The following is a 72089-nucleotide window of genomic DNA, read 5'->3' as shown; positions in this document are numbered from 1 at the left end:
AGTGAATGGATGAATGGAATGTATATTCTCTCACAGGTTTTATTAAATGACAACTAGTGGGGCCCGATTAGGATATAAAATACGGACTGCGATCCATGATGTATTTTGTAAATCCAAATACGGTCTGCATACTGTCGAGTATTTTTGTACCTTAATATTTAGATTAGTCCTAATCGTAGATATTAGTAGTTGCATAATTTTGGTCAAGTCTTGTAGACGGTGGTTCTTGGAAGATAAAGTAATGAAGTTGCAAAAGAAGACCTTTTGAAGACTTGAAGAATTCAAGGGGTCAGGCTAGTTGCCAATATGCATCATAATGCTTATGCTTTACATATTTATGATCATTTATATATGAATTATATGTTAGATGCATGTTTAGGATTTCAAATATTGCGATGATTAATTAAGTTCACTTAAATCAACCAACATATAAACCCTAGGTCCCTAAATATTGAGTAAAATTGTCATTCCAAAACAACACTTATCGACCTATTGAGAGTAATGATGGGCTACGCCAAAGCGAGGCATCACTACTACTCCCTAGACTCATAAGGCATACCGGGTATGCAGGTTAGTTTTGGTTGTACTCATCGATATGAGTGATGGAGTCCTAACATGTCGTGGAAAAGTGGATAAATTGTTGAGAGAGCATTAGATGCGACGATTTATTCAACCAAGAGTGGCTTGGAGCCATTAGCAAAGCGTTTCTTACCTTGGGAGATTGAGTGCTAAGACAAGCCAAAGCATGCTTAGTCACTCTTTGTTTCCTTGGATCTTGGAATCGACTTATTTTTGCTAAATAGGGACAATTTTTAAGTGTAAATAGGACGTTAAATAAGTTTGAAATATGCATGAATTAAATTCAATCTTATTTAAGCATTATGAACCGGTTTTCATTAAAATTCTTTCAATTGTAGAATCATGTCTTCGAGTAACTCAAACAACCAGTTTTGATTACGCTCAATTCTCGACAAGGAGAAGTTGAGTGGACCAAATTTCTTGATTAGCAAAGAAATTTGCGAATTGTTCTCATGCAAGAGCAAAAGGAATATGTCCTTGATGAGGAAATGGCCGATGCTCCTAATGAGGAAATGACTCAGGCTGCCCTAAACCGATGGCAAAGTGCCAATCGGGATGTCAAATGCATCATGTTGGCCATAATGTCTCCCGAGCTTCAAAAGGCTTTCTTTGAGAAGGAGACATCTTTTGAGATCATTTCTGAGCTGCTGAATATGTTCCAAGAGCAGGCCCAAACGGAGAGGTTTGAAACCCACAGACAGGTCCTTGAGAGCAAGCTCAAGAAAGGAGAGTCAGTCAACCCACATGTACTCAAAATGATAGGATTATTTGAGAACATGGGTAGGCTTGATGCGGGGTATTCAACCGAGATGGCAATTGACATCATTCTCCACTCGCTGCACAAAGGCTAAGATATGTTCAAGATGAACTATAATATGCACAAAATGGAGAAAACCCTCACTGAGCTTCATGGTATGTTGAAGGAAGCCTAGCAAACACTCAAGGATGAGGAAAAACATGATATGCTCATGGTGAAAAAGGGCAAGCCGTTCAAGCGCATGGGCAAAAAGAAGAAAGGCTTCAAGGGGAAAGGTAAGAAGAACTTTTCGCTTAAGCCGAAAGCTACCAAGAAAAGAAGGTAGCATCTTCTAAATCTGATTCCGAATGCTTCTGTTGTAAGAAGAAGGGACATTGAAAGAAAGATTGCCTCAAATTCAAGGAAGATAAGAAGAACGGAACCGTTGCTTCTGAATCAAGTATATTCGTTATAGACTTAAACTTCACTAGCTCAATATCATGGGTATTTGATACCGGATGTGGCTCACACATTTGTTCCAATTTTCAGGGACTAAGGAACGTTAGGAAGCTAGAGAAGGGAAAAGTTGAACTCCGGGTCGGCAATGGAGCCAGAATTGCGGTCGTATCCGTTGGAACTCTCAGTTTGTCTTTTCCCTCTAGGCTTGTTTTGGAACTTAGTAGTTGTTACTATGTTCCCAACATTACCAAAAACATCATTTCAATTTCGGCGTTGGACGCCAAAGGTTTTGAATTTCGATTAAAGACAATGAATTTTCGTTTTTATCTCGATAATGTTTTATATGGTATCGCACATTCTGAAAATGGTATTTATGTGCTTTCTTTAGACAAACAAGTTTATAATGTGAATAATACTACAAAAAGAGCTAATACCATGGAATCAAATCAAACTTACCTATAGCATTGTCGTCTTAGCCGCATTAACATCAAACGCGTCAAGAAGCTTCTTCAAGAAGGCGTTCTTGACTCTTTCAATTTAGAATCTTTTGAGAATTGCAAAGGATGTTTATTAGGCAAGATGATTAGCAGCCATTCTCCAAATTGGGAGAAAGAGCAGGTGACTTATTGGGTCTAATGAGTACCGATGTATGTGAACCAATGAGCTCCGCCACAAGAAACGAACATCGATATTTCATCACTTTCACAGACGACTATAGTAGATATGGCTATGTCTACCTAATGTCGCATAAATCTGAATCGTTTGACAAGTTCAAAGAATTTCAAAGTGAAATGGAAAATCAGCTTGGCAAGAAAATCAGATCCCTTCGATTTGATCAAGGTGGTGAATGCTTGAGCCAAGAATTCGATGACCATCTGAAAGATCATGGTATACTTTCAGAACTGACACCTTCAGGTGCTCCACAATAGAACGGAGTATCCGAACGGAGAAATCAAACCTTGTTAGATATGGTACGATCAACCATGGGTCTTAGTGATCTTCATATCTCTTTATGGGGACACGCACTTTTAACTACGGCACTAACTCGAACCGTGCTCCATCGAAAGCTGTAGAAAAGACTTCATACAAGTTATGGACAAAAAAACCTCCTAGGTTGACTTTTCTAAAGATATGGGGATGCAAAGCATATGTCAAGAAATTGATTTCTGACAAACATCATCTTAAATCTGATAAGGTTTACTTTGTGGGCTAGCTAAAAGAAACCAAAGGGTATTACTTCTACAACAAATCGGAGAACAAAGTGTTTATTAATCGCGATGATGTCATTTTGGAGAAGGAGAACCTTTCCAAAATGACAAGTGGGAGGAAAATCAAACTCGACGAAGTTCGTGACGATGAGCAACAAAATCAGAATGACAGTTAAAGTGCTCAAACATCATATATTGACGAATGTCAAAGTGATCAAAACATGCAAAGTCGAATCGATAATGCGAATGCTCAATCCATTACCATACGTAGGTCTCAAAGGCCGAGATCTCAACCTGAAAGATATCTTAGTTTAGTTTTAACCGAGAATCAGGACATCCTAATCATGGATGGAGATGAACCGGCAACCTACAAGCAAGCGATGGCAAGCACCGACTCTGCTAAATGGCAAGAGGCCATGAGATCTGAAATGGATTCCATATTTGAAAATCAAGTCTGGGACTTGGTTGACTTACCCAAAGCCTACACACCTATCGAATGTAAGTGGATTTTTAAGTTGAAAACCGACAAATATGGAAATGTATTCATTTACAAAGCTAGATTAGTAGCAAAAGGTTATAGGAAAGTTCATGGTATTGATTACGATGAAACCTTTTCTCTAGTCGTAATGCTTAAATCCGTTCGGATCCTCTTAGAGATTGCTTCATATTACAATTATGAAATATGGCAGATAGACGTTAAAACCGCCTTCCTAAATGGTATTTTGGAAGAAACTGTGTATATGACACAGCCTAAATGTTTTGTCGACAAAAACAACGCTAGAAAGGTATGCAAGCTTAAGAAATCCATTTACGGATTAAAGCAAGCAAGCAGAAGTTGGAATCTGCGATTTGATGAAGCCATTAGTAAGTTTGGTTTTATCAAGAATCTAGATGAGTCTTGTGTTTACAAGAATGTCATTGGGAGTGACATCGCCTTCCTAGTCTTATATGTCGATGACATTTTTCTCATTGGAAATAGCATTCCATTGTTAGAGTCTGTAAAGGCTTTGCTCGGAAAATGTTTTTCAATGAAAGACTTGGGAGAGGCTCAGTACATACTAGGCATCAAGATCTATAGGGATAGATAAAAAAAGATGATAGTATTTGAGTCAAAGTACTTATATTGATAAGGCACTAGCTCTATTCCGCATGGAAGGAGCCAAGAGAGGCCACCTACCCATGTTGCATGGCATAACCCTAAGATGGGCGAGAAAGGATGAATCAGATTCCATATGCTTCGCTTATTGGAGCGATCATGTATGTCATGATATTACTAGGCCAGATGTGTCGTATGCCTTGAGCGCTACGAGCCGATACCAATTAGATCTAGGAGAGGCGCATTGGACTGCGGCCAAGAATATCCTAAAGTACCTGAAAATGAACAAAAATAAATTCCTGGTCTATGGTGGCAAAGATGGATTAGTTGTTGAGGGTTACACCGACACAAGCTTCCAGACAGACAGAGACGACTTCAAGTTACAGTCCGAGTACATATTATGTCTCAATGGAGGAGCGTTTAGTTAGAAGAGTGCTAAGCAAAGCACAACTGCAGATTCTACAACTAAAGCCGAATACTTGGCAGCATCTAAGGCAGCTAAGGAGGCAGTTTGGATTCGCAAGTTCATTGGTGAACTTGGTGTTGTACCCTCCATCAAGGGACCAATAGACCTCTATTGTGACAACAATGGAGCTATTGCTCAGGCTAGAGAGCTAAGAGAACATCATAAGGTCAAACATGTCTAGCGGCGGTTTCACATGATTCGAGAATGGAAACCAGAAGGTGAAATCAGAATTTGTAAAGTTGGAACAGATGACAATGTAGCCGATCCACTGACTAAACCTTTGCCTAAAGTGAAGCACAACAAGCACATTGAGGCAATGGGAATTAGGCACATCGAAGATTGGCTTTGATTTCCTTATTTTAGTGTTTTAATTAATTTTGGACAATTTTAATGTAAAGCACTATGATGAACCATTCAGTTTAGAAAAATTAAACTTTTCATGCAATTTAAATCAATCCGTTGACTATTTAATTGTGTTTTATAATTAAATAATGAGTCCATTAGATTCTTGGAATATTCAAAATAGGGTATCAAGACCAGTCTTGGTAAGGAAACACCAATTAAGTGAACATTGAATATTATAATCAAAAATTATCCCTAATCGAGGTCATTTAAACGATGGACGATTAATGACCAATGGAGATTAGTGTGTAGTTTGATTTATAGCACCGTTTCTTATGCTACAAGGACATGGTTGTCATGAATCATTTGCAAATGTATTGGTTTAGAATCATACTGGATCGACCTATGAGAATACTTTAAGAGATTAAAAATCGTCATAAGTATACTTCTCATTATTGTTATCGGAACCTTTTTCCTTGACCATGAGTTTTGTGAGTTTTCTTGTTTGAGTACTAGTTCGCTTTGATGATTGTCAAACGTCTGCCGTAATAGGGGATTATAACGGTATCACTCGGGCGGCTAGATCCTCTCACTAAGAGAAGATACATTACAAGACTGGAAATGTCCCCCTACTAAAAAAAGGGAAGATGTCTTTGTTGTTTACAAGACCACTCGTAGAGCAAGACTGTAAAAATGCATGGTCGTGCTCGGATGGATTTTAGAAATCATCTGTTTATTGACAGTCGGAATCGGAATCGAGAACACTTCTGGACGTCATAAGGATGACAAATAAATCTTACCTTATAGTTCATGAAGAGGCATTAAGCGACATAAGAAAAGGGCTATACACTAAAAGCACACTTGTCCGGAAGGACAAGTGGGAGATTGAAAGGAATGGTGTCCTTCGAACAAGTGTACTATTCTGATAGCGGGTTCAGAATTATTAGAAAGCTAATATATTCAGTAAGGTCAAGTGATCGGAATGCCTGGGTGGAGGCCGCTTCCGATTAGTAATATTAATATAATTAATATTACATCTTAATCTTGACTGAACCGACTCTTCAAATCATGTTGTATGACGAAGATGTAAATTGGGAGGCCATGCGGCTAGCATTGGACTCACTTCCAGAGCGCAGGGGCAATGTTGTCTTGTGCCATGAGATATACCGTATGAGAATGACTCGGACTTACAACAAAAGAGTTCACAAGCGTCCTCTCAAAGTGGGGGACTTTTTGCTACGGAAAATGGAGGCAGTCGGTAGGGCGAATGAGCAGGGAAAGCTAACCCCAAATTGGGAAGGCCCCTACCGACTCTATGATGAAGTAAGAGACGGCACCTACCGCCTGGAAGAACTAGACGGCAGGCGGCTGTCTAAAACTTGAATTGTAGACAACTTAAAAAAGTACTACTTCTAAGAATTTTTGTAAATGTCTCGAAATTTTGTTAATGAGAATATTAGCGTCGCCTATACAAAGTGCAGACGGCCACCCTATTTGCAAAGCGCCTGCCCCAATAGTAGACACCCCAATCCAAGTGAAGGAGCCGACTGCACCAACACAGTCGACCCTACAAATTTCTTTTTAAGTTAAGTCCAACACTTAACGGCTACTTACCATTTTTAAAGAGGCCTAGGGCCGGATATTAATAAAACAATAGAGCTCGACGGCCACAGTCTGCTCCAACATGAGTCAGATAACCGGCGACATCCATTCGGGCGAATTCGTTGAGGAGAAGCATATCCCATTTTGGTGGCACATTGCTCTACTAATAACTCAAACGGCCCTACCGAATTCGCAGTTGTTTAATTTAATCTAAAGTGAAATCTAAAAGGCCGAGAGTTTTTCAACTATTCTAGTACAATTGGAAAGCGGTCATTGTTTCATGATTAGAGGCTATCGAGGCATAAGGCCGGATGTGCCTGTTTTTGCTCTGGGGCAAGACAGGCGGAAAATTCTTTTTCAATCAAAAAGCTAAGTCTAAAAACTTAGCATTTTACGTATACGAGGCTTATGGCCGGATGTGCCTGCTTCTGCTCTAAGGCAGGACAGGCGGACCTTTTTCTTATTAAGAAAGCGAGCTAAAATACTTAAGCAGATTATTTATACAAAAAAGAGGCCTCGGGCCAGATGCGCCTGTTCTTTGCTCTAGGGCAAATCTGGCGGAATATTTTTTCTTTAACAAATGAGCTAAGTTAAAAACTTAGCATCTTACTTTAACGTGGCCTATAGCCAGATGAAATCAAATGATCGACTGCTCCGCATGGCCGTCTGTGGTTTGGTTTGGGGCAATCACCATAGTGATTGATTGACTTAAAAACCATGCATACTCTTCTAAGTATCAATAATTTCTAAGTAAATCAATCCAATCAACCGAAACCAATCGACACCCGTCCAGGGACAAGAACATTCGCATACTATACAGGCTAAAATACTTAGCTAAAATTCTATGCATAAAAATTGGAATCTTTGAAATTTTTTAAAGCATAAACACCAATATAAATAAAACCGGCCAAACAACCAGATGCTTCATAAAAATTAACAGCCGTCCAAATTAACGACTGTAAAGTGTTAACTGGCTAAGCAAGGAGAATTGTTGTATTACCCGACCCCATGGTCGGTAAAGATACATTTTTACTCGGCACACAGGCCGGAAAAGCAGAGTAACTGGCCATTCGGCCGCAGAAAAAACAGACATAAAGCTTAAAGATCAGGGGAGTTTCTCAGCATCGGGATCCGCCTTGTCCTCCAGCGCATGCTCCTTGGGTTCCGCATCTTCCTCCTGATCATCCTCCTCCTTGTCCCCAGACGACGAGCCGCCAGACGAGTTGGACCCATCAGAGGCACTCTTGGCAACCGCCTCCTTCACGGCCGCTTCCTGAGCTTCTTTGAGAAGATGGGCATTAAACTCGTCATTAGCCTTATCAAACTAGACCTTCCAAGTTTGATAATCGGCAGACTGTTGAGCAGCCGCCCAGGCCGCACGCATGATGACCTCATTGTTGTCCATCATTTGTTTGACCAGGGCTTTTTTCTCCTCCTCCATCAAGGACCTATACTTGGTCCGGAGTTGGTTCTCCTAGTTGCACAGCCGCCCTCTGAGTCTCTTGACCGTCGCCTCCAAGCTAGTCATTTTTTACTCCGCCTCCTTGAGGTTGCCCAGCTTCTCGTTAAGACCCTTGACCTGGTCCTGGAGCTCCTTCACTCACTGCTTGGCCGCGTCCAAATTCCGCTAAACTTGCAGGTTGGCAAACGCCTGGGAATACAACATATCACGTGTCAGAATCTCATTTTGATCAATCTCAAACTGAGCTTTGTCTAGAGTAGAGGCGGCCCGAGCATTCGCTGCCTTTACCTCCCTGGTCTTCTCATTGAGGGGCCCTTTGAGACCACTCACGCGCAGCATAGCCTGCAGGCGTCCAAACCAAAGAAACTCGTCAGAGACCATTGGACAAAAATATGTAAATTAATCAAGTTGTAAGAAATTTTACCTCGCAAAGAAGCGCTAGAATGCCATCTAGGTCCAGGGTGCCGACCCCTGTGACGGCCGCCTTGTCCTTAGGATCAAGTGTACGCCTCGCTGGGGCATCTATCAAAACAAATACAGCTAAGTTAAGACTAAGCAGAATGACACTTTATGAAGCGCATGTTTGAATGGTGGGATGACTTACCCCCATCTCCCCCTGCAGCTTTGCTGCCGCCTGCTGTGCCGCCAGTAGTGGTGAGTGGCTGTTTGCCACTCTTCGACACTCGTTGTTGAGCGTCCGGCTTTATAGAAGTCTTGGTGGGGGAGGAGGCGCCTGTTCCTTTCTTGTTAGGCTTGGTGGCGACGTGTTTCCTCCGGCTCTGGGAAAGTGAGTAATTAATCACTTAATTACTCTTATTTTTATTCTTGTTGCTAGTATCATGATTAGATTTATTTATTATTTTATTTTACTAACGCTATTATTGTTAAATTGCTTCCAATATTAATGTTTATTTTATTGATCACCATTTTGCATGTTTAAAGGGAATATGTAATTGAAAATCACGCCTAATAAGATAATTTGGACAGCCGGTTTAGGTTCTTTTTTAATCTTGTTATTTAATTCAAGTGATCACTATTTTTTTAGAATTATATGTTGCATTAATATTCAACCAATTTAGCCTAATAATAGTTTGGAGCGAATCGAATATTATGTTTGTATGCCTTTGAGATAGCAGGAATCACTTTTCATAATAAGAATCGAGTAGAGGCCAATACGGGCGAACGTGACTCCATGACTCACTTCGTACCATCATCCTTGATCCTCCTTTCGTGGTTCTGAACCATATGGAGTTAGTAATCTCAGGGATTATGAATGGGGTGTAACCTTCACGGGTCAATCGTTGTTGCCTATCGTTGTCCCTTATCGTGGTTGCCTTTTATGATCCGTAAACGGTTTACAAGTTCCTTAAAAACTTGTTGGCGGCTCCCTACTTTGCTTTGTCCCAAATCGTAATGTCAATCAATTCCCACTCCCTATGAGTGCCAAGCATATTCACACATGCTTTAACGTAGGCGCACTTCGAACGACGCCTACAGCAAGGAATTTTGATCACTCCCCGCTGAATACTGAAAAAATTACGAGCTGAGCTTAGGCGAGGAATTTTAATCACTCCCCGCTGAATGCTGAAAAATTACGAGCTGAGCATTTGCGAGGAATTTTGATCACTCCCCGCTGAATGCTGAAAAATTACGAGCTGAGCTTAGGCGAGGAATTTTGATCACTCCCCGCTGAATGCTGAAAAATTACTAGCTGAGCTTAGGCGAGGAATTTTAATCACTCCCCGCTGAATGCTGAAAAATTACGAGCTAAGCTTAGGCCAGGAATTTAGATCACTTCCCGCTGAATGCTGAAAAATTACGAGCTGAGCTTAGGCGAGGAATTTTAATCACTCCCCGCTGAATGCTGAAAAAATTACGAGCTGAAAAATTACGAGGAATTTTGTCTTGGCCGTGACTTTTTGCGTATGCTCCTTACTTATTTTACGTAAGGGCTTGTGCAATGGTCTTCTTCAGTTTGTTTTGGTTGTGACCCTTTGCTTGTGCTCCTGACTTAATTTATGTAGGAGCTTATGCAATGGTCTTCCGATCCTTTATCCTGTTATGGATGACATGCTGAGGAATCGAGTGGAGCAGAACCAAGAGTGCTTTGGTACCATTCAACTCTATCCTGTTTTCCTGCAAGAGTGTCAAAGAGAAGTACCTAAGAGATCCTTGGTACCCCTCACTGATTCTCTGCGATGTGTGCCCGAACAGCTATCCTCCAACTCGCACTTAGTTTAGGGAGCGAAATTTGAACTAGAGCTAACGAAACTAACAAGACATGACAACAGGACATGACCCAGACACGAAAATCGGGTTAATTTAAAACATGGGTATGAATTGACACAACACGACACAACACTATTGTCAGCTCTAGAATATGCTTATCGTCCCCTTTATTGTTGTAGCCAAGCCTAACAACTTGGTTATGGACGTTTCTTTGGTTCAAGATGTAGCATCATGCATTGGTGCTATGCATTCTATCCATGGGCAACAAGATATTCAATCCCTTGAATTTCTTGTTGTTCTTATTAACTAGTTTATTCTAGTTCATTTTATGCTTTTAATAAATTGTAAACTTTAGTCATTTTAAGTTTGAAAATTAGTTATATTTTTCTTAGTTATTTTTAGCTGATTTTAGTTCGAAAAATATTGTCACATTCACACAAAAGTACAAATGCAAAGATACATCAAAATGGCAGCCATTTAAGCTTGGAATCCGAAATTCTTTTACAAGGAATTTCAAAGCTTTGACTTGGGAGTTACAATCAGTTTTCAAAGAGGAATCTAAAGCCTTAAATTCAACCTTCAAGTGGTCGTTTATTTCAGTCAAGCATTGGAGCATCTAAAGGGCGTCCAGGTGCATCTTTGTCCACATTCATTCAAGCTTATTTCAAGGCTTGAATCAAGGAAGAGTTATACCTCTTTGTTGTTTGAATTTGGGCGTGGATATTGGAGGAAATACATCTCCTAATTACTGCTTTGTTGGGCGTGAATCAAGGGAGAGTTATGCTCTCATTTCTGATTTTATTTTCAACCATAATTTGGAGGTTACAAACCACCATTTTCTCTTTGATGTATCTAGTTAAATAAGGCTTCTTTTATTATTGTATCTAGACAACAAAAAGCTGATTTGTACTTAGCTTAGGCGTGTAACAAGTGAGCTGAACAGCCACTTAAGTTAGCTTGTACTTAAGGATGCTTGTTTACTATAAATAGCAAGCAAATGTGAATGAAAAAAATCAGATTATTCAAACAAAAAAACTTGTCTTACATTCGTTTCTTGGATTAGAAACAAAACCTGAAATTCTTGGATTTGGAATTTCGTTTCCTTTGCTTAGTTAGCTAGTTTAGGCTACTAGTTGGCTTGTGATCTTAGGATTCCAAACAGTTTCTTAGTGGTGTGACTTTATCTAAGAAGCCTTTGGTTCTTTAGCCTTAACTATCCCTTGGTTTATCCCTTGTGTATTTCGAGTGTTACTCCAAATATACAACATTTGGCGCTAGAAGGAGGGGGATCTAGCAAAACAAATACCCAAACACATACCCCAAACACATACCCAAACACATACCCCAAACACAAACCATATCCGACATCCCACCCCCTAATTAGCAAGAATATGTCAATAAAGTTGCACAAGAGAAAGAAGATATGGAGCAACGAATGCAATATTTGCAAGATCAGTTAAAAGATCTTTCTACTAAGTTGCGCCATCAAAAAGAGGGTTCACCCAATCATAGTGATGAAGAATTGAATGAATCTAATTTCAATCACAATGATAGGCCTTTTCATGAAAGAGAAAGGTCACGACCTAATAATGACATTAAGGCTGACATCCCGGAGTATGATGGCAAACTCGATGCTGATGAGTTTGTAGAATGGCTTAGAACGGTGGAGAGAGTGTTTGATTACAAGCAAACACCGGAAGAAATAAAGGTGAAGATTGTAGCCTTGAAGTTAAGAAAATATGCCTCAACTTGGTGGGCTAGTGTGTGTGCCAAAAGGGAAAGGCAAGACAAAGAGAAAGTGAGATCGTGGACTAAGATGAAAAAGATGCTAAAACAAAAGTTTCTTCCCACATACTATGTGCAAGAAAACTTTTCCAAGTTCCACAACCTCAAACAAGGTACAAAATCAGTAGAAGAATATGCTAGGGAATTTGAAGGATTTGTCATGAAATGTGGAGTAGAGGAAGATGAACCTCAAACATTGGTGCGCTTTTTGGGAGGACTTGACCCAAAAATAGCCAATGTGGCCGAGCTACACCCTTACACCACCCTTGAAGAGCTCATTATCGTAGCACATAAGATTGAGCAGCAACAAAAAGCAAGAGGCAAAAGTGAATCATCACGTTTTGCATCTCAAACCTCATTTCCCCAAAAAAGGCAAACATTCAATTTCCCACCTTTCAAACCCACATCCAATCAGCCTACTTCTAAACCACCTTCACAAAACACCCAAAATTCCAACCCAAAACCAGCCCCAAGAAGATGTTTTAGGTGTCAAGGCCTTGGACATTTGGCTAGTGATTGTCCAAATAAAAAGATCGTCACTTTGATTGAGCATGAAGAGGAGGACGAATTAGAAATTGAAGTGGACAGCAACCTTGAGGAGAATGATGAGTATGCGTGTCTTGGACCAGATGAAGGAGAATGCTTGGTGGTTCGACGTACACTAAGCAATATGATTGGCAAAGAAGGGAGCTTGCAACGTGAGGAAATCTTTCACACTCGTTGCACCATTGGTGGTAAGGTATGTACCTTGATTATTGATGGAGGTAGTTGTACCAATGTAGCTTCACAAGTAATGATAGACAAGCTGAAAATAAAAATCGTTCCTCACCCTAAACCTTATGTGATTCAATGGCTAAATCATGGTAAAGGGATTCAAGTAACACAACAAGTCTTGTTATCATTTAGCATTGGTAAAACTTAAGAGGAAGAATTATGGTGTGATGTTATACCTATGGATGCATGTCATATTTTACTTGGTAGACCTAGGCTATTTGATAGGCGTGTGATGCATGATGGGTATAAAAACACATATTCCTTCACTAAGGATGGACAGAAAATACTCCTTACCCCTCTAAACCTCAAAAACGGCCATCCCACATCCACATCCCCTACTTCCCTTACCACTCTCATAAAATCAAAATTGCATGAGTATAAAGCTCACAAACAATTCATTTTGAGCCAACTTGATACCCCTTCCCAACCGTCACAAAAAGAACAACACCCACTCCTCACCCCTCTTCTCAAAACTTTTTCCCATGTTTTCCCCAAAGACATTCCCCATGGCCTACCCCCAAAACGTGACATACTACACAAAATTGATCTTGTTCCCGGATCAATGCTCCCAAACAAACCAGCCTATAGAACCACTCCAAAAAAAAACCGAAGAGATTAGGAGGCAAGTGGAAGAATTACTGTCCAAGGGTCTTATTCGTAAGTCTCTTAGTCTATGTGCTTGTCCTACTTTGATTGTGCCTAAGAAGAATGGAGAGTGGAGAATGTGTGTCGATAGTAGATCAATCAACAAGATCACTATCAAGTACCGGTTTCCTATTCCAAGATTGAATGATATAATGGTTGTTGTGGATCGATTTTCTAAAATGGCTCATTTCATTGCTTGTCATTCAACTTATGATGCTACTCATGTTGCTAACTTGTTTTTCAATGAGATTTTTCGTTTACATGGTGTACCTAAATCCATGGTGAGTGATCGTGATCCAAAATTTCTAAGTCATTTTTGGCTTACATTATGGAGGAAGATGGGCACGAAATTGAACTTTAGCACTTCAAGCCATCTTCAAACAGATGGTCAAACCGAAGTGACTAATAGAACTTTGGGATCCTTGTTGCGGTTTTTGGCTACCAAACGTCCCAAACAATGGGAAGAGATGCTTCCTCATGCGGAGTTTGCTTACAACCGTGTGCCTAGCAAGACAACAGGTTTGAGTCCTTTTGAAGTTGTGTATGGATTCAATCCGTGCACTCCTATTGATCTCACTCCCATTCCATCACCAAACAAATTCAGCAATGATGCCGAGGTGCGTGCAAAAGAAATCAAGTCTATGCATGAGCAAGTTCGTTCCAAAATTGAACAAGCTAATGCAAAGACAAAGGCCTACTATGACAAGAAAAGAAAGGAGGTCCGTTTTCAGCCCGGTGACTTAGTTTGGATTCATCTTCGAAAGGAAAGATTTCCTTCCAAAAGGCGGTCCAAGGTTAGTCCTCGTAGTGATGGTCCATTTGCTATTATTGAAAACGTGAATGATAATGCTTACAAAGTTGAATTTCCCGGAGACTATGGTGTTTCTAGAACCTTTAACGTGGCTGATTTATCACCTTACTATGATGAGTTTAAAGAGTTGCCGAGTTTGAGGGCAAACTCTTTTCAAGAAGGGGGGAATGTTGTAGCCAAGCCTAACAACTTGGTTATGGACGTTTCTTTGGTTCAAGATGTAGCATCATGCATTGGTGCTATGCACTCTATCCATGGGCAGCAAGATATTCAATCCCTTGAATTTCTTGTTGTTCTTATTAACTAGTTTATTCTAGTTCATTTTATGCTTTTAATAAATTGTAAACTTTAGTCATTTTAAGTTTGCAAATTAGTTATATTTTTCTTAGTTCTTTTTAGTTGATTTTAGTTCGAAAAATATTGTCACACTCACACAAAAGTACAAGTGCAAAGATACATCAAAATGGCAGCCATTTAAGCTTGGAATCCGAAATTCTTTTACAAGGAATTTCAAAGCTTTGACTTGGGAGTTACAATCAGTTTTCAAAGAGGAATCTAAAGCCTTAAATTCAACCTTCAAGTGGTCGTTTATTTCAGTCAAGCATTGGAGCATCTAAAGGGCGTCCAGGTGCATCTTTGTCCACATTCATTCAAGCTTATTTCAAGGCTTGAATCAAGGAAGAGTTATACCTCTTTGCTGTTTGAATTTGGGCGTGGATATTGGAGGAAATACATCTCCTAATTACTGCTTTGTTGGGCGTGAATCAAGGGAGAGTTATGCTCTCATTTCTGATTTTATTTTCAGCCATAATTTGGAGGTTACAAACCACCATTTTCTCTTTGATGTATCTAGTTAAATAAGGCTTCTTTTATTAATGTATCTAGACAACAAAAAGCTGATTTAGCTTAGGCGTGTAACAAGTGAGCTGAACAACCACTTAAGTTAGCTTGTACTTAAGGATGCTTGTTTACTATAAATAGCAAGCAAATGTGAATGAAAAAATCAGATTATTCAAACAAAAAAACTTGTCTTACATTCGTTTCTTGGTTTAGAAACAAAACCTGAAATTCTTGGATTTGGAATTTCGTTTCCTTTGCTTAGTTAGCTAGTTTAGCTACTAGTTGGCTTGTGATCTTAGGAATCCAAACAGTTTCTTAGTGGCGTGACTTTATTTAAGAAGCCTTTGGTTCTTTAGCCTTAACTATCCCTTGGTTTATCCCTTGTGTATTTCGAGTGTTACTCCAAATATACAACATTTATAGAAGCAAGAACAGAGAGGAATTGTTGCTGCTTGTTGTAGTAGATTTTAATCATTCAGCTGGACGTGGTTAAGACCAGGTCTTGGCTGCTGCTTTCAGTGTGACCTGGTTAAGACCATGTCTTGGCTGAATAATGACATGCTCATGCTGGACTTGGTTAAGACCAAGTCTTGGATGCTTTCTTCATTTTTAGCCTCATATTGAGCTGGAAATTCTTTGGATCCCCCCTTTGATGAGTAAGAATTGATATCATGTTTCTCACTTTGATGTGTAGGGTTCCATATCAATTGTCACTTGACTTGGTGCTCTTTTCTGCACTATGTCACCTAGTAATCCTTTATATCTGTTATACACAAATATTTGGCATAAAAGAGCATTAGTGTAAATAAATTATAGAGAAGTCGATGAGCTCCCATTTGAAGGAACTTTTGAGGGAAGAAGCAGTTTTATATAGCTTAAGCTGTTCTTTTTTGTAGCAGAAGCAGTGTTTTGAAGCTGGATCAATTGTTGTAAGAACCGGATTCATTAGTGATATGACTCGGAGGGAGTCATTCCACAAAACAAAATCCTTAAACGATGGAGCACTGTAGAGTTGCTCTCTTACATCTAGCCCCCCAAGTCTTAGAGATGCTACAGCGGTTCTAAGACTTAAAGGAGATTGATGATTCGCAACAGCCTGGAGGTGCATTATTCTCTTCTTGCTAGTGCTGAGTTAGATGGCTTGGCGTACTAGGAATTTAGACTACCTTGCTGAAAACTGTAGTTTTTGCTGAAAATTCTAATTGGCTTGCTGAAGATTTTAACTTCCTGGCTGATACCAAGTTGCTCTGCTGAGAATTTGGTTATTCTACTGAAAAACCTGAAATGCTTCGATTAAAATTTTACTTTATTGCTAAAGCATCGGAATATTTTGCTCGCTAAAAAAAAAAATCTGATTTCTGCTGAAATTTTCAATTTCCCTGCAAAAAATTTTAATTTTTCTGCTAAAAAAAAATAAATAAATCTGGCTGACTTGCGGACAAATCTGATTCTTCTTGCTGAGGAACTTTATTGCCTTGCAAAAATTTCAAATCTTCTTCTGAGAAGCTTACAACCTCGCTGAAATTCTTTTTTCTCTGTTGGAAATGCTGATTCCTTCTGCTGAAGTTTTGCGAGGATATAGCTTTTTCTTCTTGAAAATCTTCTTGTTTATTGAAACCTCTGAGTGTCCTGCTTGCTAAAAAGTTCTGATTTCCGTTGGAACTTCGATTTCCTTGCTGAAACCCTGACCGACTTGGTGAATAATCTGATTTCTCTTGTTGAGAAACCTTACTGCTTTGCCAAAATCTTGAATTGTCTTCTGAGAAGCTTACTACCTTGCTTAATTATTATTTTCCTATTGGAAAAACTGAGTGCTACTTCTTGGATTTTCTGGTAGTATTGATTTTTCTTCTGAGAGTTCTGATTTCACTGCTGAGAATTTGTAGTTTCCTAGAGAAAATTCTGATTTCTCCGTTGAAAAATTTTGATATTTGTGCTGAAAAATCTGATTACTCCAGCCAAAGTTTTGAATTTCCTACTGAAAATTCTAACTATTCCCCTCTTTGATGGGTTTAGATTGCTTCTATCCTGATCATTCATTCCTGAAATGCTTGATAACTAGAGACTTGTTATTGTTGATATTTTCTTCATGCTTTCCTGAGTTGCCGAAGATTCTCTTTGTTCTTTTCGTTCATTTGAAGTCTTCTTTGCTTCATTTTGGATTTGCTGATGAACTGAGCTGCTTCTCTTCACGAGGTACCTTATTATCCACTAGAAAACTTCGAATGAAAACCAGTCCCTTCTGAGTTTTGTGCCATACAGCTTACTCCTATGCTTCAGCTTCTGCTGTATGCTCACAACAATTATTGCCTGGGCTTGCTGTTGCAATATTTTATTTTAATTTTTTTTTTCTGCTGATCATAGAACCTCTCAATCTGGCAGAATTTGTTGTATAGCTTCATTTGGCTTCGGACTTACTGTCACTGACCCAATATCTGCTTGCAAGCTAAACTTTGTGCTCTAAGACATATGCAGGCTGACTAGGAAAATGCTTTGGTCTGACATTATGCAGGCTGACTAGTTCTGTCGATCAGAATAAAGTAGGATCCTTATCCTTTGTTGTCTTCACGATCATGACATCCTAGGGGGTCAAGTATCGTTGTGACATTTTATCAAGCACAAACATACTCTTTCTTTAGCAAAAAGAACCATTGAAAGAGGTGATAAAATCTTTAACTTAGAGCTGATCAGAATTTGTAGTGGAAATTTCTTCTAATCTGATAGGATGCAGCAAGTATAAAATTTTTGAAGTAACTTTACTAAGGAATTTTGGCTGCTAGAGACAGGATCTGCAAGCCTTATTAATCACATTTTGCTATCGCGGCTACTTGTGTACACTGCTCTTCAGAATCGCTTTCAGTTAATCTTGCCATGTTGTAGGTGAATAATTTCCGAATCTTACAGCAGCTCTTTTCTTTCTTGAATAACTTGCAAGATTCTTTATTAACCTTCTTTGCCAGAACTCGCAACAACTAAGTGGGAGCTTGATTATGCTTAGATAAAAAAACAGCTGATATGTCCATTCTCCCTAAAAAATGCTCGTTATCCACCAGCTGTAGTGTGCTCATTGGGAGCTTTCCTGCTTGCTGACACATGCTGCTGCACTAACTGTAATCTTATCTCTCACTAGGCTGCTACAGGAACTTTACTATTTTGATCAGATTTCCTTTCATATTTCTGCTCATTTGGCCTCCTTGCTTATGCTATAAGTTCCACTAACTTTGAAATATGTGCCATAAACTTGTTGATTTAGGTGGAGCTTGTTTAGGCCACGTATAGAATCGCGTGCAATTGAAGAATAGTCTGGCTGTGCTTTTCTTCAGAGACTTCCTGAGCTTGCACTTCAGCTAGACTAGTACTCCATGCGTGGGACTTTTTCATGAGTTCCGACTGAGCTTTCAGATTTTTGCCAGCAGATGTCATGAACTGCTGTTGGTCAAGGTCGGGACATATAGTAGGCGCTACTCTAAACCCATTAATTGCACTACAAAAATCCTGGCTGCCGAGCAATTGAATTTGCAAGAGTCATTCATCAATTCTATTATTACCTGAGCTTGCTGCTGTGGTTCTTCTTTGCTGATCTAAGATCTGATCATAATGGCCAAAATTAGTTGTAGATGTTCAATGCTTGACGAGCCACTTCAGTCGCCCCATTATACTTTTAGTATGTATTTGACTCTGCGTATAGCCTAAGATCAGAATCGCTTAGTCAACTCTCCTTATTATGCTGAATGATTGACTTTTGAATCGTTCACAACTCTTTGCTTCCTTGGCTGCTAGACATCCTACGTACAATATAAGGCGGTTTTTTTTATTTTTTTTACCAACCTTATTGGTCAGATTGCAGCAATTTGATGTGGACTTGATGATGCTCTGGAAATAAGGAGTAATTCTGCCCACTCTCCCTCAAAAATGCATTGTAAAATTTATTTTGAGTGAGACTATGGCCAGAACGAAGAAGATAACTGAGATTGCGCTTAGGCTTTAGCTAAATTGATCTCGATGTCTGCTTGCTTCTAACACCCAGCTCTGAAAATGTCTCTTACGCATTTTATCGAACACCTACTATGCATAATCCATTTTCACATGTTTTGAGTATGTTTTTTATAGAACTTTCCCTTCTAAACATCCAGCTTGAATTTGCTTAATTGTAACTCACAGACAAAGAGTTATACTGCTAGCCAAATATAAAGGGTGTTGGGCCCGTATTATCACACGACCCATTACATCTAGGGCATCAATCCAAGACCAATAAGTCAGCAAGAATATGCAAAACGGCTTGATTGAAGTAAACAAGGAAAGCAGCATCATGCATATCAATCAAGGAGATACTTGCCAAAGATACACCTACAGAACAGGGAAGAAGATAAATCAAGAAGATCTTCCCCATTTCAAATATATTCTGAAGATATTTGTAAACCCTAGAGATCCCTAGGTATAAATAAGCATAATTAGACAATTTTAGCATTCATGTACACAGGCATACACTTAAATATACTCAAATTATTCTACTTTTATCTACGGAGCGGCATCCCTACTGAAGAAGGAGGCTTGTTCAGTATTGTGTCTCTGAACTCACCCTCTTTATATCATTAAATATTTATTGCTCACTTATTGCTTATTTATCGCTTTATCAATTGTTCTTAATTAATTTATATGCTTTTGGTAGTATGATTGTTATTACCCCTCAAACCTAGCAGATTCTCGTATGTCCTTATTGAGATTTGCCTAAACAATTTGGCGCCCACCGTGGGGCTAATAATCAATTAACTTACCAATTCGCCAAAAACAAGACAAACACCATGACTGGGCAACCAGTACCTTTTACCATTGCCAAAATTAATGAAGGAATGAACGCATTCCGCCAAACTTTAGACCAATAGAAAAGCCAAATTGAAACGCTGCTGGCCCAAAAGATCCAAACTGAAGCCAAACTCACCAGCCTTACCAAACAAAATGAAGCCCTTCGTAGCCAAATACAATCAGTTGCATCCAAAACCATTAACACCAGAAAGAACACCGAAGGCATAGCCATGCAGCTTGACTTGTCCGGAACCTTTCACACCCCTAACAGGGAAAAAGGATCTAACAATAGGGATGATACCCTGGATCTAGACTATTTGGATGCAGGAACCCCCAAGAAGGACAGTCAGGAAAGAGCCGAAGAGGGAAAAGTAGAAAAGATGGTCAAGGAATACCTCAAGACAATCGAGGCCAAAATAGCCAAAATCCCTGGAATACCGAAACCCATGGAAGAGGAAGCAGCAGATGGCTATATAGAATCCCCATTCTCAGAAGAGATCGCCATGGTAGAAGCCCCAAAGAGGTTCAGCACGCCCAATATGACTACGTACGATGGAACAACAGACCCTGATGAGCACGTGTCCCTCTACAAACAGAAGATGATAACAAGCTCAATCCCTAGAGACATCAGAGAGGCTATCATGTGCAAAGGCTTTGGAGCCACATTATCAGGTCCAGCTCTAACCTGGTTCATTAATTTAGATGATGGGACTATTCGATCTTTTGCAGGAATGGTAAACCTATTTAAGGTCCAATTTGCCAGCAGCAGGAAAATCGAAAAACAATCTTCAGATCTGTACCGCGTTGTGCAGAGGCATGGTGAATCCTTGATAGATTATCTTAACAGGTTCAACAGGGAGAAGATTGGAATACATAAGTGTGATGCTCCCACAACAATCGAAGCGTTCAGAAGAGGATTGCTAGACCATAGTGAGCTCTACAAGGAGTTGACTAAATATCCATGTACAACCTTTGAAGATGTGCAAGCCAAAGCTATGGCTCAAGTCAGATTTGAGGAAGATGCATATGCAAGAAAGACTCTCGAGCCAGATCGCCAATCAAGAAGGAACAACAGTTTTCCCAGAAGAGACCATCGATTCAAGCCGTATCAGCGTTCTCGCTTTGACGAGGGAACAGTCAAGGCTGTCGAAGAAGAATTTTCTATATGGAGGGAGGATCCTGAACTCCCACCTAAATTACATGAGTATTGCTTTAACGTTAACCCTGCAGGAGTAATTAGGACCCTAAATAAGATGGGAGATAATGTGCAATGGCCTAGAAGGAGTGATAGGCCTGGAGAGAAGAAAGATCCATCCAGATGGTGTGATTTCCATTCAGATATCGGTCACACTACTGACGAATGTGTCGCGCTCAGAAAGGAAGTCGCATACTTGCTGAAGAAAGGCTACCTCAAAGAGCTCCTGTCAGATAGATCTAAAGCTTCAGGGAAGGAGAGAGAGTCTAAGCAAGGAGGTCCTCCTCCTCCGCCTCCAATTGTCAAAACCATCTGTTTCATATCAGGAGGGTCAGAAGTATGCGGTTTAACGTATTCAGCAGCAAAGCGACATGCAAAGGAAAGTAACATGGATCAACCGGACAAGAGGGAGAAATCCAAGATAGACATCCCCATCATGTTTGAAGAAAGCGATGCAGTAGAAGGCCATCATGACGGTCTAGTGATTTCACTCCCAGTGGGAAACTGCATGATCAAACGGATCCTAGTTGACAATGGAAGCTCTGCAAATATCATCATGCTCGACACCCTGAAACACATGAACATAGATGAGAAGAACATCATCAACAAGTCAACAATGTTAGTGGGATTTAGTGGGGAAACCAAAAAGACGAGTGGAGAGATTACATTGGCAACATACGCAAAAGGGATCAACCTACAGGTCAAGTTCCTAGTGATTGATACTCTATCTTCGTACAATATGATTCTAGGCAGACCTTGGATACATGATATGAAAGTCATCCCTTCTACGTACCATCAAGTCATTAAGTTCCCTACTAGGTGGGTATTCAAGAAATCAGAGGAGATCCTAAGGAAGCTAAAGAGTGTTACAAGATAGCACTGAAAGCAACGTCGGCAGAAAAGAGTTCAGCATAGCAATCAGAGGGTCAGCTGGGCCAAGAAAAGTTGAGCATAGCAGAAGAACAGGAAGCTACAGAAGTCTAGTTGAACCCCAAACATCCAGATCAAAAAGTCAGAATAGGATCAGAGTTGAAGGCAGAACTCAGACAACAAGTTTACAACTTTCTAGACGAAGAGAAAGATGTATTCGCTTGGACCCATGAAGACATGAAAGGCATCTCTCCAGACGTAATTACTCACAAGTTGAATGTGGATCCAATGCATACACCAGTAAAACAGAAGAGAAGGAAATTTGCGCCAGAAAGGAATAAGATTATCAATGTGGAAATTCAAAACCTACTAAAGACTGGGAAGATCAGAGAGGTAAAGTACCCAGAATGGCTCGCCAATGTAGTGGTAGTCAGGAAGAAGAACGGAAGATGGCGAATCTGCATAGACTTTACAGACATCAACAAGGCGTGCCCAAAAGATCCGTTCCCTTTACCTCATATTGATGCCATGGTAGACGCCACAACAGGGCACGAGCTGCTATCCTTCATGGACGCCTACAGTGGTTACAACCAGATCCTCATGCACAAGGACGACCAGGAGAAAACCGCCTTCATCACCAGTTAAGGAATATACTGCTACAAGGTAATGCCTTTTGGATTGAAGAACGCAGGAGCAACATACCAGAGGTTGGTGAACAAGATGTTCGAAGAACAGATTGGGAACACAATGGAAGTCTACATAGATGACATGGAAGTTAAATCCAAAAAGGCAGAAGATCACGTCAAAGACCTTAGAGAAGCATTTGCCATCTTAAAGCAGTACGACATGAAGTTAAACCCCACAAAATGCACTTTTGGAGTACAGTCAGGAAAGTTCCTAGGATACATGGTCACACAAAGAGGAATAGAAGCCAGCCCAGATCAAGTCAAAGCCATCCTAGACCTAGAGCGACCAAAATCCAAGAAGGATGTACAAAGCTTAACAGGGAAAATTGCAGCATTGAACATGTTCATCTCAAAATCTTCAGATAAGAACAGAGCCTTTTACGAAGTACTGAAGAAGAATAAGGAATTCAAGTGGGAACAAGAGCACGACGAAGCATTCCAAAAACTGAAAGAATATTTAGCCAACCCGTTGATTCTCTCCAAACCCAAAGAAGGGGAGCCACTCCAGTTGTACCTCGCAGTGTCTGAAGGGACAGTCAGCGCAGTTCTCACAAGAGAGGAAGACAAAGAGCAGTTCCCAATCTACTACGTAAGCAAAACCTAACTCAGTGCAGAAACAAGGTACGCGTCATTAGAGAAAATCATTTTAGCCTTATTCATTGCTTCAGTAAAGCTACGCCCATACTTTGAAAGCCACTCCGTACGAGTACGAACCAACTATCCCATCAGAGCTATCATGAGAAAGCCAGAGATGTCAAGAAGGATGGAGAAATGGGCCTTACACTTGAGCAGATACGATATACAGTACGAACCCAGGACGGCAGTCAAATCACAAGCCTTGGCAGACTTCATAGCAGACTTCAGCCCTACCCTTGAAGAAGTAGCACAGAAGGAAGTACTGGCGCTACAAGAACCAAAAGCTACACAAAAATGGATACTCCATACAGATGGCGCAGCAAACATATGTGGAGTAGGCTTGGGAGTAGTACTGACATCACCCAAAGGAGACAAGATAGCACAGGCAATAAGGTGCAATTTCAAGGCTACCAATAATGAAGCTGAATATGAAGCACTAATCACAGGATTAACCGTTGCAAAGGACATGAAGATACAACATCTAGAGGTAATTTCAGACTCCTTGCTCATGGTAAACCAAATCAACGGAGAATATGCAGCAAAGGACGCCAGAATGATAGCCTACCTGGAAGTCGCAAAGAAGCTCATTAAAGAGTTCAAGGAATTCAAAATAGAACAAGCACCTAGAAACTTGAACACTGAAGCAGATGCCCTAGCAAACTTGGCATCAAACATCAACCAAGAGGAATTTGAAACTATCCCTCTAGTACACGTACTCTCTCCAGCCATAGAGAAAGAATCAACAACGAATGTCTACGAAGTTCAAACAGACCTTAAAGAAGGGGAAGACAACAGCTGGACAACGCCACTGAAAGAATACCTCTTGGGCAAGACAAAACCAACAGGGAAGGTAGCGGCTCAAGCGTTTGCTCAAAAAGCCTCCAAGTACTGTCTGATCAACAATGTACTCTTCAAGAAATCTGCAGCAGGACCTTTCTTACGATGCCTAAAAGAAAAAGAAGCTCAGCAGGTCTTACAATCCTTACACAGCGGAGAATGTGGAAATCATTCCAGAGGAAGGAACCTAGCCAACAGAGCACTCAGAATGGGATACTACTGGCCCAACATGAGAAAGGATGCAACAGAGTTCGCCAAGAAATGCCTAGAATGCCAAAAGCACGCACCCTTAACGCACAGGCCGTCAGAAGAGTTACATCCAACATTGACACCTTGGCCATTCATGAAGTGGGGAATGGATGTAGTAAAGCTACCTCCATCATCAGGACATAGAGTATACTTCTTAGCAATGACAGACTACTTTTCGAAATGGATCGAAGCACAAGCATACAAGGAAATCAAGGATAAGCATGTAATCTCGTTTATAAAAAGAAACATTCTGTGTAGATTCGGGGTACCAGCAGAGATCATTACAGACAATGGATCCCAGTTCATCAGCAATAAGACCACCAAGTTCTGTAAGGAATGGAACATCTCCCTTATCACATCTACACCTAGGTACCCACAAGCAAATGGACAGGCAGAATCAAGCAACAAAGTCCTTATAGGCAACATGAAGAAAAGGCTAGAAGGAGCCAAAGGGAAATGGGCAGACAAACTACCCAACATACTGTGGGCAGATAGAACAACTCCAAAAGGCGCTACAGGACACACTCCATTCTCGTTGGTGTACGGATGCGAAGCAGTGATCCCAACAGAGGTAGTAGTCCCCACAGCAAGGTATGGGTTAATGACTGAAGAAAGGAACCAAGCAGAATTAATTCACAGCCTAGACACAGTAGAAGAACTTAGAGAAGATGCACAAATGAGGATGGCAGCATACCAGCAACAAGTAGCAAGGTCTTTTAATAAGAATGTCAGAACAAAAGTTTTCAAACTAGGAGATTAGGTTCTCAGAAAGGTATACGAAAACACCAGGGAAGTAAACGCAGGGAAGCTAGCACCCAACTGGGAAGGACCCTACGAGATCACTAAGGTAGTAGGTAATGGAGCTTACAGACTCAGAAATGCAGAAGGGAAAGAGGTACAACGAAGCTGGAACGCAGCACACTTAAAGCTATATCATTTCTAAGGATCGAAGGTGCATAGTTATCATTTCAATTTTGTCTTTTTTTTACCAAAAACCAAAAAAAAAAAAAAAAAAGAAGAAAAACACAAAAATCTCCAACAGCCAAAATCAGCACGAAAGGTACTTCTCTCTACTCACTCTTTGTCAATTTGATTTTTGATCATCACGAGTACTGACTTTGGCATCGGAGGGCCGTTGGGGAAACCCACAGCCACCCCTCACTTTACTCTGTTTTGCAAGGAACATTACTTACACTGCTAGGCAAGAGCACAACAGACCATCGCATGCAAAGGCTAATCATCTTTGCAAGGAACAAACCAACTATCCTCGCAGAGCAAGCAAACACATGTAAGCAACACTACACTCATAATACAACTGTAATACAACTGTAATATAACTACAATACGATCATAAGACAACAATGATACAATAAGAAACATAAATACAGATTAACATAGCAAAAAAGGCAGAATCACTTAGTTGCAAAGCAGCAAAATAGACAAATTATCCAGCTACAAAAGTGTAGCACAAAGACAAGATAAAAATTATCCAACTGCACCAAGGCAGCAAAAACAATCATCCTCCAAAGTTAACAAATTTTTAAAGGTGACACAGCACCATTGAAGCTAATTCTCATCCATGTTGGCAACAGGGACCACTTCCTCGGCAGCAGGGTTCATACTCTCTAGGACATCCCTGACCTCGGTGTTGTGAGGAGAATTCAGTTCCTCATCAGCATAGCTCAGCAGCAATGTGCCAGGAGCAGCAGTCCCTGCAGGAAATGCAACCTCAAAAGCAGCCTTGTCAGCATCATAATCCCAAGCCTCATGTTTTCCCTCTTGAAATTCCTCCATTATTTCAAGACGAGCTTTCCCAAAGTAGTACGCTGCAGCATCAACAACCTCGTTCCCAGCCTCCTTCAAGGTCCTCTTCAGCCCATCACGTTCAGCAATGCATTCCCTGTGCCTAGCTCGTTCAGCCTTTAAAGCCTCAGTAGCAGCCTTGTACTTATCAGAAAGAGAATCACGTTCCTTCTTCATAGCCTCATACACTCGAGTAAACTGAGACACTTTGCCTAGCACGCCCAAGAAAGACTGCAGGCTCTGCAGAACACGGAATCAAGTAAGGAATGCACAATTCGGTTTTAACCATGTTTATTAAGTTTTTTTTTTTTTTTCGGAGTATACCATACCTGGAAAGACTGCACAGCAGCCTCTTGAGAAAGGTCAGCGAAAGTCTGCGAGGACTGGCGATCCTTGAAGGACGGAAAGAGTAAGGTGTCCACATGCGGAGCCAAAGAATCAAAAGAGAAATCAGCAGCATCAACATCAATAAGTACCCCCAGCTTTCTCTTAAGGCCAGTACGAGGTGGAGGCGGAGGAGCACCACTCTTTGGAGCCACCGTGTTAAGAGGAACAACTTCAGTGGTTTGAGAAGAAGAGCGATGCTTAAGGCGTCCCAAAAGGGAAGATGAGCTAAGGTTATGAGACCTTAGTGACCTCGAAGTATCTGCAAGGAACATGGCAGAATTCAAAAGGGAATACAGCAACGAGCATGACAAACGCATATACAACAAGGAACACGACAAATATACTCAGCAAAATACATAACCGCCTCAGTTTGGATAAACAAATTAAGAGTTAAGTAAATCTTCAACAAAAGCAGAACAAATTCACAACAGGACGCATCCACAAGGAACAACACAACAGAAACCACAAACAGAAAAGGAAAAAAGAAGAACATACCTTGAGACATAGTTGGGGCAACTTTCTGCTCGGAATCAGAATCATCCAAAGACTTGATCTGGATAACCGCCTCTGATTGCGTCAACTTGATGAAAGATCTCTCATCTACACTCAACTCGTACAACTTGTCTACCAAGGACGGAGATTGAGAACGCTGCTTCAATTTACTCACTGCAACCATCAAGCAAATAAGCCCAAATCAACAAAGAAGGGGAGCAGAACATAGGAGAATAAGAAAACAAAATACCTTCAGCCTCAACAGTGTCAATAAAAAAACCACAATCATCACCCAACGAGTCAATCCTCACAAAGAAGAACTTGTGATACCACTTCTTATCAAACGCCTTCTCCAAGTCAGTCACCAAAAGACCAACACCATCCTTCAAACGAAGACCAACCCGACCCTTACCACTGGTCCTAATAGTGTAAGGATAACACAAGTCCCTTACATCAAGCTCTATTCCCAATTTTGCACTTAGCAAATCCAAAATTCGAAAAACCCTCTAAGTTTGGGGCAATAACTAACAAGGTGAAACCCTAACCCTAGAAAGAAATTGACGAACAAGAGAAGAAAAAGGGAAAGTATGCCCAATTACAAAGGGATACTCGAAGAAACACACCCAACTAGGGGCAGTCCAATCAGCCCTCTCCCTAGAAGATGGGATTTTCACCACAACCCCATCAGGGAATCGCGCAATAGCAGCGATGTTCTAAACTTCCTCTTTCGTGATGGTAGAAGGATAGACATCATTAGCAGGGAAGACGTTCTGCGCCACCAAGTTAGGTTTTTTCACACCCTCATCCACCCCAGCAAACACCACTTTCACATGACCACCCATCTTAAAACAAAAAGAAAAACAACGAAGTAAAGAAACAGAGGAAACAGAGAAAGAAGAGAAAATACATGGTGAAAACCGAAATTGGGGCAAAGCAATGAAGTGATTAGACAAGAGCCTGCACACCCAATAAATACCAAAAAAGAAATAAACCGCCACGAACGGTTATCGAGGAAGTGTCCTTAAAACTGCCATCACGTTTCCTATTTTACTAATCGTTAAAGTAATTTCTGAAAAATTCAAAATCCTCCCAACGGCTTTTTAAGTAATTTTCACTTCCAAATACTTGAAAATAAAAATTAGAGGCAATTGTTGGGCCCGTATTATCACACGACCCATTACATCTAGGGCATCAATCCAAGACCAATAAGTCAGCAAGAATATGCAAAACGGCTTGATTGAAGTAAACAAGGAAAGCAGCATCATGCATATCAATCAAGGAGATACTTGCCAAAGATACACCTACAGAACAGGGAAAAAGATAAATCAAGAAGATCTTCCCCATTTCAAATATATTCTGAAGATATTTGTAAACCCTAGAGATCCCTAGGTATAAATAAGCATAATTAGACAATTTTAGCATTCATGTACACAGGCATACACTTAAATATACTCAAATTATTCTACTTTTATCTACGGAGCGGCATCCCTACTGAAGAAGGAGGCTTGTTCAGTATTGTGTCTCTAAACTCACCCTCTTTATATCATTGAATATTTATTGCTCACTTATTGCTTATTTATCGCTTTATCAATTGTTCTTAATTAATTTATATGCTTTTGGTAGTATGATTGTTATTACCGCTCAAACCTACCAGATTCTCGTATGTCCTTATTGAGATTTGCCTAAACTATTTGGCGCCCACCGTCGGGCTAATAATCAATTAACCTACCAATTCGCCAAAAACAAGACAAACACCATGACTGGGCAACCAGTACCTTTTACCATTGCCGAAATTAATGAAGGAATGAACGCATTCCGCGAAACTTTAGACCAGTAGAAAAGCCAAATTGAAACGCTGTTGGCCCAAAAGATCCAAACTGAACCCATACTCACCAGCCTTACCAAAAAAAATGAAGCCTTTCGTAGCCAAATACAATCAGTTGCATCCAAAACCATTAACACCAGAAAGAACAACGAAGGCATAGTCATGCAGCTTGACTTGTCCGGAACCTTTCACACCCCTAACAGGGAAAAAGGATCTAACAATAGGGATGATACCCTGGATCTAGACTCTTTGGATGCAGGAACCCCCAAGAAGGACAGTCAGGAAAGAGCCAAAGAGGGAAAAGTAGAAAAGATGGTCAAGGAATACCTCAAGACAATCGAGGCCAAAATAGCCAAAATCCTTGGAATGCCGAAACCCATGGAAGAGGAAGCAGCAGATGGCTATATAGAATCCCCATTCTCAGAAGAGATCGCCATGGTAGAAGTCCCAAAGAGGTTCAACACGCCCAATATGACTATGTACGATGGAACAACAGACCCTGATGAGCACGTGTCCCTCTACAAACAGAAGATGATGACAAGCTCAATCCTTAGAGACATCAGAGAGGCTATCATGTGCAAAGGCTTTGGAGCCACATTATCAGGTCCAGCTCTAACCTGGTTCATTAATTTAGATAATGGAACTATTCGATCTTTTGCAGGAATGGTAAACCTATTTAAGGTCCAATTTGCCAGCAGCAGGAAAATCGAAAAACAATCTTCAGATCTGTACCGCGTTGTGCAGAGGCATGGTGAATCCTTGATAGATTATCTTAACAGGTTCAACAGGGAGAAGATTGGAATACATAAGTGTGATGCTCCCACAACAATCGAAGCGTTCAGAAGAGGATTGCTAGACCATAGTGAGCTCTACAAGGAGTTGACTAAATATCCCTGTACAACCTTTGAAGATGTGCAAGCCAAAGCTATGGCTCAAGTCAGATTTGAGGAAGATGCATATGCAAGAAAGACTCCCGAGCCAGATCGCCAATCAAGAAGGAACAACAGTTTTCCCAGAAGAGACCATCGATTCAAGCCGTATCAGCGTTCTCGCTTTGACGAGGGAACGGTCAATGCTGTCGAAGAAGAATTTTCTATATGGAGGGAGGATCCTGAACTCCCACCTAAATTACATGAGTATTGCTTTAACGTTAACCGTGCAGGAGTAATTAGGACCCTAAATAAGATGGGAGATAATGTGCAATGGCCCAGAAGGAGTGATAGGCCTGGAGAGAAGAAAGATCCATCCAGATGGTGTGATTTCCATTCAGACATCGGTCACACTACTGACGAATGTGTCGCGCTCAGAAAGGAAGTCGCATACTTGCTGAAGAAAGGCTACCTCAAAGAGCTCCTGTCAGATAGATCTAAAGCTTCAGGGAAGGAGAGAGAGTCTAAGCAAGGAGGTCCTCCTCCTCCGCCTCCAATTGTCAAAACCATCTGTTTCATATCAGGAGGGTTAGAAGTATGCGGTTTAACGTATTCAGCAGCAAAGCGACATACAAAGGAAAGTAACAAGGATCAACCGGACAAGAGGGAGAAATCCAAGATAGACATCCCCATCATGTTTGAAGAAAGCGATGCAGTAGAAGGCCATCATGACGGTCTAGTGATTTCACTCCCAGTGGGAAACTGCATGATCAAACGGATCCTAGTTGACAATGGAAGCTCTGCAAATATCATCATGCTCGACACCCTGAAACACATGAACATAGATGAGAAGAACATCATCAACAAGTCAACAATGTTAGTGGGATTCAGTGGGGAAACCAAAAAGACGAGTGAAGAGATTAAATTGGCAACATACGCAAAAGGGATCAACCTACAGGTCAAGTTCCTAGTGATTGATACTTCATCTTCGTACAATATGATTCTAGGAAGACCTTGGATACATGATATGAAAGCCATCCCTTCTACGTACCATCAAGTCATTAAGTTCCTTACTAGGTGGGGTATTCAAGAAATCAGAGGAGATCCTAAGGAAGCTAAAGAGTGTTACAAGATAGCAATGAAAGCAACGTCGGTAGAAAAGAGTTCAGCATAGCAATCAGAGGGTCAGCTGGGCCAAGAAAAGTTGAGCGTAGCAGAAGAACGGGAAGCTACAGAAGTCCAGTTGAACCCCAAACATCCAGATCAAAAAGTCAGAATAGGATCAGAGTTGAAGGCAGAACTCAGACAACAAGTTTACAACTTTCTAGACGAAGAGAAAGATGTATTCGCTTGGACCCATGAAGACATGAAAGGCATCTCTCCAGACGTAATTACTCACAAGTTGAATGTGGATCCAATGCATACACCAGTAAAACAGAAGAGAAGGAAATTTGCGCCAGAAAGGAATAAGATTATCAATGAGGAAATTCAAAACCTACTAAAGACTGGGAAGATCAGAGAGGTAAAGTACCCAGAATTGCTCGCCAATGTAGTGGTAGTCAGGAAGAAGAACGGAAAATGGCGAATCTGCATAGACTTTACAGACATCAACAAGGCGTGCCCAAAAGATCCGTTCCCTTTACCTCATATTGATGCCATGGTAGACGCCACAGCAGGGCACGAGCTGCTATCCTTCATGGACGCCTACAGTGGTTACAACCAGATCCTCATGCACAAGGACGACCAGGAGAAAACCGCCTTCATCACCAGTCAAGGAATATACTGCTACAAGGTAATGCCTTTTGGATTGAAGAACGTAGGAGCAACATACCAGAGGTTGGTGAACAAGATGTTCGAAGAACAGATTGGGAACACAATGGAAGTCTACATAGATGACATGGAAGTTAAGTCCAAAAAGGCAGAAGATCACGTCAAAGACCTTAGAGAAGCATTTGCCATCTTAAAGCAGTACGACATGAAGTTAAACCCCACAAAATGCACTTTTGGAGTACAGTCAGGAAAGTTCCTAAGATACATGGTCACACAAAGAGGAATAGAAGCCAGCCCAGATCAAGTCAAAGCCATCCTAAACCTAGAGCGACCAAAATCCAAGAAGGATGTACAAAGCTTAACAGGGAAAATTGCAGCATTGAACATGTTCATCTCAAAATCTTCAGACAAGAACAGAGCCTTTTACGAAGTACTGAAGAAGAATAAGGAATTCAAGTGGGAACAAGAGCACGACGAAGCATTCTAGAAACTGAAAGAATATTTAGCCAACCCGTTGATTCTCTCCAAACCCAAAGAAGGGGAGCTACTCCAGTTGTACCTCGCAGTGTCTGAAGAGACAGTCAGCGCAGTTCTCACAAGAGAGGAAGACAAAGAGCAGTTCCCAATCTACTACGTAAGCAAAACCTTACTCAGTGCAGAAACAAGGTACGCGTCATTAGAGAAAATCATTTTAGCCTTATTAATTGCTTCAGTAAAGCTACGCCCATACTTTGAAAGCCACTCCATACGAGTACGAACCAACTATCCCATCAGAGCTATCATGAGAAAGCCAGAGATGTCAGGAAGGATGGAGAAATGGGCCTTACACTTGAGCAGATACAATATATAGTACGAACCCAGGACGGCAGTCAAATCACAAGCCTTGGTAGACTTCATAGCAGACTTCAGCCCTACCCTTGAAGAAGTAGCACATAAGGAAGTACTGGCGCTACAAGAACCAAAAGCTACACAAAAATGGATACTCCATACAGATGGCGCAGCAAACATATGTGGAGTAGGCTTGGGAGTAGTACTGACATCACCCAAAGGAGACAAGATAGCACAGGCAATAAGGTGCAATTTCAAGGCTACCAATAATGAAGCTGAATATGAAGCACTAATCACAGGATTAACCGTTGCAAAGGACATGAAGATACAACATCTAGAGGTAATTTCAGACTCCTTGCTCATGGTAAACCAAATCAACGGAGAATATGCAGCAAAGGACGCCAGAATGATAGCCTACCTGGAAGTCGCAAAGAAGCTCATTAAAGAGTTCAAGGAATTCAAAATAGAACAAGTACCCAGAAACTTGAACACTGAAGCAGACGCCCTAGCAAACTTGGGATCAAACATCAACCCAAAGGAATTTGAAACTATCCCTCTAGTGCACGTACTCTCTCCAGCTATAGAGAAAGAATCAACAACGAATGTCTACGAAGTTCAAACAGACCTTAAAGAAGGGGAAGACAACAGCTGGACAACGCCACTGAAAGAATATCTCTTGGGCAAGAGAAAACCAACAGGGAAGGTAGCGGCTCAAGCGTTTGCTTAGAAAGCCTCCAAGTACTGTCTGATCAGCAATGTACTCTTAAAGAAATCTACAGCAGGACCTTTCTTACGATGCCTAGAAGAAAAAGAAGCTCAGCAGGTCTTACAATCCTTACACAGCGGAGAATGTGGAAATCATTCCGGAGGAAGGAACCTAGCCAACAGAGCACTCAGAATGGGATACTACTGGCCCAACATGAGAAAGGATGCAACTGAGTTCGCCAAGAAATGCCTAGCATGCCAAAAGCACGCACCCTTAACGCACAGGCCGTGAGAAGAGTTACATCCAACATTGACACCTTGGCCATTCATGAAGTGGGGAATGGATGTAGTAAAGCTACCTCCATCATCAGGACATACAGTATACTTCCTAGCAATGACAGACTACTTTTCGAAATGGATCGAAGCACAAGCATACAAGGAAATCAAGGATAAGCATGTAATCTCGTTTATAAAAAGAAACATTCTGTGTAGATTCGGGGTACCAGCAGAGATCATTACAGACAATGGATCCCAGTTCATCAGCAATAAGACCACCAAGTTCTGTAAGGAATGGAACATCTCCCTTATCACATCTACACCTAGGTACCCACAAGCAAATGGACAGGCAGAATCAAGCAACAAAGTCCTTATAGGCAACATGAAGAAAAGGCTAGAAGGAGCCAAAGGGAAATGGGCAGACGAACTACCCAACATACTGTGGGCAGATAGAACAACTCCAAAAGGCGCTACAGGACACACTCCATTCTCGTTGATGTATGGATGCGAAGCAGTGATCCCAACAGAGGTAGAAGTCCCCACAACAAGGTATAGGTTAATGACTGAAGAAAGGAACCAAGCAGAATTAATTCACAGCCTAGACACAGTAGAAGAACTTAGAGAAGATGCACAAATGAGGATGGCAGCATACCAGCAACAAGCAGCAAGGTCTTTTAATAAGAATGTCAGAACAAAAGTTTTCAAACTAGGAGATTAGGTTCTCAGAAAGGTATACGAAAACACCAGGGAAGTAAACGCAGGGAAGCTAGCACCCAACTGGGAAGGACCCTACGAGATCACTAAGGTAGTAGGTAATGGAGCTTACAGACTCAGAAATGCAGAAGGGAAAGAGGTACAACGAAGCTGGAACGCAGCACACTTAAAGCTATATCATTTCTAAGGATCGAAGGTGCATAGTTATCATTTCAATTTTGTCTTTTTTTTACCAAAAACCAAAAAAAAAAAAAAAAAAAAAAGAAGAAAAACACAAAAATCTCCAACAGCCAAAATCAGCACGAAAGGTACTTCTCTCTACTCACTCTTTGTCAATTTGATTTATGATCATCACGAGTACTGACTTTGGCATCGGAGGGCCGTTGGGGAAACCCACAACCACCCCTCACTTTACTCTGTTTTGCAAGGAACATTACTTACACTGCTAGGCAAGAGCACAACAGACCATCGCAGAGCAAAGGCTAATCATCTTTGCAAGGAACAAACCAACTATCCTCGCAGAGCAAGCAAACACATGTAAGCAACACTACACTCATAATACAACTGTAATACAACTGTAATATAACTACAATACGATCATAAGACAACAATGATACAATAAGAAACATAAATACAGATTAACATAGCAAAAAAGGCAGAATCACTTAGTTGCAAAGCAGCAAAATAGACAAATTATCCAGCTACAAAAGTGTAGCACAAAGACAAGATAAAAATTATCCAACTGCACCAAGGCAGCAAAAACAATCATCCTCCAAAGTTAACAAATTTTTAAAGGTGACACAGCACCATTGAAGCTAATTCTCATCCATGTTGGCAACAGGGACCACTTCCTCGGCAGCAGGGTTCATACTCTCTGGGACATCCCTGACCTCGGTGTTGTGAGGAGAATTCACTTCCTCATCAGCATAGCTCAACAGCAATGTGCCAGGAGCAGCAATCCCTGCAGGAAATGCAACCTCAAAAGCAGCCTTGTCAGCATCATAATCCCAAGCCTCATGTTTTCCCTCTTGAAATTCCTCCATTATTTCAAGACGAGCTTTCCCAAAGTAGTACGCTGCAGCATCAACAACCTCGTTCCCAGCCTCCTTCAAGGTCCTCTTCAGCCCATCACGTTCAGCAATGCATTCCCTGTGCCTAGCTCGTTCAGCCTTTAGAGCCTCAGTAGCAGCCTTGTACTTATCAGAAAGAGAATCACGTTCCTTCTTCGTAGCCTCATACACTCGAGTAAACTGAGACACTTTGCCCAGCACGCCCAAGAAAGACTGCAGGCACTGCAGAACACGGAATCAAGTAAGGAATGCACAATTCGGTTTTAACCATGTTTATTAAGTTTTTATTTTTTTTTTCGGAGTATACCATACCTGGAAAGACTGCACAGCAGCCTTTTGAGAAAGGTCAGCGAAAGTCTGCGAGGACTGGCGATCCTTGAAGGACGGAAAGAGTAAGGTGTCCACATGCGGAGCCAAAGAATCAATAGAGAAATCAGCAGCATCAACATCAATAAGTACCCCCAGCTTCCTCTTAAGGCCAGTACGAGGTGGAGGCGGAGGAGCACCACTCTTTGGAGCCACCGTGTTAAGAGGAACAACTTCAGTGGTTTGAGAAGAAGAGCGATACTTAAGGCGTCCCAAAAGGGAAGATGAGCTAAGGTCATGAGACCTTAGTGACCTCGAAGTATCTGCAAGGAACATGGCAGAATTCAAAAGGGAATATAACAACGAGCATGACAAACGCATATACAACAAGGAACACGACAAATATACTCAGCAAAATACATAACCGCCTCAGAAAGGATAAACAAATTAAGAGCTAAGTAAATCTTCAACAAAAGCAGAACAAATTCACAACAGGACGCATCCACAAGGAACAACACAACAGAAACCACAAACAGAAAAGGAAAAAAGAAGAACATACCTTGAGACATAGTTGGGGTAACTTTCTGCTCAGAATCAGAATCGTCCAAAGACTTGATCTAGATAACCGCCTCTGATTGCGTCAACCTGATGAAAGATCTCTCATCTACACTCAACTCGTACAACTTGTCTACCAAGGACGGAGATTGAGAACGCTGCTTCAATTTACTCACTGCAACCATCAAGCAAATAAGCCCAAATCAACAAAGAAGGGGAGCAGAACATAGGAGAATAAGAAAACAAAATACCTTCAGCCTCAGCAGTGTCAATAAAAAAACCACAATCATCACCCAACGAGTCAATCCTCACAAAGAAGAACTTGTGATACCACTTCTTATCAAACGCCTTCTCCAAGTCAGTCACCAAAAGACCAACACCATCCTTCAAACGAAGACCAACCCGACCCTTACCACTAGTCCTAATAGTGTAAGGATAACACAAGTCCCTTACATCAAGCTCTATACCCAATTTTGCACTTAGCAAATCCAAAATTCGCAAAACCCTCTAAGTTTGGGGCAATAACTAACAAGGTGAAACCCTAACCCTAGAAAGAAATTGACGAACAAGAGCAGAAAAAGGGAAAGTATGCCCAATTACAAAGGGATACTCGAAGAAACACACCCAACCAGGGGCAGTCCAATCAGCCCTCTCCCTAGAAGATGGGATTTTCACCACAACCCCATCAGGGAATCGCGCAATAGCAGCGATGTTCTGAACTTCCTTTTTCGTGATGGTAGAAGGATAGACATCATTAGCAGGGAAGACGTTCTGCGCCACCAAGTTAGGCTTTTTCACACCCTCATCCACCCCAGCAAACACCACTTTCACATGACCACCCATCTTAAAACAAAAAGAAAAACAACGAAGTAAAGAAACAGAGGAAACAGAGAAAGAAGAGAAAATACATGGTGAAAACCGAAATTGGGGCAAAGCAATGAAGTGATTAGACAAGAGCCTGCACAACCAATAAATACCAGAAAAGAAATAAACCGCCACGAACGGTTATCGAGGAAGTGTCCTTAAAACAGCCATCACGTTTCCTATTTTACTAATCGTTGAAGTAATTTCTGAAAAATTCAAAATCCTCCTAACGGCTTTTTAAGTAATTTTCACTTCCAAATACTTGAAAATAAAAATTAGAGGCAATTGTTGGGCCCGTATTATCACACGACCCATTACATCTAGGGCATCAATCCAAGACCAATAAGTCAGCAAGAATATGCAAAACGGCTTGATTGAAGTAAACAAGGAAAGCAACATCATGCATATCAATCAAGGAGATACTTGCCAAAGATACACCTACAGAACAGGGAAGAAGATAAATCAAGAAGATCTTCCCAATTTCAAATATATTCTGAAGATATTTGTAAACCCTAGAGATCCCTAGGTATAAATAAGCATAATTAGACAATTTTAGCATTCATGTACACAGGCATACACTTAAATATACTCAAATTATTCTACTTTTATCTACGGAGCGGCATCCCTACTGAAGAAGGAGGCTTGTCCTTACTCAGTATTGTGTCTCTGAACTCACCCTCTTTATATCATTGAATATTTATTGCTCACTTCTTGCTTATTTATCTCTTTATCAATTGTTCTTAATTAATCTATATGCTTTTGGTAGTATGATTGTTATTACCCCTCAAACCTAGCAGATTCTTGTATGTCCTTATTGAGATTTGCCTAAACAAAGGGGAACAAAATCAACATGTCCAACATTGAAGACATTCATTGTTGTATATTTGGAGTAACACTCGAAATACACAAGGGATAAACCAAGGGATAGTTAAGGCTAAAGAACCAAAGGCTTCTTAGATATAGTCACACCACTAAGAAATTGTTTGGGTTCCTAAGATCACAAGCCAACTAGTAGCCTAAACTAGCTAACTAAGCAAAGGAAACGAAATTCCAAATCCAAGAATTTCAGGTTTTGTTTCTAATCCACGAAACGAAAGTTTTTTTGTTTGAATAATCTGATTTTTTCATTCACATTTGCTTGCTATTTATAGTAAACAAGCATCCTTAAGTACAAGCTAACTTAAGTGGCTGTTCAGCTCACTTGTTACACGCCAAAGCTAAAGCTAAGTACAAATCAGCTTTTTGTTGTCTAGATACATTAATAAAAGAAGCCTTATTTAACTAGATACATCAAAGAGAAAATGGTGGTTTATAACCTCCAAATTAAGGCTGAAAAAAAATCAGAATTAAGAGAGTGTAACTCCCCTTGATTCACGCCCATCCAAGCAGCAAGTTGGAGATGTATTTCCTCCAATATTCACGCCCAAATTCAAACAGCAAAGAAGTGTAACTCCTCCTTGGTTCAAGCCTTGAAATTAGCTTGAATGTATGTGGACAAGGGTGTACTTGGACGCCCTTTAGTTGCTCCCAAAGCTGACTGAATTAAACAGCCAATTGAAGGCTGAAATTAAGGCTTAAGATGCTCCAATGTTGACTGATATCAACGACCACTTGAAGGCTGGAGTTAAGGCTTGTAATGGCTGGTAATTCTTCTTTGAAAAATGATCGTAACTCCCAAGTCAAAGCTTTGAAATTCCTTGTAAAAGAATTTTGGATTCCAAGCTTAAATGGCTGCCATTTTGATGTATCTTTGCACTTGTACTTTTGTGTGAATGTGACAATATTTTTTGAACTAAAATCAGCTAAAAATAACTAAGCAAAATATAACTAATTTGCAAACTTAAAATGACTAAAGTTTACAATTTATTCAAAGCATAAAAAGAACTAAAATAAACTAGTTAATAAGAACAACTAGAAATTCAAGGGATTGAATATCTTGCTGCCCATGGATAGAAGGCATAGCACCAATACATGATGCTACATCTTGAACCAAAGAAATGTCCATAACCAAGTTGTTAGGCTTGGCTACAACATTCATGCAATTCTACAGCCCACAATTTTTTATCATGTAACTTCACAAATACGCACGCTTAGATTTCTAATATAACATGGCTAATACCGTTTTCCCACGTTTCTCACTAGATAAATGCTGTGTGCTTAATGCTCAGATTTGTGTGCAAATAAACAATGAGTTGTATATCACAGCTAATACTCGAAGATAATATACAATGGTGAAGAACGTTGCATGTTTTAGCAGTTAAATTTGGTTGCAGAATGCATGGCAGCTGAAAGTTCAATCTACAAAGATGGAACAGTGCTCCTACTTGCTTCAGAGTCCATGACGGAGCTATGCAAAACCCCATTAACCAAACCTCATAGTCCGGTTGTGAGTTGGTGTTTTTGAGGTAGATCTGGTTGAACACAGGGTGAAAATATGTAATCTACTTTCGACCACCACCTTGGTTTGCGGCGGCTTAAGCTTATCCTTCGCTCTCTCACTTGTTGGCCTTTAAAACTCAGTCGGCTAGTGCTTCAAGGTCAGATGGGTTCGCCCCTCCTTCTAGCGCCAATTGTTTCGGGTGTACTCCGATGGGAATATCCGAACCACTAACTGCACTGCTGGAGTCTCGGGCTGCCTGGTGGGACCTCGGGCTAAACCTCAGGAAACTCCATCAGCACCACTAGAGGACCTACAAGAGAGAGAACGTAAACTGCCCTCGGGGGTGGTTTTGAGGAATCCCCCTCCGATGGCTAAGTAAGTGTTTGCCTTTTGGGAGAGTATAAAGCTTAAGATGCTTAAAGAGAGAGAGATTGATCAACCCCCTTTTATGTGGCATATGTGGGGGTATTTATAGTGTATGATAACCCTAATTTCAGTGGTCAGCCTGTGGCCGACTTACTCTGTCGGGCTGACAGCCGGGAGCCTGTGATCGACTTACTCTAGTTTGGCTGGCAGCCGGGAGCCTGGAGCCAACTCACCCTGGTCGGGCTGGCAGCCGGGAGCCTGGAGCCAACTCACTCTGGTTGGGCTGGCAGCCGGGAGCTGGGAGCCTCGAGCTGACTCAACGGGCTTAAAATGGTACTCGAGGTGCGCCATCCCTAAATGGGTTGAGAGCGGGAGATAGTTCAGTAGGAACTACCCTATACAAAAATAAAATAAGAAAATTAAAGAAAAGGATAAAGAAATAGAAAATAAAAGGGAATTAAAGGAATGAAAATATCCCCAAATCAAGTCAGAGGCTCAAAATTGCTCTTCAAACATGGGATTTAATCCCATGTTTCGCACAGCACAAATCAGACCCATAAACGCGCGGCCACGATGAATGCGAGCGCGGTCGCGTTAAGTGAGGTTCGAATTGAAGTAGTGCGCCTACGTGAGAAGCGTCTGGAGCTGCTGCCGGAAATTGCTGTTGGTGTTACATGGTAGTTGTGGGTTTGCTGCGGCTAGAGCAAGGGAAAGTAAGGGAAGTTGCGATTGGTGACTGACTGGAGGTGCGGGAGGTATTGGGTGGCGATGGTGGCTGCATCTTGGTGTGGTGCTGAATTAAAGGTTGCAGCTGGTCGCTTATTGTTGCGGGGTGTTGGTTAATGTGAGTTGGGGAAATAAGCGAGTTGTGTGAGTGGTGGAGTGAATTGGTGGCAGGTTTGGTGGTGTGAATTGTTGCGGGACTAGGGAGCTGAACTGGTGGCTGGTGGTTGCTGTTGTAGCCAAGCCTAACAACTTGGTTTTGGACGTTTCTTTGGTTCAAGATATAGCATCATGCATTGGTGCTATGCATTCTATCCATGGGCAGCAAGATATTCAATCCCTTGAATTTCTTGTTGTTCTTATTAACTAGTTTATTCTAGTTCATTTTATGCTTTTAATAAATTGTAAACTTTAGTCATATTTTAAGTTTGCAAATTAGTTATATTATTCTTAGTTCTTTTTAGCTGATTTTAGTTCGAAAAAATTGTCACATTCACACAAAAGTACAAGTGCAAAGATACATCAAAATGGCAGCCATTTAAGCTTGGAATCCAAAATTCCTTTACAAGGAATCTCAAAGCTTTGACTTGGGAGTTACAATCAGTTTTCAAAGAAGAATTACAAGCCATTACAAGCCTTAACTTCAGCCTTCAAGTGGTCGTTGATATCAGTCAACATTGGAGCATCTTAAGCCTTAATTTCAGCCTTCAATTGGCTGTTTAATTCAGTCAGCTTTGGGGGCAACTAAAGGGCGTCCAAGTACACCCTTGTCCACATACATTCAAGCTAATTTCAAGGCTTGAACCAAGGAGGAGTTACACTTCTTTGCTGTTTGATTTTGGGCGTGAATATTGGAGGAAATACATCTCCAACTTGCTGCTTGGATGGGCGTGAATTAAGGGGAGTTACACTCTCTTAATTCTGATTTTATTTCAGCCTTAATTTGGAGGTTATAAACCACCATTTCCTCTTTGATGTATCTAGTTAAATAAGGCTTCTTTTATTAATGTATCTAGACAACAAAAGCTGATTTGTACTTAGCATTAGGCGTGTAACAAGCGAGCTGAAAAGCCACTTAAGTTAGCTTGTACTTAAGGATGCTTGTTTACAATAAATAGCAAGCAAATGTGAATGAAAAAATCAGATTATTCAGACAAAAAAACTTGTCTTACATTCGTTTCTTGGATTAGAAACAAAACCTGAAATTCTTGGATTTGGAATTTCGTTTCCTTTGCTTAGTTAGCTAGTTTAGGCTACTAGTTGGCTTGTGATCTTAGGAACCCAAACAGTTTCGTAGTGGTGTGACTATAACTAAGAAGCCTTTGGTTCTTTAGCCTTAACTATCCCTTGGTTTATCCCTTGTGTATTTCGAGTGTTACTCCAAATATACAACAGCTGCGGCAATTGGAGGTGCGTGAGGTGGTGGAGATTGGAGGTAAGTGATGGTGGATGATTTTTAGGTGATAATTAGACCTGGCAAATGGGTCATTCGGGTCGGGTCATTTCGGGTCGGGTCAAGTTCGGGTCAAAAGATTATCAGGTCAAGTTCGGGTCGGGTCATTTCGGGTCGACTAATAATCGGGTCGGGTCGGGTATCGGGTCAACAGTTCGGGTCGAGTTCGGGTCGGGTCAGTTTGGGTCGGGTCAATTTTCGGGTCGGGTCAGTTTGGGTCGGGTCAATTTTCGGGTCGGGTCAATTTTCGGGTCAGGTCAATTTTCGGGTCCAATTTCCGGGTCAACTTCTAGTCGAGTCATATTCGGGTGATTCATTGGGTTAAATTCAACTCTGTATATATATTTATTTATTTTTTGACGAAAAACTCACTATATTTATTAAGGCTATTTTTTTCATGGATTATAGTAATTGTTTGACTTTTATTAACTTTTTTTTTTTTTTTTTTTTTTTTTTTTTTTTTTTGTGTTTAGAACTTTAGGCTAAGAATCACTTTCAGGATCTCTTGAAACTAAGAAGAACTAATTGAGTTATACCTCACTCTCTTATTGATCTTAGTTTTAATACGTACTCTTATTATCATTGTCATTGTTGTAATAATTTCTTTGAATTATTCTTGTACTCCCTTCGTCCCAAATTACTCTTAACGATTTGACATTTTGCACTATTCACACATCTCACTTTGACCATCTTTTTTAGCTGTTATATGAAAGTCAATGTAGTCATGTAAGATGTTGTTGGGTCTATTTTAATGTATAATTTCCTAATATAAACTTTTTATACTACCTCTGTTAACTTTTATTTGTAACTCTGGGGTATTATTTGTGAGATATAAAATATTCCAAAATTGCAAATAAAAGTTAACGGAGGTAGTAACTTATATAATTATTTACTAAAAGAAGTTAAAGGTCGGGTCATTTTCGGGTCAGGTCAACTTCGGGTCTCGGGTCAACTTCGAGTCGGGTCGTTTCGGGTCTCGGGTCAACTTTGGGTCGGGTCATCTCGGGTCATTTCGGGTTTCGGGTCAAGGTCGGGTCAGTTCCACTTCGAGTCGGGTATGGGTCGGGTCGGGTTAATTCGGGTTTGGGTCAATTTCGGGTCACTGGTTTCGGGTCGATTTCTGGTCATGGGTCGGGTCATTCGGGTCGGGTCATCGGGTCTGGGTTTGGATTGCCAGGTCTAGTGATAATTGCGGTTGTTGTTGGAGTTGTTGCTGCTGTTGTGTGGAAGAACAGGGGAAACAAGGAGTTTAGGTGATTGGCGAGGTTGGTAGGCATGAGCATCGTCCTCACAGCATGCTCATGATGAACACAAAAGTAGGCAGTCCCTAAACACCATGATTGTGGGTTTAACACTACCCGGCTTGAGAGCGCGGCTATGCAAGCTCAAGGAGTTGAACTTGGAATATCCACCTACAAAATACAAATGAAACCAAGGATAAAATGAAGTAAAATAAACTCAAAATTAACAAACAACACTAAGAGAAATAAAATGAAAATGAAAAGAATATAAGAAAGAAAACATTATAAAATGAAAAGAAAATAAAGGAAAGAAAATGAAATTAAAATGAAAATTAAAATAAAATAAAATGAAAACTAAATCTATAAAATCTAAATAAAGGAAAAGCAACTAATATAACGAAAATAGAACAAATAAAGGAGAAAATACTAGAAAACCATCAAAATGCACAAAAGCCATAAAACAAGAGAGGAAAGGTAAAATAGAGAGAAAAAACATAAAACTAAACATTTATTGAGGAAGAAAGCTATGAAAAGAAGGTAAAAACAACTTAAATGCTCATCAAATGGAAGACACCCATCAAAGAGCTCTTAATTCGAAAGCTCTAAGTCTCGCTCGCACGAGAACCTCCAACGAAAGTCCACCCGTAACTCGACCCCCATAAATGGTTCAATGCTTGGGGGATAGCTAAGCCTGACCTAAACCCGAGTAATTATTTGTGTTAAAAGGTTTTCTCAATGGAGATGCCTTTTTCAACACCTTACTAAAGTGTTTTTCCCAATACCCCAACTTGGGTATATATAGGGAAAAGCATGAGTGAGATTTGCTCTTCCATCAATGTGTGAGAATTGATTATTCCTTCTATTTTTAAATTAAAAATAAAATTAATTATCAAGCTACTAATAAATCAACAAGTGCAATATTTAGGAGAGAGGTTAGGTGAGGACCACTTGGAAGAAGGGGGGACTAAACTTGCTCGCCAATCATCTCCCATAACCGACCACCTCCACCCCAAGCCTCCAATCCTTGCGTGCCACGTGGCACCCACACTTGGGCACCAAGGTACCCCAAGTGTGGGCTACTTGGCTGCTGCTGCACCTTCGGCCTTGCAGGCCATGCACATATGTGCAGGCTGCTTGGCTAGGCCTGCTGCTTGCAAGCCACACACATATGTACGGGCTGCTGGCCGAGGCCTGCTTACATGCCACGCACATATGTGCGGGCTGCTGGCCAAGCAAGCTAGCACGCCACACACATAGGTACGGGTTACTGGCCAGGACTGCTAGCACGCCACGCACATATGTACGGGCTGCTGGCAAGCCTAGCTAGCCATGGGGCGCTAGCATGCACCAGCCAGCCTAGGCTCGGCTTTGTGCGCTTACTAGCCACCTTGCTAGGCCATATGCCCCTAACACTCGGTTTGCTCGGCGCATTCCGTTGCTAGGTGTATTTTGGTAATTTTGTTGATTAATTAGTAATTTTCTTATCTTGTCTTTTATTATTTCTACTCGAATTTCGACTCTCAGATTCGACAAAGCTTGGATTTCCGACGTCTAAATATTAATTACTCGCGTCAGTTTGTTAGTTGCTTGGGTGTGACCCGAATGGTTCAGTCAAGATTTAGCTATAATATTAATTATACATTATTATTACTGATCCGAAGCGGCCTCCACCCAGGCATTCCGATCACTTGATCTCACTGAATATTTATCTTTCTAATAATTTCAAACCCTCTATCGGAATAATACACTTGTTCGAAGGACACCATTCTTTTCAATCTCCCACTTGTCCTTCCGGACAAGTGCGCTTTTAGTGTATAGCCTTTTCCTATGTCGCTTAATGTCTCTTCATGAACTATTATAAGATAAGATTTATTCGTCATCCTTATTATGTCCAAAAGTGTTTTTCGATCCCAAGTCCGACTATAAATAAACAGATGATTTCTAAAATCCATCCAAGCACGGCCATGCATTTTAAAGTCTCGTTCTTTGAGAGGCCTTGTAAACAGCTAGACATCTTCCCTATTTTAGTATGGGGACATTCTCAGTCTTGTAATGCAACTTCCCTTACTGAGAGGACCTAGCCGCCCAAGTGTTGCCGTTATAATCCTCTTTTACGGCAGACATTTGACAACATCAAAGCGAACTAGTACTCAAAAAAGAGAACTCACAATACTCATGGTCGAGGAAATAGGTTCTGATAGCCATAATAAGAAATATACTTGTATAGGATAGCTCCCGCTGAACTATCGCCTAGCCCCTAGGGTGTGCACTTATTGCCGAGAGGACAACTAAGAGGGGTCACTAGCTCGATAGAGTCAGCCGGCAGAGCTGACCAGCCAAACTCTCCACAAAGGAGATCGTACACCTATAAATAGAAGGAAAAGTACAACAGAAAAGAGGTTAGACACACAAGTTATTACACACTCTACATCTCTCTAAATACACTTTCTCTATCTAAACACTCTCTAACTTAGGCATCGGAGGGCGGGTTCATCGAGCCACCCCCGAGGGCATTTTACGTGTGCTGTCTTGTGTAGGTTGTCAACGAGACCCAGCTCACCCAGCAAAACCCATACCTGGAACAATTGGCGCTAGAAGGAGGGGTAGGATCATCTAACCTGAGGTTCACCAACTAAGTGAGAGACTAGTTGATAAACCACCGTGGCCGGAGAGGAAGTTGTACAAGCACCCATACCTAAGTCCAATGACGCCAATCAAACACCACAAAAACACCACCAATAGCCATCGATCTAAAAGGATCTGCCGAGAAACCCAAATCCACCATCTCACAAAAATCCAATCCCATTGGATCGACATCTACTGCAGCTAAAGCAGCGTCGAAACACTCAATCTGATAGGATCTAGTTTTGTTTTCAAGTACGGTATGTGTAGACATTTACTTTTGTCCCCTTGTCCCGACAGGAAGTGCAATGACGATAAATAAAGCCTTCTTCATGTTGGATCAAAGTGAAGAATACTTATGGATAACTGGTTAAGCCACAAAACACAAAAGACTAGCCCAAATTAAAGAGAAAGCCCAAACAAAAGTCCAATTAACTAAACCCGATCATAATTAGGCTTAAGCCTTAACCCTAATAATGACGGATTTAGGAGCACCTAGGTTAAAACTAAGTGTTGCCGCAGCTGCGCGCAACTCATAAAGTCGTGTTGGGCTGCCTCGCGCAACTATTTCAGTTGCGCGCGACACCCAGCGCAACTTCCAGAGTTGCGCTGCGGAAGATTTGTAATTATTCGGAAATTATACAGAAAATATAAAATCGAATTTTACCATAAAGCCGCGCGCAAGACCAATAGTTGCGTTGCACATAGCATCGTAATTCTATAACTTGCGCTGGGTTGCCGCGCGCAACTTCATTTGTTGCGCGCGACACCTGCTGCGGCAGATTGCTCGAAACCCTAAACCTAATCCTTCTCTATAAATATGAGCTTAAACCGAGGCTTCAACAGACAAAAATTAACCTAAAAACTCTGGCGAAATAACTTGTGAACTTGTGCAACCTAGCCCTCTTGTCCTAAACACTCACCCTTTCGATACTTTGTTAGTACGATGGAGGTTCCCCAACAAGAAGGTGTCCATAAGTGTTCTAAACGGAGATCTAGCATAGAGAAGTGGTAAATTCCCGAGCACCTAGTTAAATCACCATTATTTTCTTGTTTAAAAGGACTTTAATAAATTAATTAGTGTTGTTTGATCATTTTTAAAATAATTAATTAATCAATTCCACATAGTATCTCGCGTTAAATAAAGACTAGAATTGAATTAAATAATTGTTGGTTGATCACTTAAGCCAAGGCTAATCTTCTTTATTTATTGTTCTTTCACGAATATTATTAAATAAGAATAACGACTTTGCAATGTAATTCCTACGTGAATTAATGCTTGTAAATAAAATCAACTAACATAGTTTTAGGTATCGCGTTGCATATATTGTTTGGTGATGAAATTGTAAAAAACGAAGAGCTAGTAGAGGTCATACTAGGGCTAGGATGACGATTCCCTTCTAAAAGGAACGTTATCTTAGTACCCTCGCTACCGAACTCATTTTTGGTTTATAGACCAATTTGGGCATGGGTAAACTTATGATTTGTGCTAATTATTCAATGAACTCCACATGGAAGAAAGGCATGAACGAGGTTTATGAGTTTTTCCTAAAACTCATTGGCGACTCCTACTTGTTTCTTATAAAAAAGCATGACGATAGAATCAATTCTAATTTAAGGCCCCAAACAGTCAGGAATTCAAATCCTACTACACCCTAATAAGTGTAAAATCCTAGGCTTTTAAGTGGCTAAGGGCATTTAAGGAGAGTACCCCTTACGATGGGATCACCCTCCTTACTGTATGCCATTGATAGGCGCAAACAATGAACCCATTATTTCCACACCCATAACCTAGAAACTACAACCCGTAAACATGCCAGCCATTCTGCAGATTATCTCTAAGTGTAGTAAGGAGCAGTTGGCAGCGATGACAGTAGTCCTTGCCAACTTTGGTAAAGGAGCAAGCTTGTCACCAGTAGCAACAACTACGGAACCAGTGGTGAAGAAGGCAACACCCGCAACCCTCACTCCCGAGCAGAATGAGCTCATCCAACTGAGGAAGAAGGTGTTGGAATTGGAAGCTCGGAATCTGAACTGAGAATAAAGCGTGGAGGAGATAACCCAGGCTAAGAGCAGCCTGGAGAAACGAGTCGTCCGCAGCAGGTTACCAGCCTCTGAGCGGGGACCGAGCCTGGACAGGGAGAAGCGAGCACGGATCCAGGTTATTCTAGATGATTCCCCATTTTGCAGGGAAATTTTGGAGGAGTCGATGAAGAAGATAACGATGTCGATCTGCACATACAACGGAACCACAACACCTAAGAATCATATCTCAGCTTTTGAGAGCCACATGGTGCTCTACACCATGACGGACTCAGTCTGGTGCAAAGTAGCGAAGTGGCATTTTATCAGCTGAAAAGGATGTTTATGATGCATTTTATCACCTTGGTAGATCGAACTAATATGACATATGAGTTGATGTCACTAGTTCAGGGGAAAGATGAGCCCCTGAGGGAGTTTATCACTAAATTCAACAACGAGGCAACAACTATCCCAAACATGAGCCAGGAGGTAGCGTTGCTGGCAATGTAGAGCGGTTTGCTACCAGGCTCACCATTCAGAGCGTATGTGGGTCGTAAGAGCCTCAAGACGCTAGCTGAAGCGCCAGGTAAAGTGCACGAGTTCATCAAGGCAGACGAGACCGAAAAAGCAATGCTGAGCAGGAAGGCGCCAAATGACCCAATTAAGCGGGCAGAAGTCACCCGGGCATAAAACACAGCCAGGGCTGACCAGCCCAGCAAAGCTGAGCAAGGTTACAGGGAGGCAGATTGAGCTGTTGGGGTAAGAAGGGTAGACCCGAAGAGGGGAGGAAGACCTGGAAGGTTCGACTAGTATACCCCGCTCACTCACTCGAAATCCCACATTTTCAGCGTGAACAAAGCTGATGACAAGTGGCAGAGACCTCCGAGGATGGTTAATAGGAACCGTGATCCCAACAAGTGGTGTGACTTCCATAGGGACCACGGCCACACAACTAATGAATGCACACACCTGAAAGACAACATAGAAGACCTAGTAAAAAGGGGGTATCTGAACCAGTTCAAACATCAAGCTGATCCCCCAAAAGAAGAAAAGAGGACAGAGTAGCCCGTGACCGCAGATGAGGTCATAGAGGTCCCACTGAGGATAAAGACAGAGACAGCAAGCTAGAAGGCAGGGTGTATGTGATCAGCGGAGGACCAGTGCATGGGGGAACAGTGAACAAGGTGCGGGCAGACCTGCGGGCAATGATACATCAAATAAACTATAATGAGAAGCGCAGGTGGCCACCTCTTCCTCCGCAGCCGCGAGCTACATTTGATGAGCATGACTAGAAGGGAATAATCTATCCTCATGATGATCCTCTGGTAATAACGATGAGAATTGCAAATTGGGAGGTAGACCGAATATTGATAGATGGGGGGAGCTCAGCCGAAATCATATATATCAGTGCGTTCAAAGAGCTGAAGTTAGACATAAAGGACCTAAAAAGGGTGAGTTATGAAGTCACTGGGTTTAACAGATCTGGATTGACCCCGGAAGGTATAATCGAGCTCTCAGTCCGAGTAGGAGAAAGGTCAAAAAGACGCGATATTCGAGCAGAGTTCCTGGTGATATACTCTCCTTCACCTTACAATGTGATCATGGGGAGGCCACTCATCCACAAGATTGGCGGAGTGGTTTCCACCTATCATCTTTCCATGGCTTACACAACCAATGAAGGGTAGTCAACAAAGCTCAAGGGAAGCCAGAAAAAAGCTCAACAATGTTACATAACTTCCCTAAAGCAGCCCGCTAGGAGTAGACAGCAACCAATTTCAGAGCAAAGATCCGTTGAATAGGTTGAGAAAAAGTCAAGAAAAAGAAAGCGCGAAGAATATCACAGGGAAAAGGATAAACATAAGCCGACCATGAAAAATTTTGAGCCCACAAAGGAAGAGAGGGCTAAACCACTTCCCAGCGGGGATCATGTTATAGTCGAGCTCACAGAAGGTGATCCTTCAAGAACAATAAAAATCGGAAAGGTCATTGATCCTGGAGTGGGGGTGCACCTCATAGAATTGTTGAGGAAGAGCTAGGACATATTCGCATTTTCAGCAGATGAGATGCCTAGAATTGACCCTGTAGTCATGGTCCACATGCTGAATATGAAGGAAGATGTTAAGCCAGTAAGGCAGAAGAAACGAAGCCTCTCCACGGAGAAAAATCGGGCAATCTAGGAAGAAGTGGAAAAACTCCTAGAAGCTGGATTCATTGAGCCCTGCGATTACCGGGAGTGGTTAGCCAACGTGGTCATGGTGAAGAAGGCAAATGGCCAGTGGAGGATGTGTGTTGATTTCATAGATCTCAACAAAGCATGCCCAAAAGACTGCTACCCACTGCCGCAAATCGATCAGTTGGTAGATTCAACCTGCGGGCACGCCCTGTTAAGCTTCATGGATGCCTTCTTAGGATACCATCAGATCAGTTTACATAACACAGATCGGCAGAAACCCGCATTCATCACCGAGGGGGGAGTGTACAATTACATAGCTATGCCCTTCGGGTTGAAGAATGCTAGAGCTACTTTTTAGAAGACAATGGATAGAGTGTTCATGCACTAGAAGGGAAAGAATGTTGAGGTATACTTTGACGACTCAATTGTCAAGAGCGTCACGCAGGTAGGACATATCATGGACTTAGAGTTTGCCTGAGCCTAAGTGCATTAAGGATATCGTGCGGCTGACAGGCAGAATGGCCAATATACTTTGTAAGCCACGTGCTGACCGAGGATGAGCAAAGGTACCCATTGGTGGAGAAACTATCTTTTGCGGTGGTAACAACAGCAAGGAAGCTGAAACCATATTATGACGCATAGATAATACAAATCCTCACAAATCACCCACTGGAAAAAGCATTACAAAAAATGGATGCATTGGGCAGACTCTTGAAATGGGCCATTGAACTCTCTGAGTATGAGTTCGAGGTCAAGCCTAGGGCAGCTATCAAATCACAAGCCTTAGCAGATTTTATTGTGGAAGCCTCTTACGAAGAGAAAGAAGATGACATTGGAATCTGGAAGGTGGAAGTAGATGGATCATCGGCCCAAACAGGGAACGGAGCCGGGATCATAATGACATCCCTACAGGGAAATGTATTTGAGTATTCCATTAAGTTCAAATTCAAGGCATCAAACAACGAGGCAGAGTACGAGGCAGCTTTGGCGGGCCTGCATATGAGTATCGCAGCCGGGGCCAAGAAAGTACATTTGCAGACTGAATCTCAGCTTGTAGCCAGTCAGCTGAAGGGGGATTATGAGATTAGGGAATCCACAATGCTGAAGTATGTAACCAAGGTAAAGGAGCTGGCAGCTCAGCTAGTCCACTTCCAAATAGACTTAGTCCTTAGAGCGGGAAACTCCCAAGCTGATGCGCTATCAAAGTTAGCTAGTTCCACCCTGCAGAGCCTCACAAGGACGATGATGGTGGAACTCCTGGAGGAAAGCAGTATCGCTGAAAAGGAGCAGGTGAATTGCATCGAGCAACAACGAGCTTGGTTCATAGATATAATGGCATACAAAGTTCACGGCTCACTGCGGGATGACGAAGTGCAAGCTAAGACAGTTAAGAAAGACGCTAACTGGTACGTGGTAATGAGTGGGGAGCTCAACTAAAAAGGCTTCTTAAAACCACTGCTAAGGTGTATCCTAGAGTGGGAGCAGGAGAAGATCATGGAAGAAGCACACTCAGGAATATGTGCCAACCACATCAGTGGAAAAGCCTTAGGAGTTGAAGTTCCCAGAAGGGGTGCATACTGGCCAACTCTGACACAAGACGCACTAGCATATGTGAAAAAGTGCGACAAGTGTAAAAAATATTCCCTAGTCATAAACCAGCCGGCAAATGATCTGACCCAATCCTCAGCCCGATCTCGTTTGCATAGTGGGGAATGGACATATTGGGACCCTTCACCATTGGGTCAGCGGGCAGGAAGTACCTCATAGTGGCAGTAGATTATTTTACCAAGTGGATAGAAGCCGAACCCACTAAGTACATACAGGCAACCCAGGTGAGGACGTTCATATGGAAAAACATAATCACAAGGTTTGGGGTGCCGCAGTGCATAGTCTTTGACCACGGATGCCAATTCAACTGTGACACCATCAAGGACCTAGAGGACATGGGCACCAACTATGCAAGTGGCTCATTCTGTCACCCGCAGAGTAATGGCCAAGCCGAAGCGGTAAACAAGCTGATCTTAACAGCCCTGTAGAGAAAGCTGGAGGAGCACAAAGGCTTGTAGGCTGACCTAGTCCCAGAAGTGTTATAGGCAAATAGAACCATTGAAAAAGAATCTACCAGAAAAAGCCCTTTCACTCTAGCTTATGGGGCTGACGCAGTTGTCCCAGTGGATGTGCAAATTCCCATCCTGAGGTTACAACACTATGAGCCATAGGGAAATGAAAAGCGCATGCTGGAGGAGCTAGACTTCCATCCGGAAGTAAGGCTAAAAGTAGCTCTCAAGCTGGTAGCCTAGAAGAGCAGGATTTCCAAAGCTTTCAACAAAAGATTCAAGCACCGGGAGCTCCTACCAGGAGACCTGGTTCTCAGAAGGACAATAGCAGTGGGAAGAGGAAACCAGCATGGAATGTTGTCAGCTAATTGGGAAGGCCCCTTCATCATTTATGAACAGGTGGGACCTGGTGCATTCCTCCTCGCAGATCAAGAAGGTCAGGTCTTAAGGAATAGTTTCAATGCTGATGTGCTAAAGAAATATTTTGTTTAAAGAGGAAAAAAGTTAAGTAGAATTGAGGATAATTGTTTCAATTTTTCAAGAACCCTATTTAGTTCATGTTATATCATATTATGCATTCAAGCCATTTTAATTCAATGAAATACGAGCCTCTACGTGAGTGTGCGCCTCTAGGAGCGTCTAGTTATATTGGACAATCAAGGGGCATAACCATTTGTATAGGAGTGAAAGAAGAAGAAAGAGAAACAGGAGGAGTGTGCGCAGAGCGCTCACCTGAAGGAGAGGATCGAGAAGGAGAATCCGACTCAGTGTAAACTTGAGGCTCACTTATGTTCAGACTATCAAAAGCGTCAGACATTGTGAAATCTACAAAGACAAAAAGCCCACGGAAAGGAAGAAGAAGGCAATGAGGCACCGAAAATTGAAAATCAGTTTATGAAGACAAGAACAATGGAGGAATAAAAAGAGGGAATCAAGAGCGCAATTACAACAACAAAAAAGGGGTAAAATTAGGCAAACGAGTCAAAAGATACAATTTTGTGAAAAAAATACAAATAGAAGCAAAATTGGGTAAGTACATACAACAAAAGGTACAAAGTTAGTACCTTTAGAACAAAAGTTGCAGATGCAACAGAGAACAACAACAATGGCGATCAAAGAAATCGAACAAGGAGCGAAACTCCAAGCTGTGACAAAAAAAAGAAAGGCGATTTAGTAAAAAGAAAGGACAAAGAAGAGGAAAGCGAACATGGCAAAAAATGAAGCAAGAACAAAAGAAAAGAAGGCAAGAACTTACCACAACAATAGAGGAGAAACTGATCGAATGTGGAAGTAGGTCGTTGGGACTACTAACCCTAACCAAATTAGAAATTTATAATACCTAAACCTACACTAAACTAGTTAGCGGCAAGTAAAGGGTCGAACCCAAAAGGACTAAGTGTATCAATTTGTGCAAATTAGACTAGTAGGAAAGGTTGTGAGATAGAGAGAGATTAAACCAAACACTACTAAGAGCAAATAACTAAAACTAGGGAAAGTGGAATCCAATCACATCAATGCATTAAACAACATCATAAAAATAGATGAAAATGACCTCGATTAGGAACATTAACACATTTAACTCATTCTCGCACAATTAAGCATGTTAATTATCCTACTAAACTAATTCACTCTCGTGCAACTAGCCTAGAAAAGGTATGGAAGAATTTAGGGCTCTCAACCAACTCACTCTCGCACAATTGATTAAAGCCACAATTAAGAGCATAGAATCGATTAGCTAGAAAGATTCTAATCCATAAAAGCATAACCCATACACAATAATCAAGAAACAATTTCATACTTGTAGGGAATAATTTCAAGTGTTAAACCCCTAGCTTGAACCCCACTATGATCATACACTAAAGTACGGTGGCGTTCAAAAGGGAAGAAGATAGAGCAAAAGAGTCGCCAACAAGTTTTAGGAACTTGTAAACCGTACCGTTCACAGGGTGAAGGTTACACCCCTTAACGATCCAAGAGATCGTCAACTCCATAAGGTCTAGAACCAAATAAGGGTTCGGGGATGATGGTACAAATCCAACCTAAAAGAGATTGAACCTGCCCTAATAATAGGCCTCTACTTTATTATGATCGTATTCATGTGCGCTTTTCGATTAACATGTAATCAATAGGATTAACCCTAAACCTGTTTAATCTATGTTGGTTGAATTTAATGCACAAATAAATCTATTATTGGCGATCACTTGAATTATAATCATATTAACCCTAAACAAGATTATTAATCATCTTATTAAGCGTGATTACAAGTACCAAATTCCCTTTAAACATGCATAAAAGGTGTGATCAAGCAATAAATATAATCAAGCAACATAATAATAATATAAATAACAATCACCATAAAAATAATCATAATAATAATCATCATAATAATAATCATAACAATCATAATAATAATTATAATAATATTCATGTTAAAGCATAATAATAATAGCAAGAACATTCGCATGCTAAACAGGTTATAATACTTAGCAAAAAAACATGCAATGAAAAAATTTAAAGAACAACAATATGAATAACTTCAGCCAATGGCCGAATGACGTTAAATTAAAAAGGCCCGATCGCCATCAGACGATTAGATAAGACTGTTAGCTGGCAAAGCTAGAGGAATTGTCAAATCACCCGACCCCTTGGTCGGTAAAGAAACATGGATACTCGGCACGCAGGCCGGAAGATGAAATTAATGGCCATTCGGCCGCAGACATAACTACTAAAAAGCTTTAAGGGGCAGAGGGATTGCCAGCATTGGCAGCCGCACCATCAGTTGCCGGCTGCTCTTCATTGTCATCACCATCCCCTTCCCCGTCTTCATCCCCGGAGGAGCCTGAAGAGGAGTCGGCCTCTTCACCATCTGCATCCTCCTCTTCAGCCCGGCGATGGAGTTCAGCATTGTAATCCTTGTTTGCCTGATCAAACTTGGATTTCCAGATGCCAAAATCAGCACCCGGCTGTACCGCCTCCCATGTCGCCCGCATGATGGATTCGTAGTCTTCCATCATTTGTTGAACAAAAGCCTGTTTCTCTTCCTCAGCCCGGGACTCGAACTTGGCCTTCAGCTGCTGTACCTAGTTCGCCAGGTGCCCCTCCAAGCGGCTCACCCGCTCCTTGGCCCTCTCGACCTCATTCTTGGCCTCTTGAAGAGGCTCAAGTTTTTCCTTAAGGCCTTTAACTTCGGCCTTAAGTTCATTGACTTTGGAGCGGGCTGAATCCAGGTCCTTCTTCACCTGCAGGTTGGCGTCCGCCTGGGAATACATCATATCAAGGGTCAAAAGCTCATTCTAAGCAATTTCAAATTGAGCTCGGTCTAAGGCGGATTCGGCTCGAGCTTTAACGGCTGTTACCTCTTTTGATTTTTCCTGGATTGGGGTGAGGTGCAATTTTTGGAATAAATAACCTAAGTGAGAACTTCAGCCGGTGACCGACTGATGCCTATGGGCATCCGGTATTTAGGAACTTATTCGTTCTTTGTAGGTTATTTCGGTCAGACGGCTATGAGTTGACCAATTTGGTCGTTCAATTTTTGTCGTCTGCATGGATACGTAGAACCGACAGATAATCTGTTCTCTGCGACGATTGCACCCGGAGGGGTGTTGCCGGACGCCTTTGTCCATGTTGGGACAGGCGATTTTATAAAAAGAGCAACCATCCGGCCATTTTAGCCTCTGGTCTTGTTTGAGACCGGTTGTGTAGCCACTAAACGTTTTTGTGCTTAGTTTCTGAATCAGTGTTGAATTTACACTAAGTATCGAACTTAGTTTTTTAAGCAAACGAGTCTGTCTGGGTATTACCCAGACGGACAGGCAAATATTTGATCATGCTAAATATCAACTTAGTTAGATAAATGGAGAATCCGTCTGAGTATTACCCAGGCGGATAGTCATGCAGTTGAATAAACAAAGTATCCAACTTAAATAAACAAGGGATCCGAGCATTACCCAGGCGGATAGAGAAATGTAACCTTTACCAAGTATCGAACTTATTTAGGTAGATGGGGAATCCGCCTGGATATTACCCGGATGGATAGTCAAACGATAACTCAATTTTGTAAACAAAGACTGAATCTTCAATAATTGACTCATTGTTTACAAAAAGTTATATTCTCAGAAGTAGTACTTTTTTAGATTGTCTACATTCCAAGTTCTAGGCAGGCGCCTACCGTCTGGGGTTTCCAGGCGGTAGGTGCCGTCCCTTACTTCTTCATAGATCCGGTAGGGACCTTCCCAATTTGGTGTTAGCTTTCCCAACTCATTGGCCCTACCGGTTGCCTCCATTTTTCGTAACACTAAGTCGTTAACTTTCAAAGGACGCTTGTGTACTTTTTTGTTGTAGGCTCTAGTCATTTTCAGACGGTAAATCTCATGACGCAAGGCGGCATTGCCCCGGCGTTTTGGGAGTGAATCCAATGCCAGGCGCATTGCTTCCCAATTTGCCTCTTCATTATACAGCATGACTCTGAGAGTCGGCTCGTAGTGTTCGATGGGCAAGACGGCTTCAGCACCGTAAACCATGAGAAATGGGTTTTCACCGGTTTCCCCTTTCGCTGTTATCCGGATGGCCCATAGGACATGGATTAATTCTTCTGCCCATAAGCCACCGGCTCTTTCTATTTTCTTTTTAATGCCGTCTGAGATGAGTTTGTTGAAAGCTTTAACTTGGTCGTTTGCTTGGGGCCGGCCAACAGATGCAAAATAACTTGAGATCCCTGATATCCCAACCAAATTTTTAGCTGAGGCGTCTCAAACTGATGACCATTATCAAACACCATAGACATGGGTACCCCGTACCGGGTGATAACATTCTTCCAGATGAAGGAAATGACGTCTGAGGTCTTGATGTTTTTAACCGCCTAAGCCTCAACCCACTTGGTGAAATAATCCACAGCCACTAAGATATAACGCTTTCCGCCTGGAGCAGGCATGTAAGGACCTAGAATGTCCATCCCCCACTTTGCAAACAAGATTGGGCTGTGGATGTCTGTCAGATCAGTAGCCGGACGATGAATAAGTTTTCCAAACTTTTGGCACTTGTCACATTTTTTCACCAATTCCATGGCGTCTTCCTCAAGAGTGGGCCAAAAGTAATGTCGTCTGGCTCTGACGGCTAGGGACCTGCCGCCTATGTGAGAGGCGCAGAATCCCGAGTGCAAGTCTTTGAGAACTTCTTTCCCCTTTTCTGGGGTGACACACTTCAACAAAGGCTTCAGAAACCCCGCCTTGAAGAGTTCTCCATTTTTCAACTCGAATCTTGCAGCTTGCTTTTTCAGGACGGCTGCTTCCTGTGGCGAATCAGGAAGTGTGCCGTCTGAGAGATAGGCCCGGATGCCATCCATCCAGGTAGAGCTTCGGTCCAGAATTCCAACGGGATCCTCATAGATGCTTCTTTTTTCAAGAACTTCCTAGAAGACCGACCGAGGCGTATCATGGCAGGCGGAAGATGCCAGTTTCGACAATGCATTCGCCTGGTTGTTTTCCGACCTAGGCACCTGATTCAGCCGGAATTCCTCAAGTGCCTTGGTCTCTTCTTTGACTGCCTGAATATATTTAATCATAGCCGGATGGGTAGCCTCATAACTTCCCTCGTACTGGCTAACAACCAATTGAGAATCAGAGTAGGCGTCAATTTTCATGGCCTCTGCCGCCTTACACAAGCGTATGCCGGCTAGCAGGGCTTCATATTCCGCCTAATTGTTAGAGGCCTGAAACTTGAAGCGTAATGCATATTCAAATCTGTCTCCTTCAGGTGACTCATAAATTATGCCTGCACCACAGCCAGTCTTTGTAGAGCTCCCGTCTACATATACTTTCCAAACCTGATCAAGATTATCCGGAGCCACCGGACGAGTCATTTCTACAATGAAGTCGGCAAACGCCTGACCTTTCACTGCCTTTCTTGGTTCATAAGTGATTTCAAGACTTTGCATTTCAATAGCCCATTTCAACATTCTCCCGGATGAGTCCAAGGTAGACATCAGCCGCTTGAGTGGCTGGTCCGTGTAGATCACCACCGGATGTGCCAAAAAGTAAGACTTCAATTTTTTGAATGCCATATACAAATCAAGGCCAAATCTTTCAACTATGGGGTACCGGAGTTCAGCATTTTTAAGAACATGGCTAATGAATTAAACCGGGAGCTGCACGCCGTCTCGCTCAGTAAGGAGAACGACACTAAGGGCATGGTCTGAGACGACTAAGTACATGTACAACGTCTCCCTAGGCAAAGGACTGACCAACCTAGGCAGAGAGTGCAAATGCTCTTTCAACCTCTGAAACGCCGCCTCAGCATCACCCCCCCATTCAAATCTTGTCTTCTTCCTGATTGCTTGGAAGAAGTAGAGGCATTTGTCGCCTGACCGGCTGAGGAACCTCCCCAAGGCGGCCAGGCAACCGGTGAGTCTCTGGACTTCCTTGACAGAACGGGGTGACTTCATGTCTATCACCGCCTGTATCTTTTCAGGGTTAGCCTCTATCCCCCTTTGATCAATCAGGAATCCGAGAAACTTCTCAGACTCAACACCAAAGACGCATTTCTTAGGATTTAACATAACCTTATGCCGCCTGAGGGTGGTGAATGTTTCTCGGAGATCAGCAAGGTGATCCGTCTGCTTTTTGGATTTGACTATCATGTCATCAATGTACGCCTCCACATTCCTCCCAATCTGATTAATGAAGACCGTATTAATCATCCGTTGGAAAGTGGCAGGCGCATTTTTCAAGCCAAACGGCATCACAGTATAACAAAATAGCCCCTGATCAGTGACGAAGGCCGTCTTCTCTTGATCTTTTTTCCACAGGGGTATCTAATGGAAGCCGGAGTAGGCATCCATAAAGCTCATCAAGGCGTGACCGGCTGTAGAATCGACCAGACTGTCGATCTTTGGAAGCGGATAACTATCCTTTTGACACGCCTTGTTGAGGTCTGTGTAATCAACATACATGCGTTAGGTCCCATTCGGTTTCTTAACAAGGACCACATTGGCCACCCAGTCGGGAAAATTACAGGGCCGGATGAACCTGGCGTCTAGCAGCTTTTTAACTTCGGCAGCTACCGCCTGACTTCTTTCCTCGCCGTGATTTCTTTTCTTTTGCCGGATGGGCTTCTTTTTAGGGTCCACGGCGAGTTTGTGGACAGCAAGATCCGGGCTGACGCCTGACATCTCCTCCACTTCAAAGGCAAAAATGTCTTTGAATTCCTTCAGCAGAAGGTACAAGCTTGCACCCAAGGTAGTATGAGCTACCGTCCCTACCTTAACAGTACGTTCTGGACGGCTGTCGTCCAGAACGAGATCAATGCTTTCGCCAGCCGGTTGGGGACGGAGCTCATCTGACCGTTCACCGGTCAGTGATTGCTACTTTTTCTTTTTCTTCACCTCTACCAGCAGGGGAGCCTTTCTTTTTTTCCCGGCTGCTGATGGGGCAGGAGCTGGGTCGGCATCCTTGACGTTGTCAAGGTCTATTGGTTCCTGTCCGCCTAGGGTCACAGTATCTCGGACAGCTGAGAGATAGCACTCTCGGGCCGTCTTCTGATCTCCATTCAAGGAACCAACAGAGCCGTCATCCCTCTCATACTTGATGAGCATGAGAGACGGGATGATTACGGCCTTGGCTACGTTGAGGGTTGGCCTGCCAAGGATGATGTTATAGGCGGTCAACTCCTCAACGACCAAGAATCTGACGACCATATGTCGTCCCTGGCCTTTCTCTCCCAGCCGGATGGGTAAGTCAATTCTCCCGGCTGGGTAGACCATCCCACCCCCAAAACCAACCAAGGGGTGGGTGACCGGATGCCTGCTGCCGACGTTGTATTTCAGCTTTTGCAGGCACCGGAGGCTGATGATGTCTGATGAGCTGCCGGTGTCTATAAGGATCCGTCCAACCAGCTGGTTGGCAACCTTACATTCGATGACCACCGGGTCATCATGCGGGCGGCGGACGCTGCCCCTGTCCTTCTCAGTGATCAACACGTCTGGGAAGGAGGAGCTGGCTTCCGCCTGCTCATCATCATCTTTATCCATCTTTCGAAGATGGCTCTTGGTGCCCCGGATGGTAGGGCCACCACATGAGAACTTGCCTGCTATGGTGTAGACCGGCTCCTTGTCGGTATCCGAACTATTAGCAGGCTGGGGGTTTGTCTTGGAGGACTGACCCTTGTTTTTCTTTTTTGCCCCGGCTGGGGACTTAGAAATGTAGGACTTTAGCAGCCCTTTGTCAACCAGACGGTCCAACGCCCGCTGAAGACTAAAGCAGTCGTTGGTGTCATGGCAAACTTCCTCATGGAACTGACAAAATTTAATTTTGTTCCGTGACTGGACAGAACTCTTCATAGGATTCGGCTTCTCAATGGATTGCCGGTCCTTTACCTCCATGAGGATGGAGTTGCAATCTTTGTTAAACTCGTACTTGGGGACGTATGGTTTAAACTCTTTCTTTTTCTTCTGGGACGGTTGGTCAGACTCAGTAATCGCCCAGACTTCTTTTCTTTTCTTGCTCTCTTCCTTGTTTTTGGCCGTATGAGCTGACCGGCTGACTTTCTGTTTGTCGGACTTCTTAGAGTCCGACTGGCTACCAGGCGAGCAGAGGTCGGTAGATTGAATGTAGCTTTCCGCCTCCCTGAGGGCCGCATGTAGGGTGAAAGCCCCTTTTCTGACGAGGTCGAACTTAAAAGTCGACCCGTCTCTCAGACCCTTGAAAAAGTCTGTAAAAGCTACCTCATCAGACAGTCCTTGAATCTGAATTCTTATCAAATTGAACCGCCTGACATATGAGCGCAACCCTTCTTTCTCTCCCTGCTTAACAGTGCTCAAATCAAGGATTGTTTTCTTAGCAGGGATGTTCATTGAGAAGTTGGAAGCAAACAGGAAGGCAAGCTTCCTGAAGCTGTCTATGGACCCGGCTGGCAGGTTGCCAAACCATTGTTGGACAATGCCCTTCAATGTAGCCGGGAAGCATCGACACCAAGTGGCATCATCCAACCCCTGCAGATACATGAGGTTGGTGTAAGCCATGAGGTGGTCTTCCGGATTGGTGGTGCCATCATAGGTACCAACCAACACATTCTTAACCTTGGACGGCTGTGCCGCCTCGGTTATCTCCCGAGTGAACGCAGAAGGTTGTTCACCCAGGCGCAGCAGACGAAGCTGCCAGTCCAATGGTTGGACATTTGGATATGCCGCCTGACCCCCAAAGAAGGCCGGTTGCATGAAGTGAGGAGAATACTGCCCGTAAGCCTGAGTAGGCTCATACGGGACAACTCCAATCATATGAGGGCCAGAATGGACGGTATTACCGCCTGTCTGACTCTCATGCAAGGAGGGTGCACTCCCTGCAGAAATGTTGTTGAAGCTGTCTGGAAAGTTCGACGTTGAAGCCGACTCAGACAGCGATTGATTTCTCTTCCGGTTAATAATTTCCCAGGCATCAAGAGTTGATTTTTTACTTCTCACCGGCTGTTGGGGCCGGCGAGTGTTATTTGTGTTCCTCCCAGGAAGGAGAATCTTCGACCAATCAATGGTCCCGGTTGCTTTCTCCTTTGGATGAGGAGTGGGCTGCCGGTTTCTAACTGACTTCCCCTTCTCTAGTGGAGTCTTCTTAGCCGACTGACCTTTACTTGGGCCAGCCCGGCTTTTAGTGATCAGCTCTGTAATTTCACCCTTGAAACTAGCCATGAACCTCATGAGTTCGTCTCGGGTGACAGGGGCTGATCCAGCTGCCGTTTGGGTTGCCCTTTCCGGCTGCCCAGTGGGTCTGCTCGGACCTGCCTAGGAGGCGCCCCGCTCCAGAGTCTCTCTGGGCCGGATGCGCTTGACTCTGAGAGAGCCGTCTTTGGCTGTAGAGGTTTCGACCTGAGGATCCTCACCCTCCTCATGGTCGGTAAAGACTTCTGGGTCTTCGCCTAGACAGTTAGGAGGTACAAACTCTTGAACCATCTTTGAGGTACTCTCCCCACAGACGGCGCCCAATGTTTTGGGTATTTTTGTCCCTCGGGAGAGTTACAACACGAAGACTGATCCAGGATGAGCTGTACCTGGAAAAAAAACGGAGACACCTGTTGGGTGGTGCTCCGCCTTGGACGATCAAGTTAGTAACTTGAAAAGGAATAAAGAGTACGGAAATTTAGGTGGGTATCTGCTCGGATTCCAAGCTCAGGTGTTTCTCTGATGTAAGAGAATGCAGGTGTATTAAATGATAAAACGTTCTTTTCTCAAAGTGAGGGGTATCTCCTTATTTATAAGGTCTTTGGGAGTTGTGCCCCTGATTAGGTCACTGAACCCTAATCATTGGTGGGCTGCGCCGTTTTGCGGCATTCTCGGGATTTGGGCCTGAAGGCCGCCATTTTTCCCTTCTTTTCTGGGGTGACACGTGTCGAGCAGGGATTGGTCCACTTTGGCCCATCCTGAGGCTGACACGTGTCATCCTTTTATTGGACCACGTGGCGGGGTCAAATTACCCTAAACATTTGCCCCTCACAGATGTGACGTGGCACGCCACATTGCATCTGTGACACATGTCACGCTCCGGTTGGCGGTAATTTTACCGTTACAAAGTAACTGTTCACCTTCTGGGTAAATTACGAAAATGCCCCCAAATTTACCCTCTATATATAGCCGTTTTACCCTCATAATTTTGTACGTTTACAAAAATTTCCAAGAGAGAAAAACTTTGAGAGAGTAGAAGTCACTTGTTTGAGTCAGACGTGAGCAAAAAGGCTTGTTCTTCAGCGATACAGCCGGTCCCGCCTACACTCAGATACCAACTCGAAAGGTACCGTCTCTGTATCTCTCAGCTCTTTTCTTTTTTCACCGCTTGTACATATTTCTTGTAATAAATGGATGCATCACCAACACACACGGCACGACCTAGGTTAGAGCCCAGCCGGTCACCAGGGTCGGCTGAGTCTAGGACTGGGAGTGCCGGCTCAGGGTGTTGGGACCACCCTTTGCCATGGATTTCGACCAGTTATGTGTCTGTGCAGGACACCATGGCTTGGACAATGCAGACGGCCACGGACCCGAATTACAAGAGCGAAGGCTCAGGCGGCCAAACGCCTGAGGGAGAAACGTCTGGTCAGGGAAACCAGACGACTCTGGAAAGATCCCCTCCGCGCGCCCCTTCAACCCCTACAGACTCTTTTTTGGAAGAGTGCGACCAAGGCTGCGACGAGGCCGCCTCTGCCCCCATAGACCAAAGCGAGGGGGAGACGGAGAGCGACAGCTCCGCCTCTACCTCCGAGAGCAGCGATGACTTGCCTTCTCTTTCGGATAGCGAGGAGGAAGAAAGGAAAAAGTGGAGTGAGAAGGACGATCCCTTCAGCATCCACGTCTCCTCCAAGGACCGAATCCAGATGGGAGAGAACTTAGAGAACTTTAGGAAAATGCACCCGCTAGGAGACGGGTATAAGATCCGGGTGCCGCCTGAGCTGGGCACCATCGCTTGGGGGGATGATCAAGAGAACGCCAACAACTATTTTGGATGTTATGAGGCGGCGTTCAAAGCCGGCCTTCGCTTCCCCCTTCACCAGGCGGTGAAGGCAATTTTGAGAGGCTACGGCCTTGGGCTCTGGCAACTTACCCCCAACTCCTGGACCAACATTCTGGGGTATGTTGCCGCCTGCGAGTTCCAAGAGCTTAACCCCGGCTGGGAGGCTTTTGCAAGCATGCATTACCTCAGCAGAAGCCCAGGCGGCTGGAGAGCATGGTATACCCTAACCACACAGCCGCAATACATGATGACCTTTGACAAGGTCTCAAAGTTCGATGGCTGGAAGCACAGGTTCTACCTGATGTCAGCCCCAACCAGACGGTAAAATTATGAATTCCGTCTGTACGATAAGAAGCCTGACTTGTTGGGCAGGAAGTGCGCTCTTCCCCAGATCCTAGAGGAAGACTTTGACAAAATAATCGAGGCAGACTTTTTCGGCCTCACAGACGCAACTCTGTCAACCGGGGAAACAATAAAAGTCCCTAAAAATTGGATTCCCAAGTGCGCCTGGTTCAGGGATGAATTTTTCCTAGCCGCCTGCGGGCTAGGGCACATGTTTAATAAACGTATGCGCCTGGGTTCACACCGTCTATAGTATTTTTCTATCGGAATTGATTTATGATTCCGACCAATTTCTTTCTTTTTGCAGAAGAAGCGCTAAACATGTTGCAGTCGGAGAAAACCCCCAAGCGGTCTTCTGCAACCATCCGCAAAGATCTTGCGGAGAAAGCTACGGCCGAGCTCAGGGTCAAGGTAATGAGCGCCTGACCCTTTCTTAAGTTTATTTTATAAACTGTCTTGCCCGGATACTAACCTTGACTTGTTTATTTTCACAGGGGGGAGAAGTTGGGAAATCGTTTGAGAAGAACCTCAAGCGGGCTAGAGAGGAGGCCACAGCCGTTCTTAACAAAAAAAAAAGGTCCGCCTCTACGTCCACTTCTGGCGCCTCAGCCGGGGCTAAGACGATGCGGATAGCGGGGCGACTCGAGAAGGTAGGCGGCAGCCTATGCCTTGATCTTGTCAACCCCTCAGCAACCACAGGGTTCACCACGCCTGCAAGCGGTTCCCGCTTGGCCGGCTCTGAAGGTAAGAACCCTTTTGAATCCCCGCTTGAGCTGGGGTGGCCTTTACGGGTTAAATCCCACTCCCAACAGACGTTATCCTCAGACGGTCGGCAACAGATAGGTGCTGCCTTAGTTTCGCACTCATCACGTGTTGATTGTGGTGCAGATCAATCTCCCCGCTGACCAGACGTCCAGAAGCACGCCAAGGCCATGCTGGATGCCGTTCGGAAGAGGGATAAGGACAATATCCCTGGGATAGAGACGTTCAATCTTGAACGCGTTCTATCCCTTCTTGCTGAGGTAAGAAACTTGTCAATTGAATGTTATTTTTTCTTCAAGTAATTATCCCGCCTGTAATTCTTATACCGCCTGCTTTTTGCAGGCCATGCTGCGGGTGGACGGGCTCAAACGTCCTTATTCGCGCAAACGGGAAGAGGTAAAAAGGGCCAAGAAGTCCGCCATAAACGCTGATAATATTGCTTTTCACTCAACTATCGTAATTGAACTTGAAACTAAAGCAATAATTATGACACAGGCGTCTAAAATCCAGCAGCTGGAGCTAGATCTGAAGGCGGCCGACCAGCGGGTAACAGATGCTGAGACGGCCAAGAAGGGGGCGGAGGAGGCCCAGAAGAAAGCAGACGAGAGCGCCAAACAGGCAGATGAGGCGCTCAAGAAGGCCCAGGCGGACCTTGGCAAACTGAAATCCAAGGTTGAGAGGCTGGAGAAGGATGCTGCTAAAGCTCAGAAAAACTTTGCAGCAACCATGGAGGCGGAGCAAAACCGCCTGTTGCTGAGAGTGATGCTGACAACGGCGCCCGTATGAAGATTTCTTGGGCTGCCTTGTATCCAGAAGCTGATTATAGCATCTGGACAATGGCACACAGCTATGCCGAGTACGTGGTGTACTTGAGAGAGCAAGGCGAGCTAGAGCCTGCCTCCTTTGAAGCCTGGCTCAGCAACAATGAGCCGACCGCGCCTGAGCTTCCTGGTCCCGGCGAAGCGCACCAAATTCTCTCAGATGATGAGGAGAAGGGGGAGAACTAGGAGGCTCCGTCTACAGGCCAGAATTTACCCCTCAGCGGCAGTATGCCAGTCTTTGCTTTTTTAGTTCCTTTTTATTCAGCGGCTGTATGCCAAAACTTGCTTTTTCCGGCCTGCGTGCCGAGTATTCTTGTATTTACCGGCTGTGGAGCCGTGTTAATTAACAATTTCATTCTCCCAGACGGGGTCCGGTTAACATTTGATCCATTACAACCGTTTGGTTGGATGGACTTTTATGAATTGCACCGACTAAGTCGGTTTTGATTATTTTGCATTTGAATTTTTAATTTTTGCCTATCTTATGAAAAACATGCGGCGATTTTTTGCCTAACTAGTCAATAGTCTGGCTGTCCTTGCCCCTGGACGGCTGTGTGATTGGTTTCAATTGGAGCTGGTTGATTAACTTGAAAACGTCTGATGCTGCAAAGAGCATGATATGTTTGTAAGTCAATCAATCACAGTAGTGATTGCCCCAAACCAAGTGCACAACCATACACCAACAGGCGTTTCGGTCACTACCCAGACGACTTATGCCCGTCTTTGTAGAGATTTCGTAGCCATTGAATTCTTGCCCCAATTGGGGTAAGGTGCAATTTTTGGAATAAATAACCTAAGTGAGAACTTCAGCCGGTGACCGACTGATGCCTATGGGCATCCGGTATTTAGGAACTTATTCGTTCTTCGTAGGTTATTTCGGTCAGACGGCTATGAGTTGACCAATTTGGTCGTTCAATTTTTGCCGTCTGCATGGATACGTAGAACCGACAGATAATTTGTTCTCTGCGACGATTGCACCCGGAGGGGTGTTGCCGGACGCCTTTGTCCATGTTGGGACAGGCGATTTTATAAAAAGAGCAACCATCCGGCCATTTTAGCCTCTGGTCTTGTTTGAGACCGGTTGTGTAGCCACTAAACGTTTTTGTGCTTAGTTTCTTAATCAGTGTTGAATTTACACTAAGTATCAAACTTAGTTAGATTAATGGAGAATCCGTCTGAGTATTACCCAGGCGGATAGTCAAGCAGTTGAATAAACAAAGTATCCAACTCAAATTGGAGAATCTGTTTGAGTATTACCCAGGCGGATAGTCAAGCAGTTGAATAAACAAAGTATCCAACTCAAATTGGAGAATCCGTCTGAGTATTACCCAGGCGGATAGTCAAGCAGTTGAATAAACAAAGTATCCAATTTAAATAAACAAGGGATCCGAGCATTACTCAGGCGGATAAACAAATGTAACCTTCACTAAGTATCGAACTTAGTTAGGTAGATGGGGAATCCGCCTGGATATTACCCGGATGGATAATCAAACAATAACTCAATTTTGCAAACAAAGACTGAATCTTCAATAATTGACTCATTGTTTACAAAAAGTTACATTCTCAGAAGTAGTACTTTTTTAGATTGGCTACATTCCAAGTTCTAGGCAGGCGCCTGCCGTCTGGGGTTTCCAGGCGGTAGGTGCCGTCCCTTACTTCTTCATAGATCCGGTAGGGACCTTCCCAATTTGGTGTTAGCTTTCCCAACTCATTGGCCGTACCGGTTGCCTCCATTTTTCGTAACACTAAGTCGTTAACTTTCAAAGGACGCTTGTGTACTTTTTTGTTGTAGGATTTAGTCATTCTCAGACGATAAATCTCATGACGCAAGGCGGCATTGCCCCGGCGTTCTGGGAGTGAATCCAATGCCAGGCGCATTGCTTCCCAATTTGCCTCTTCATCATACAGCATGACTCTGAGAGTCGGCTCGTATTGTTCGATGGGCAAGACGGCTTCAGCACCGTAAACCATGAGAAATGGGGTTTCACTGGTTTCCCCTTTCGCTGTTGTCCGGATGGCCCATAGGACATGGATTAATTCTTCTGCCCATAAGCCACCGGCTTTTCTATTTTCTTTTTAATGTCGTCTGCGATGAGTTTATTGAAAGCTTCAAATTGGCCGTTTGCTTGGGGTCGGCCAACAGATGCAAAATAACTTGAGATCCCCTGATCTCCCAACCAAGTTTTTTGCTGAGGCGTCTCAAACTGAGGACCATTATCAAATACCATAGACATGGGTACCCCTTACCGGGTGATAACATTCTTCCAGATGAAGGAAATGACGTCTGAGGTCTTGATGTTTTTAACCGCCTCAGCCTCAACCCACTTGGTGAGATAATCCACAGCCACTAAGATATAGCGTTTTCCGCTTGGGGCAGGCGTGTAAGGACCTAAAATGTCCATCCCCCACTTTGCAATCGGGATTGGGCTGTGGATGGCCGTCAGATCAGTAGCCGGACGATGAATAAGTTTTCCAAACTTTTGGCACTTGTCACATTTTTTCACCAATTCCTTGGCGTCTGCCTCAAGAGTGGGCCAAAAGTAATGTCGTCTGGCTCTGACGGCTAGGGACCTGCTGCCTATGTGAGAGGCGCAGAATCCCGAGTGCAAGTCTTCGAGAACTTCTTTCCCCTTTTCTGGGGTGACACATTTCAACAAAGGCTTCAGAAACCCTGCCTTGAAGAGTTCTCCATTTTTCATCTCGAATCTTGCAGCTTGCTTTTTCAGTATGGCTGCTTCCTGTGGCGAATCAGGAAGTGTGCCGTCAGAGAGATAGGCCCGGATGCCATCCATCCAGGTAGAGCTTCGATCCAGAATTCCAATGGGATCCTCATAGATGCTTCTTTTTTCAAGAACTTCCCAGAAGACTGACCGAGGCGTATCATGGCAGGCGGAAGATGCCAGCTTTCACAATGCATCCGCCTGGTTGTTTTCCAACCTAGGCACCTGATTCAGCCGGAATTCCTCAAGTGCCTTGGTCTCTTCTTTGACTACCTGAAGATATTTAATCATAGCCGGATGGGTAGCCTCATAACTTCCCTCATACTGGCTAACAACCAATTGAGAATCAGAGTAGGCGTCAATTTTCATGGCCCCGGCCGCCTTACACATGCGTATGCCGGCTAGCAGGGCTTCATATTCCGCCTCATTGTTAGAGGCCTGAAACTTGAAGCGTAGTGCATATTCAAATCTGTCTCCTTCAGGAGACTCATAAATTACGCCTGCACCACAGCCGTTCTTTGTAGAGCTCCCGTCTACGTACACTTTCCAAACCTGATCAAGGTTATCCGGAGCCACCGGACGAGTCATTTCTACAATGAAGTCGGCAAACGCCTGACCTTTCACTGCCTTTCTTGGTTCGTAAGTGATTTCAAGGCTTTGCATTTCAATAGCCCATTTCAACATTCTCCCGGATGAGTCCAAGGTAGACATCGGCCGCTTGAGTGGCTGGTCCGTGTAGATCACCACCGGATGTGCCAAAAAGTAAGGCTTCAATTTTTTGAATGCCATATACAAAGCAAGGCCAAATTTCTCAACCATGGGGTACCGGAGTTCAGCATTTTTAAGAACATGGCTAATGAAGTAAACCGAGAGCTGCACGCCGTCTCGCTCAGTAAGGAGAACGGCACTGAGGGCATGGTCTGAGACGGCTAAGTACATGTACAACGTCTCCCTAGGCAAAGGACTGACCAACCTAGGCATAGAGTGCTAATGCTCTTTCAACCTGTGGAACGCCGCCTCAGCATCATCCCCCCATTCAAATCTGGTCTTCTTCCTGATTGCTTGGAAGAAGTAAAGGCATTTGTCGCCTGACCGGCTGAGGAACCTCCCCAAGGCGGCCAGGCAACCGGTGAGTCTCTGGACTTCCTTGACAGAACGGGGTGACTTCATGTCTATCACCGCCTGTATCTTTTCAGGGTTAGCCTCTATCCCCATTTCATCAATCAGGATCCGAGAAACTTCCCAGACTCAACACCAAAGACGCATTTCTTAGGATTTAACATAACCTTATGCCGCCTGAGGGTGGTGAATGTTTCTCGGAGATCAGCAAGGTGATCCGTCTGCTGTTTGGATTTGACTATCATGTCATCCATGTACGCCTCCACATTCTTCCCAATCTGATTAATAAAGACCGTATTAATCATCCGTTGGAAAGTGGCAGGCGCATTTTTCAAGCCAAACGGCATCACAGTATAACAGAATAGCCCCTGATCAGTGACGAAGGCCGTCTTCTCTTGATCTTTCTTCCACAGGGGTATCTGATGGAAGCCGGAGTAGGCATCCATAAAGCTCATCAAGGCGTGACCGGCTGTAGATCTTTGGAAGCGGATCACTGTCCTTTGGACACGCCTTGTTGAGGTCTGTGTAATCAACACACATGCGCCAGGTCCCATTCGGCTTCTTAACAAGGACCACATTGGCCACCCAGTCGGGAAAATTACAGGGCCGGATGAACCTGGCGTCTAGCAGCTTTTTAACTTCGGCAGCTGCCGCCTGACTTCTTTCCTCGCCGTGATTTCTTTTCTTTTGCCGGATGGGCTTCTTTTTGGGGTCCACGGCGAGTTTGTGGACAGCAAGATCCGGGCTGACGCTTGGCATCTCCTTCACTTCAAAGGCAAAAATGTCTTTGAATACCTTCAGCAGAAGGTGCAAGCTTGCACCCAAGGTAGCATGAGCTACCGTCCCAACCTTAACAGTACGTTCTGGACGGCTGTCGTCCAGAACGAGATCAATGCTTTCGCCAGCCGGTTGGGGACGGAGCTGATCGTTCACCGGTCAATGATTGCTATTTTTTCTCTTTCTTTACCTCCACCAGCAGGGGTGCCTTTCTTTTCTTCCCGGCTGCTGGTGGGGAAGGAACTGGGTCGGCATCCTTGACGTTGTCAAGGTCTATTGGTTCCTGTCCGCCTGGGGTCACAGTATCTCGGACGGCTGAGAGATAGCACTCTCGGGCCGTCTTCTGATCCCCATACAAGGAACCAACAGAGCCGTCATCCCTCTCATACTTGATGAGCATGAGAGACGGGAAAATTACGGCCTTGGCTACGTTGAGGGTTGGCCTGCCAAGGATGATGTTATAGGCGGTCAACTCCTCAACGACCAAGAATCTGACGACCATATGTCGTCCCTGGCCTTTCTCTCCCAGCCGGATGGGTAAGTCAATTCTCCCGGCTGGGTAGACCATTCCACCCCCTAAACCAACCAAGGGGTGGGTGACCGGATGCATGCTGCCGACGTTGTATTTCAGCTTTTGCAGGCACCGGAGGCTGATGATGTCTGATGAGCTGCCGGTGTCTATAAGGATCCGTCCAACCAGCTGGTTGGCAACCTTACATTCGATGACCACCGGGTCATCATGCGGGCGGCGGACGCTGCCCCTGTCCTTCTCAGTGATCAACACGTCTGGGAAGGAGGAGTTGGCTTCCGCCTGTTCATCATCATCTTTGTCCATCTTTCGAAGATGGCTCTTGGTGCCCCGGATGGTAGGGCCACCACATGAGAACCCGCCTGCTATGGTGTAGACCGGCTCCTTGTCGGTATCCGAACTACTAGCAGGCTGGGGGGTAGTCTTGGTGGACTGACCCTTGTTTTTCTTTTTTGCCCCGGCTGGGGACTTAGAAATGTAGGACTTTAGCAGACCTTTGTCAGCCAGACGGTCCAACGCCCGCTGAAGACTAAAGCAGTCGTTGGTGTCATGGCCAAATTCCTCATGGAACTGACAAAATTTAATTTTGTTCCGTGACTGGACAGAACTCTTCATAGGATTCGGCTTCTCAATGGACAGTCGGTCCTTTACCTCCATGAGGATGGAGTTGCAATATTTGTTAAACTCGTACTTGGGGACGTACGGTTTAAACTCTTTCTTTTTCTTCTAGGACGGCTGGTCAGAGTCAGTAACTGCCCAGACTTCTTTTCTTTTTTTGCTCTCTTCTTTGTTTTTGGCTGGCTGAGCTGACCGGCTAACTTTCTGTTTGTCGGACTTCTTAGAGTCCGACTGGCTACCAGGCGAGCAGAGGTCGGTAGCTTGAATGTAGCTTTCCGCCTCCCTGAGGGCCGCCTGTAGGGTGAAAGCCCCTTTTCTGACGAGGTCGAACTTAAAAGTCGACCCGTCTCTCAGACCCTTGAAAAAGTCTATAAAAGCTACCTCGTCAGACAGTCCTTGAATCTGAATTCTTATCAGATTGAACCGCCTGACATATGAGTGCAGCCCTTCTTTCTCTCCCTGCTTAACAGTGCTCAAATCAAGGCTTGTTTTCTTAGCAGGGATGTTCATTGAGAAGTTGGAAGCAAATAGGAAGGCAAGCTTCCTGAAGCACTCTATGGACCCGGCTGGCAGGTTGCCAAACCATTGTTGGGCAATGCCCTTCAATGTAGCCGGGAAGCATCGACACCAAGTGGCATCATCCAACCCCTGCAGATACATGAGGTTGGTGTAAGCCATGAGGTGGTCTTTCGGATTGGTGGTGCCATCATAGGTACCAACCAACACATTCTTAACCTTGGACGGCTGTGCCGCCTCGGTTATCTCCCGAGTGAACGCAAAAGGTTGTTCACCCAGGCGCAGCAGACGAAGCTGCCAGTCCAATGGTTGGACATTTGGATATGCCGCTTGACCCCCAAAGAAGGTCGGCTGCATGAAGTGAGGAGAATACTGCCCGTAAGCCTGAGTAGGCTCATACGGGACAGCTCCAATCATATGAGGGTCAGAATGGACGGTATTACCGCCTGTCTGACTCTCATGCAAGGACGGTGCACTCCCTGCAGAAATGTTGTTGAAGCTGTCTGGAAAGTTCGACGTTGAAGCCGACTCAGACAGCGATTGATTTCTCTTCCGGTTAATAATTTCCCGGGCATCAAGAGTTTA

At 43.1% G+C, this 72089-nt stretch overlaps 2 protein-coding genes across 2 annotated transcripts; both read left to right on the top strand.

Moving 5' to 3' along the window:
• The first annotated feature begins 28979 nt into the window (after positions 1–28979).
• On the top strand, positions 28980–30860 carry LOC145632283 (uncharacterized). Its single transcript, XM_081684618.1, has 3 exons — positions 28980–29421; positions 29479–30153; positions 30271–30860. Exons 1-3 carry the CDS (start codon positions 28980–28982, stop codon positions 30858–30860), a joined length of 1707 nt encoding a protein of 568 aa, XP_081540744.1.
• Positions 30861–48915: 18055 nt separating this feature from the next.
• Positions 48916–49266, top strand: LOC145632261 (uncharacterized). Its single transcript, XM_081684589.1, has one exon. The coding sequence runs from the start codon at positions 48916–48918 to the stop codon at positions 49264–49266; it is 351 nt and encodes a 116-aa protein (XP_081540715.1).
• Positions 49267–72089: the final 22823 nt, after the last annotated feature.

This window comes from Chenopodium album, chromosome 1 (genome assembly GCF_948465745.1).
Source record: "Chenopodium album chromosome 1, dcCheAlbu1.1, whole genome shotgun sequence".
Taxonomy (NCBI): Eukaryota; Viridiplantae; Streptophyta; class Magnoliopsida; order Caryophyllales; family Amaranthaceae; genus Chenopodium; species Chenopodium album.
Note: the sequence above shows the minus strand (reverse complement) of the source record. Positions and strands in the feature narration are given on the sequence as shown.

What these genes read in the sequence shown, in the direction of transcription:
- LOC145632283 (XM_081684618.1), top strand. Translation starts at nt 28,980, where the DNA reads ATGCAGCTTGACTTGTCCGGAACCTTTCACACCCCTAACAGGGAAAAA. An exon ending in CTTTGGAGCCACATTATCAG is followed by an intron (nt 29,422 to 29,478) that starts GTCCAGCTCTAA and finishes GATCTTTTGCAG; the next exon opens with GAATGGTAAACCTATTTAAG. An exon ending in CGCATACTTGCTGAAGAAAG is followed by an intron (nt 30,154 to 30,270) that starts GCTACCTCAAAG and finishes GTTTCATATCAG; the next exon opens with GAGGGTTAGAAGTATGCGGT.
- LOC145632261 (XM_081684589.1), top strand. Translation starts at nt 48,916, where the DNA reads ATGAGAATTGCAAATTGGGAGGTAGACCGAATATTGATAGATGGGGGG.